The sequence below is a fragment of the Haliotis rubra genome, unplaced genomic scaffold, assembly GCF_003918875.1.
Source record: "Haliotis rubra isolate DU_JTF1 unplaced genomic scaffold, ASM391887v1 Scf73, whole genome shotgun sequence".
Lineage (NCBI taxonomy): Eukaryota > Metazoa > Mollusca > Gastropoda > Lepetellida > Haliotidae > Haliotis > Haliotis rubra.
Window position 1 is genome coordinate 271146 of NW_025767446.1, and position 72089 is coordinate 343234.

The 72089-nt window shown below is 39.5% G+C and overlaps 1 protein-coding gene across 2 annotated transcripts; it reads right to left on the reverse strand.

Moving 5' to 3' along the window:
* Positions 1 to 3762: 3762 nt before the first annotated feature.
* LOC124259564 (abdominal ganglion neuropeptides L5-67-like) lies at positions 3763 to 44521 on the reverse strand. Of its 2 annotated transcripts, none has more exons than XM_046693713.1 (4): positions 44439 to 44521; positions 17751 to 17895; positions 8690 to 8837; positions 3763 to 4484 (listed from the first exon to the last, which is right to left on the reverse strand). In XM_046693713.1, the coding sequence occupies exons 1-4, from the start codon at positions 44502 to 44504 to the stop codon at positions 4469 to 4471; spliced, it is 375 nt and encodes a 124-aa protein (XP_046549669.1). In that variant the 5' UTR covers positions 44505 to 44521; the 3' UTR covers positions 3763 to 4468. The 2 variants fall into 2 exon arrangements, with proteins under 2 accessions (XP_046549669.1, XP_046549671.1); XM_046693715.1 differs by lacking the exon at positions 44439 to 44521 and adding an exon at positions 26062 to 26289.
* Positions 44522 to 72089: the final 27568 nt, after the last annotated feature.

Consider the following 72089-nt stretch of genomic DNA (forward strand, 5'->3'; position numbering starts at 1 on the left):
TGCGAGGCAGCGGGTCGTCACACACGTTACAGGCCATGATGCGAGGCACCGGGTCTTCACACACGTTACAGGCCATGATGCGAGGCACCGGGTCGTCACACACGTTACAGGCCATGATGCGAGGCACCGGGTCGTCACACGTTACAGGCCATGATGCGAGGCACCGGGTAGTCACACACGTTACAGGCCATGATGCGAGGCACCGGGTCTTCACACACGTTACAGGCCATGATGCGAGGCACCGGGTCTTCACACGTTACAGGCCATGATGCGAAGCACTGGGTCGCCACACACGTTACAGGCAATGATGCGGGGCACCGGGTCGTCACACACGTTACAGGCCATGATGCGAGGCACCGGGTCGTCACACACGTTACAGGCCATGATGCGAGGCACCGGGTCGTCACACACGTTACAGGCCATGATGCGAGGCACCGGGTCTTCACACGTTACAGGCCATGATGCGAAGCACTGGGTCGTCACACACGTTACAGGCCATGATGCGAGGCACCAGGTCGTTACACCTTACAGGCCATGATGCGAGGCAAAAGGTCGTCATACGTTACAGGTCATGATGCGAGGCACCGGGTCTTCACACACGTTACAGGCCATGATGCGAAGCACCGGGTCGTGTCACGTTACAGGCCATGATGCGAAGCACCAGGTCTTCACACACGTTACAGGCCATGATGGGAGGCACCGGATCTTCACACACGTTACAGGCCATGATGCGAAGCACCGGGTCGTGTCACGTTACAGGCCATGATGCGAAGCACCGGGTCTTCACACACGTTACAGGCCATGATGCGAGGCACCGGGTCGTCATACACTTTACAGGCCATGATGCGAGGCACCGGGTCTTCACACACGTTACAGGCCATGATGGGAGGCACCGGGTCTTCACACACGTTACAGGCCATGATGCGAGACACCAGGTCTTCACACACGTTACAGGCCATGATGGGAGGCACCGGGTCTTCACACACGTTACAGGCCATGATGCGAAGCACCAGGTCTTCACACACGTTACAGGCCATGATGCAAGGCACCGGGTCTTCACACACGTTATAGGCCATGATGCGAGGCACCGGGTCGTCATACACTTTACAGGCCAAGCTGCGAGTTACCCGGTCGTCACACACTTTACAGGCCATGATGCGAGGCACCGAGTCGTCATACACGTTACAGGCCAAGCTGCGGGGTACCGGGTCCCTGTACGTTTTATAAGTCATGATGCGATGCTCCAGGTTGTCGTCCAGGTTGTTAAAGGGTATGATGTGAGACTCCGGGGCGCCATACACATTACAGGCCATGATGCGGGACTCCGTCATGAGTTGTTGGATATGAAATGTTTTGTTCGGGGACACTACATGGTGTCACAACGGCATATCACAAAAATGGTTCATTTGAGAAAGGAATGTCAGTTTGAAGAATCAGTGGAATAAACGGGGCCTCGGACCTTGAGAATATGGCCAAAAGCGAGATCTGTGAACATGTACAAGGAATTGAAAAATATTCTTGCATTTTATTTGGTGAAGGAACCAGTTCGCACACGTCTAACTATATTCCGCCCTGATTAGCTATCTCAGTGATCCCGACTGAGACTGTGTCAACACTAAAAAGTTGTTTTCTTACGGATTGCTTCACAAATACCGAACTGCTTGACATGGCATGTCAATACGTTGAGAATATATTTCCCACAAGAGGATTCTTGATTTGATAGTGGTTTTACATTTGATACATTATACACCTAGCGTAATGGAATGGTATCCCGAAACGAAAACATGACCGAGACTGTACAGCACCGAGATTGTTGGGCAAATGGATCATGGTTATTAGAATGTTGTTAAATGTTATGACAAAATTGTAGTCTGATAAAAATGTAGGTCACTTGGTCTACAAATAAATATTTTTCATATTTGATATATCTACAATCTAGGTATATGACACAGTCCTTTAATGATCAGGTGCAGTTATTGAGGGTGTTATCCCTTTCGAACACTACTGGTTGTCTACATATTACGGGCCAAAGTCCGGGTTCGACTCCACACATGGGCACAATGTGTGAAGCCCATTTCTGGTCTCCACCGCAGTGATATTGCTGGAATATTGCCAAATGTGTCGTAAAACTAAACTCACTCACTTACTCACATACTGCGGACGTATCACATTTCCAACAGTGTCGACAGAAGATTTTCATGAGTTGTATGTGCAGGTTTGGTGTTGTTGACGTAGCCATTTGTCTTGTGAGGTGGTCAGGCTCGCTGACTTGGTTGACACATGTCATCGGTTCCCAAGAGCGTTGATCGATGCTCATGATGTTGATCACTGGTCCAGACTCGATTATTTACAGATAGCTGCCAAACAGCTGGAATATTGCTGAGTGCGGCGTAAAACTAAACTCACTCACTCATTTGTATTGTGATTAATAAACAGGTTAGTTATACGAAGAAAGCTAATTTAGTGGTGAGAAGCATTAGTGAGGGATATGGGTTTCAGTGATATTCAATGGATACAACAGTTGCTGCCGCGGACACATACCATGACTTCCTCATATGTCAGATCGTGTCCGGGTTAGAATGGATTTTTAACAACCCATACTTCACGTATGAGGCAACTAACGGGATCGGGTGGTCAAACTCGCTGACCTGGTTGATGCATGTCGTCATATCCCAACTGTGTAAGTTGATGTTCATGTTGTCAATCACTAGTTTCTACTGAAGGCTCACTTGCCCACTCGTCCATTAACCTTGCAACTTCTCATACTCTCACTCGCCTACTTTACAATTCAACATCTTATACGCTGCCGCACCTACTAGACTACTTTCCCACGAATCATCTCATGCGCTCACCAATGCATGTCTTTTTGAAAACTGGTGGAATCAAAATGATCGTGTGACTTCTGACACAAGTTTACAAACTGTCAGTTCCTTCTCAGTCATCTTGTCGCCTCACAGAAGAAATGCTGATTTGAGATAAAATATGGGCACCCGTCATATTTGTTAGGTAACTCGCAAACCAACAGACTTTTGACAGAAATCATATGAAGGTACAATCATATGAAGGTACATGAAGATCGTTTCCCCTTGGTATTGTGTGTTTGTATCATACAGTATAAACATATCTGTCGCTGTCGTGCATGCTACGAATACTGTGGCATACGTATGGTCGTGGGGGCTACTGGATACTACAGTGTAAGTATGACCATACTTGCTACCGGTTACTGTGGTATAAGTATGATATGGTAGCTACTGAATACTGTGGCATAAGTATGGTCATGGTAGCTACTGAATACTGTGGTATAAGTATGATAGTGCTAGCTGCAGCAGATCATTGTATAACTGTGTGTGCTCTGGCGTCTGGGTACTGTAAGACAAGTATAATCTTGCTGCACACACTGCTAACGCCTCCCCCTCTTAGTCACTCTCTGCCCACGCCTCCCTCATCTCACGACCCGTGTAGATCCGGGTAAGAATTGGTCTTCAGTAACCCATGCGTGTCGTAAGGGGCGACCAACGGGATCGGGTGGTCGGGCTCGTTGACTTGGTTGACACATGTCAACCAACAAACCAACTAACCAGCCCTGAGCTCACTCTCAGGCGCTGCTCACACTGTTGATCACTGGATTGTCTGGTCCAGACTCGCTTATTTACAGACCGCTTCCATATAGCTTGAATATTGCTGAGTGCGGCGTTCAACAACAAACAAACAAACACAGTCACATGACAGCTTGTTGATAACATACACGAAGGAACACGGAACCATCCATCACATGTTTATTGTCAAATGAACACTGTGAAACAGAGGGGATCACTTGGTCACATGATCACATCTGGTTGAGCTCAACTGGGCAACATATCCGATCAAAACCTGGCTGGGCAATAGGTACTGTCGTGTACGTGGCATGTAGCGTTAATCTGGCGGAAAGGTAAACGTGGCAGATATGGTCTATATCAGTGTTATCTACATTACCATTCTTGTGTGAAAATTCCATTGAAATCGTATGGGGTCAGAATCTAATAGCGTCACATTCAGCTCCGAAACAAATTCCTTACAGGAATCTTTGTTTCCTTAACTGAAGCACGTCGGTGTGGTAACGTCTTGTGATAGATGTATATACCGTCATCCAACGTTAACACTACATGCCAGCACACGATCAAATGATCATCCTGCGGATCGGACATTAGATGTATCTTCGACTGAGTTATTTAATGGACGACCTTGTAATGTTGGTGCAGTTTCTCCTGAGATATAAATATTATCACAAATTTACAATAGCTGAATTGTAGTGTCTTTGAAGGATCATTCGCGTCTGAATATAGTTCATGAAGGTGACTGTCAGAGAGGAGTGACGTAAACATCGCATAAGGATGACGTCAGGCCTACGTCATAGGGGTAGAGCTTGTGATGGCTTGAAACAATGGGGTCTTTCCCTTCCGGTCGCAGCTATGGTCGCTGACTCAGCATCTTACTTGCGTTTGTTCCTGGAAACGGAAAAAAATGAGAACGATGTAGACATGACAGTGAGTATGAGTTAGTTTAGTTTTACGCCCCACGCAGCAATATTCCAGTTACTAATCGAGTCTGGACCAGACAGTCCAGTGATCAACAGCATGAGCATCGATCTATGCAATTGGGATACAGTGACATGTGTCAACCAAGTCAGCGAGCCTGGCCAACCCGATCCCGTTAGTCGCCTCTTACGACAAGCATGGGTTACTGAAGATCAATTCTAACCGGGTCTAGATTCGAAAGAACGACAATTACAGGAATCGGTATGTGCATTTTGAGAATATTTTGCTTAACGCCACACCAGCAGTCTCGCAGCTAACCGCGGCAAGATGTGTATTCAGATTATAATCATGAAACCAGGAAATTTAATTCTGCACCCACGGCGTTTGCGAAAGGTTTTATATTTTAAATTTCCGGGCATCGAATACTCAAACAGATTGGGTAAACAGTACTGTGAAAAAAAAACTAAATTGAAATTGTGCTGATAGGTATTGATCAAACCCAAAATGTTGTGGTATCCGTTCTCCTAAGCTGAATGGCACTGGTTTGTTCTAACTTGAGGATTGAGAAACAAATATGCTGATATAGGAAAGTATTCATACGCAGTGAAAGGTCCAATTCATTTACCTAAATTTTGAACCAGTCAGATTCTAATCTCTCACAACCGTTAAGAAGACTTGGTAAATATCACATGTAGGTGCAAAGATATATGCAAAATATATTCCCTTCCTGATTGAATAAATAGCACGCATGCTTAACAAGACACTAATGACAGAAGCGGTCTCGAAATATAGTGCACCGATGAAGATTTAACAATTCCATTCTTCAGATTGCTGTTGATATACATGTTCAGTGGTAGGTATGAAATGTAGGTGCAAATACATGTGTAACACATTATCATCTCTAACTGAAAAAATAAAAGGCGTTCTAAACTAGACACTAATGACAGACTCGAAACAACATGCCCCGATGGAGTATTCAACGATTAACTTTTCTCAAGTCTGCTGTTGATATACATGTTAATGTCAAGTTCAAATATACAATATGGCGATCCATCTATTCTTGATGACTGTATATATACTTGTAAATCGGTTGCAAGAAGAAAATCCTCCACCACAAAATGCTGGATTTAAAGGATTTAAACCTCATTGTGATCATTTTGTTAATTTTAATCACTAAGTTAGCTCCTTTCTTTGATTCACCGTGAATAGCTGCGGCGAAACATAGCACTCACCCACCCACTCGTGTGATGACGTAACACACGAGACGGACAAATGTTTCTTAAAAAAGAACAAGAAACGGCTACGGTACGTATAGACATGCGCAAAAACAAACGCACTGTCGTCATATTCTCACAGAGAAAGTTTGGCAGTGTTCACAAATGCTTCGCACCCTTGAACGTGTTTGTGTTGCTATCAGTACTGTAATTCTCAACAAACTTTGTAATCCTTCACCTCAGTTGCAGATTCATTAAGAAATAATCTCAATATTCTACAGAGGTTCATAGCTTCCCGTGACCGTAGGCTTAATCTGGTTTGCAATCCCAAAGTTATCTTTGCTCAGGATTTAATACGCAAATGTTCCGCAGTTGTCCAAATAGAATTACATCAATCCGATGAGCATCAAATGGTCAAACGTGAATATTGACGAGGAGGTGTAGTTGACAAGAGAACGATGTAAACGTTGACAGAAGACTAATATCGCATCTCAAAGGAAGTCGCCATTACCCTCAAGGGTGCAGTCATTATTTAATTGTCACCCACATCTTTAGTCGGAATAAATCTGTTGGACTATAAAGGACAGGATGGGCATATTGGTATGTGTGTCGGCACGTTTCCCAACACACAAGGGAGAACTTGTTATTCATAACACGTCGCAAATAATCCGTCATTGGGGAACAACGGAGGCAAGGAAGGCTCCCTAGACCGGTTGTTGAATATGAAAAGTATCGTATTTGGACCTGTAATGTAATTTGGTCAAAACGATGCTCCCTTGACAATCTCCTGTCTACGCCAATGTGATCAGCGCAAGAAAAGCCTGTAGACAAATATGAAGTTTTAAACACGACGATGGAATCCATATTGAGCGCTTGTCATTTGAAGTTCTCAAACGAGAAGACAACGAGACGTGGGATTTTCTATTAGTGTGAAACCATCCATCGACATATTCTTTAACGTGCCACGGAGGAGATTGACGAATGATTTTCTACGTGGGTTGTTTCTGTATATTTGTGGAATAATACCCACACTATGGAATAAGCTTTTGAGTTATAACCAGTTTCAGGCAACATCCAAGTCTTGCAGTGCCAATTGAAAACAATTAATAACTCTAGCTGGACCAATAGTTCGCTGCAAGAACTGGTTGCTTTGGTGAAAATTTGAAACCTTGTTTCTCTGCAAATTTGTATCTTCAAAGCATTAACCATGTTTATTTTCATGTTTGTTTTCTGCTTAAAGCTCTGCTTTAAGATGTTCCTTACATGATAATCATTAAATACAAATTTAAAATATAAAGCGTGTTTTGCTTCATTTTGATATGTATTGTGTAACAATATTTGTTCTGTCGGTGTTTGTGTTTCGCGAACACCTAATGTTATGACTATTGAAGTAATTCATAAACACGTTCTTACGATATGCTCGGAACCGTAGATCATACTGTGCTTTCAATAATTTATCACGATTACCTAGGTAATGAGGTACCCAGGTAGATAAAACGTTCGTCCTTCACACCGAAGCCACGGTTCAATTCTCCTCACTGGTACAATGGGTTTGGTCAATTTCCGGTGTCGTCCGCTATGATATTGCTAGGATATTACAAAATGGCGCATAAAACCAACCTATGTATGTAGGAGGGGTTTTGTTTCTTTTCCTTACATTTTCGTGGAACAAGCCAAGAACATATCCATAGACACATTTGCAGTCGACCGTTCACAATAGTCGTAAAGGCAACAAAACATTGTCTAGACTTTTAACCCTTTGCACTGAAGGTTAGGAGTGAGACAGTAACGTTAATAGGTCTTTGCCCGTGACGGGAACAATAAAAGGATGGTGCCGTCTCTTACCATTAGGTATAAAAGCAGAAATAGTGATAAATAAAGGACAAGACTTCGAGAAGACTACATTTTACGTAAGTGGTTTTGATTTTTATCGAGTTGCATCCATCACGTTCACAGACCATGCAGACCATGGTGGCGCATCACGGACGTGACGTCACACCTCGTTACATTCTGCGTGATACTATAGATGGCGGGAAAATTGGCGTGAACACCGGGTTTTCGTACTAGGGTCTTTTTGGCGTGTTCCGGAAGAGTCCATTTCCATAGAACAGGGGGCGTCGTAGTGTCTGACGGGCAGCTCGCTGAGTTCAATGCGCCATGTCGATTCGACATGACCAATATGGCCGTTCACTTCAGTCACTCATTGTAAACGATTAGCTGTGTTTTTTACTGCCCAGATACCAGTCATCCGTGTGTTTGTCCGACATGAATTGTCTTTCAGAATAGAAATGTCAAAAGCGAGATTTTCCCTCCATTATAAACAGAAACCGATTCAATTGGGCGTAAATTGCGAAATAGTGATGAAAATCAGTAAAAACATGAGGTGTTTAAGAAAATGGTAACCATTTACTGCTCCCCAGGTAACTCTGCCATTACTTACCCAGTTTTCAGTAATTGTTGCCCAACGACACCCAGCAACTCTAAATTAGGAAAACATTTGCCTTTATTATGGACTGACCGAACACATAAAATTCGCGGGTTCAAATGTCAGTGCGTATGTTTTTTCATTATCTCGCCAGCAGTAGTTTTTCACTTTGTGGATTCTGAAATATCTTCCCATATGGTTTCCATTTCCATATTATTTCGGTTATCTTCATACAGTACGCTTTACAAAAGATGTGATTTTTTACTAACATATTCATTCCAATTTCGATGTTGACGTTTGTTTATTATTTGTTGTTTGTCAACAAAACAAATGTTACTCCTTATCACCTGTATGACTAAGTGATATGACGGCAGAATAAAACGAAAGAAACGAAAATGTGTAAAAATAATATTAACAAATTAACTGTTGCTTTTGGTGCGTGTGTACCACTTGAAGGTGTTTGCATCCATGTGACACGCGTGAGAACACCTGTAAGGGAATCACGTTCCATTGAGAAGGTGAGAGATATGACATACCACAAACATTTCCTGAAGCCAGGGACATTGGACTCCGTGCAGAGTCTGTCGAGAAGCCTGAGAACACTGCCGTCACTGCGTGTCTCTAGTTTTTCTATAGGAATCTCATACGATGAAGAAGCAGGCTCGGGGGAGTGGTTTGATGAATCTGCAAAAACAAACACCAGTTGAAATGTAAATCATTAAAATGAAGCTTCATGTATGTATGTAGAGTACCAATCTCTAGCTGAGCTCTCTCTCACGCTCCACTTGGGTCAGGTATCACAACACCGTATTTATGAGTACGATTTGGTAAGGGGTCGACCACGTAATAATTTTGTTGTTGCGTGATTGTTTTTAGTTCTTTTTACACACACTCATACAACATGTCAAATTCAGTACAACACTTCATTTAATTCAATACATACATAATGTTAGGTAAAACAGTTCATTTTTCAGTACAACCATTATCTTTAGTGCAAACTACATTTATTCAGTACATCTATCAATTTCACTTCTCCTCTTCAATGTTTTAAGTTCATTTTAATGTACATCTATCAATTTTAGTACAATCCTCCATATTTCCATTGTACCTATCAATTTCAGGACACTGCTTCTATGTTTTAAGCGCATCCAACAGTTTGTGTACAGTACTTCATTTTTGTCAATATAACACTAGTCTTCATTTAATCCAGCAAATCCATCAATTTGTGTACAGCACTTCATTTTTGTCAGTACAACACTTCATTTAAATTAGTACATCCATCACTACGCTTTTGTGGTACATCCCCAAAATTCTGTACAATACGACAATTTTAGTACATCAATTAATTTCACTACAACACTTCACTTATTCAGAACCTCTTTCTTGTTCAGCACATCAAGCCACTCCTGTGCATAATCCACAAACACACGTCCAACGTATTACTTTAATATCAACATTACATCGGCCATGCGAAAGTACGCGAGAGATCTATATCCCTTTCTAACGTTGACAGCTGTAACTAAACAATGTCACACCTGAAGTGATGACGTTATAAAAATGTCTATAAGGAAGGTCACTGCACAATCACAGTACGACATTAACTTGATCAAAGTAGTCTACAGTTATTACGGTGGTTATGGACGCGTGTGTTGAAAGCGTCTTTGTGTAAGTGCACGTTTATCTATAAGTTTGACGTTTATCTTCAGGACTAAAGAAACGCAATGATTATTCTATTGCTTTGGGTTACCGTCGATTGAGTGGGATATGAAATATTTCATCTCTGTGATATGTAACAGGATTTGATCGATGTCAAATTGACAATTCAAATACGCTAGGACTCAGGAACCAGGATGATAGTATTCGAAGCTTAAAGGTTATCCTAAGAGTTCTTTTAAAGGTTATCTCTCGTCAACTGCTGTCACAGACATTAAACGTCTTACCGGAGTCAGTAATGTTTCATTTTCTGGCCAACAAATTTCGCGGAAATGTATGCATATACTGTTGAAAAGACGTCAGCCATTCCGCACTTGAGACTAACATTCCGCTCTTATGGTTTTGTCTCCCTGAATTAGAATTAGAATTTTTAACACTTTTTTTCCCGAATAATTGAATGCAAATAAATAACGGAGATCAAGATCGTCAAGATTTTTATATAACGGATACCTTCAGCAAGTTTTCCTGATGCCATCTTTGGTCATCACGCTAATTATGAGGTGCTTTGGGCCTTCACCCCAATGGGCGGTTTGAATTGAATGAAAATCGTGAAATTTTTAAATACCGTAGTGATGAACCGAAAAAACACATGTTTGTTGAAATTAAACCCAGTGGGTGTCATTGATGAAGATGTACATTTTCCACCTCCGTGGTGTAGTGGTTAGAGCGTCCGCCCTGAGATCCCCGGTCGCGTCATACCAAAATACGTTAAAATATGGTACTTGTTGGTCCCTGCCTGGCGCTCGGCATTAATGGGTACAACAAGGACTGGTCGGCTCGGAGTCAGTATAATGTGTCTGAGTCGGGTATTCATGCTTCACCGCGGCATGGTATCTCAGTGGGCTAGCACTATAAAACCAGCTTAAGTCTGGACTAGTACAAGCAGCCGCACATACACAAACACACGCATGCACGTCGTCATATGAGCGAAATATTCTTAAATACGACGTTAAACCCAATTTCTCCTCACCTTCACCATTTTTGTACGTTCATTGATTCCTTTGATATTCTTTTTAGAAATTTGATCATAAAACAACCATTCAAATGCATGAGGAGTATTGTTTCTGCTATTTTAGCATATCCATATTTTTTCAAATAGTGACGTGTCCCATGGGCATTACCAGCATCAATACGTTTGTACGGTTTTCACGTTGAAGAGAAAATCCGCGTTAAGGTATGATTGACATAACTCTTTTCACATGAAATGGCGCTTTTTTCACTCAAGTGATTATTCCAAACCTTTAATTGGGTTACCATTTCTTCCTTTGTCTGATTCCTTCCTGTGTGAAATGTCTGTTGTAGGAGGGTAGATTGAATATATGTAATTATATCTCACTCGATAAAGCTCCATTTGTCGTCAAACGAATTCTTACGAAGTACATTTTTGCATACACTATTGTCTCGGTCCATCCTGTGTGAAATGTGTCTCGAAGTTGAGTAGATCGAATGTGCTTAACTACACGGCGTTGCTCTAAACAGAATCGCCCAACTAAACACACAGATCGACCACTTCCGGCTATTTTCGTAGCTCCTCGTGTTTGCTGCCTCGAATGACGTCATACCCTTCATCCGTGTCTTTGAGAAATCTATTCCTCTCACTGAAACATGTTGCTCCGGGTGGTATTTCGTTCTGCTTTCCTTGCCATACGATTGTTTTGGTATTGTTTTGTCGAAATGTTGAACGAAATCAGCGAGCCCACCGCCAACCGGAAGTTTGCTCCAGCAGATCGGAAACTTAGCATGTGTCCACCATTTTGAATTTCACGCTTCTGTTCATTTTTGTCTGAACAATGGTCCCGTTTTGTCGGACTAAACGTTATCGCGATTACTGACTAATTCCCTATTACCGTTATTGACAGATTCAATGTCTTTATCGTGCGGTTATTCAGAAAAGTACTTCGGGGAGGAAACGTGAAAGGCAAACATTGTATTTGCCATATCGACGTTCAACCATGTTGTGTGAGTATCAAAAGAAACGATTAAATGTACAATATCGTTCTTTTCTCTCTGGTGTTGTAGACGGCGGAGGCTACGTCACTAGCACGCTCAGCCAGGAGTGATAATGTTCGACTTATGTACTACCTCCATGTTGTTTAATCGTCATGGGTATTTCTCTTAAACAACCACACAAATGCATTTCCATAGCGTTCGATGGGGAAAAAATATATGTCAAAGCGTTAAAGGAAAAGTGTGTTAAGGAATGGCTCGAAACCGTAAAAACATAACAATGACACATGCTGTCAATGGTTTGTTTTATCAATGACAGCCATGTTTGTTCCTTGCATATTGCCTGAATATATTCAAGGATCAAAGTTATGATTGAGATGCATATTCCAATTTGGCCAATCAAAGGGGTTTGATGTCTCTTTCCATTGTAAAACGAGATCAATGTTTTGTTTATATGTCGACGCGTCATCAGCAACGAAGTTTTCGAGTCAGTGGTTTGTCTTGTCCAGTCTCTCTATCACTGGGCTGTCTGATCAAGAACTGTTTGTTCACATACAGCCGACTTTGGCAAGAATAATGCCGAACAGGGGTCGCCAAAAGCGAGCACGTACTCCTTATGGAAATTGTGTAAAGGAGGACATGATTAACATTTTCGCGAACACCTAATGTCAAAACTGATTTTCAGTGATCCGTTCACATTTTGCCTTTTACTCTCCTATTGGAAAACGGTTCGGGTGATAATCGAAATTGGTTAATCTGAAGTTGCCTTTTCATATATTTTAAAAAACTATTAGATAGTAGTGATACCAAGTGTTCATGGTAATAAGAGTGTATCCATCCCAACCAGTGGCACCCGTACAGACACTTGCAAAGCCACGGCAATTGTTCATATGGCCTTGTCAAAATGGGGAATTGCGTAGGGTATCATTCAGTCACTGATGTCTTTTATTAGGAAATGCCCTCCAAATTAATACCAAATAACCTTTAGAAATCTTACCCGCGACCTATCATGTTTTTACCGTGATCATTTTTTAGCAAACTTAGTATGACGCTCTTTGAACATTTCCAAACGAACATGTCAAACTTAAAAAAATGAACATATCAAATGCTTTAGCTGCTAAAATATTGCTTGACATAAAGACAAAGTTGATATTTTAGAATTTAAAAGCCATCCGTCTTGCAACCTGTCTATTGTATCACACTACTGTTTCATTATTGTAATAGGTAATCCCTGAGGTCCACAAAGGAGCGCTGGTTTTCATGTCAATGAACATAAATTACTGAACCCGGACCGTGACTGGTGCCAAGAATGTCTGAACAACCAATATTGGCCCAAAATGCACATGAATTATTTAATGACATGTCCATCAAAATGTGTGTTATAATTAGCCTTTGAATCTTGGTATTGTTTCTGGGTCAGGATCAAGAAGCAAATTGCTGATGGGTGTATGCTTAATCCTGAATATTGATTTTGTAAAGCACTCTTCTTAGATGAAACAGATGAACGACACTAGTCAACATTTCCAGCTGAATAAAATGGTTATATTATTTAAGATTGTATGATTAGAATATGATCAAAAGGACCAGTATTATATAATTTTAATTGCATAGCTCGAATTTGAGTCCCTCCTGCATGATCAAATTACCCAGCAAGTTAATTTTAGCTTCCTCCTAAAAACGAAAGTAGACACATGTTTATATCTAGATCTGTATACTGCCAATTACCGAATCTCACACTCACGTACGATTCTCACACACATTTCTATGTAAACGTTTCTAAATAATGTGGTCATATAACGGATTCCTGAGCCGTTATCTGAACCATGTTTGAATGCCTGCTGCTATCATCAGAATTTGATAGTTGATAGATGAACACGTGTTCTTGATGTTGTTGGAATAGTGCAAAGATTAATGATTAAGGGACACAGGATTTGTCGCTTTCATCTTAATAAAGTTATTCAGGTGGGTCGTTTAAGCTGTTACCAAGTGTAGAACAATTCCGTCTTGTTGTCTTGTTGTCCTCTTTATGTTTTAACTGTTACACTGGACGCATATCCCCAAGCTAGGAGTTAATGCACCGCACAACATTATCTCTAGGAATATGCTAGAGCCCAGTACACTAACACTAGGAATGTACTACACTACAGGACACTAACAATAGGAATATACTTCACTACAGGACACTAACACTAGGAATATACTACACCGCACAACATTACACTAACAGAGGTGTGGAACTGCGACACGACATGGACTTTTTATATAATTTCATCCATGTTTGAGTTGTGTTTTTGAGAGTGTGAAGATTGTTCTAAAGTGGGGACGCCGAAAGCATTATGTCTGCTGTGTGAGTGAGTAAGGTCAGACCCAACATTGACAAGCACCTGGGTAGGGGAAATCAGGAATAACGAGCCTATGAAGAATGGAGAACATGGAGAATCAAACTACTCGAGTCATCTCTTTGTCAACTGGGTCGCTAAACTGCTATACCATTGAAAAGAAACAGGTAGGATGTTCAATCTAGCTAAGTGTATGAACTTTCAACAATAATCGCATTGCGGGTGTGGTCGGGTAGCCTTATAGGTAAAACGTCCGCTCGTTATGCTGATTCCCGACATGGGTCCAATGCGTGACGCTCATTTCTGGTGTCCTCGATATTGCTGGAGTATTGCCAATTGTGGCGTAAATCCATACTCACTCACTCACTCGCATGGCGTATTTTGTATTCTTTTCCCGACTTTCATGACCTTATGTTTGACATGTAATTATGAAAAATGCTTTGTTTTTCTAAAGGAGCAATGTGTTTGACAGGAGTGAAAAAACATAAAAGCATGGTTCGTTCATAGACTTTTGTGATGGGTCAAATGTTGTTTTTATCTTGTATGGATGTAATGTTCGTTTCCAGACTTTCAAGATCTTTAGTAGGAGTAAATCGTGAAGTCACAAAACAGACATCTTGCTCATGATTCAGTTTTTACTGCACTCGCAATTACGTGAAAACATGATAAAATCTAATACGAGAAGACAAAACCGACGTCTCAGTCGTTCTGACAATACGTTCCTCACGAACGTGGCAGCGGGGTTTTTTTGTTTGTTTTTTTGTTGTTGTTTTTTGTTGTGTTTTTTTGCTTTACGTTGACAAATGCCTGATTCAGCATATGTATGCGTTTTTTCTAAGATGCACAATGCACGACTAAAAAAACTTTAATGTTGTGTTCGCAAAGGCCGTACAACAATGTCAGTGTCAAACAAATACCTGATTCAGCATATGTATGCGTTTTTTCTAAGATGTACAATGCACGACTAAAAAAACTTTAATGTTGTGTTCGCAAAGGCCGTACAACAATGTCAGTGTCAAACAAATACCTGATTCAGCATATATATGCGTTTGTTTCTAAGATGCACAATGCACCAATGCACGACTAAAAAACTTTAATGTTGTGTTCGCAAAGGCCGTACAACAATGTCAGTGTCAAAAATCATGCCGTAGCAATATAGAGGGTTTCCCATCGTCTTTCGTTTAAGGTCGTTACGACGTTACAGCAGTTACGGATATTTTGGTAAAGGCGTCAACTGACATAAACGACACGACTGTGTCAGAAGAGGGATGAATAAAACTTTCCCACAGTCAACTTTGCTACATATCGAGTTATATTCCAGCCTTTTGTGTCTGGATTTAAGATAATCCAGCATGTTCTTTCTTCATAAATTGCAACATTGTGCAATTCTTAATCAAACGTTGTTTGAGCAGGGTCGCAACACACAAGTCTCATGGAAGCTTTCAAGAAGTTGCATGCAAGACGTGTGGAAGACGTTTCCACTTTTGGTGCATTAGTGAGCGAGTGAGTAACTATGGTGGACACCAGAAATGGGCTTCACACATTGTACCCATGTGGGGACTCGAACCCGGGTCATCGGCGTGACGAGAGAACGCTTTAACCACTAGGCTACCCAACCGCCCCTGGAGCATCAGTGACAAGAATGACGTTCGATGTAATTCCCCATTTGTGCCATATATTCCCGTTATTCTTTTAAAGAACACTTGATTTCCTCTGTGTCCATTGTTGACAGCTGCCATCGGTCGGACAGAATAGTCTTCACCTATTCTCAAACACCGGGTGTCACATCCTTTTTTCTAGCTCACGGGGATAAGTCAGTGGATATTGGTATTGACCGATATTGAAGGCTATCACATCAGTGATCTATCTTGAGCTTAATCAGTTCCTTAGCTAAATCCCATGTCTATCAAAAACGTCAGGAAAGTATTTCTAAGGGTTTGAATGTTATAACCATGACATGTAACGATAAGTGCATTTGTTGCTTCATTATTACGTTAACATATATCTCGCTATATGTTGTTCAGTATACATGTTTAAGTACGAGTCGTTTAAGGTTTATAATTTAAGATCTGTCATGTGTGTCATGGTTGAAGGTTTAACTGATTTCTCCAAACCTTGCTAGACGGAATCTTCTAGCCCATTGCCACCCTTTCTTGAACGCCAACTTTGTTATACAAGGCGTTGCAAAGCGAAAACCGCTGCAAAGCAAAAACCCTCCATTCTGTCTCTACATTCGGCTTTTATAAAACAAAATGTGTTCGTTTGAATAGATAAAATGGGATTTGGATTCTGTTTAATAAGATTTATAAATAATGGCCGAGTATGGAATATACTTGCCACTGATCTTGCTCTTTTCATCATTTTCAATGGGTAAATGTCATGTGTTGGACAAAATATTCCTTAGTTCACGGGTCCCTTGCACGAGACGCAGCTAATACCCGTATGTAATTACTTCATAATGAGTGGAATATTGGTCGATAATGATATCATAACCCCTGTTGGTTTCTGGACTTTCGTCCTCCTGTACCGGCAGGTGGTCAGAAACTCTACATCATCTGTTATGATTCGTTATTGATTATAATTAAGTATTAGAGCCTTATTAATTACCTAGTCTCAATTAACTGACCTGATCACCCTGTGAGCTCACATGTGGGAAATCTACTAAGATTTTTTCTGAAGAAATCATCTATTTTTAGAATTAATCACTGTGCTGACTTAAGGAAAGTAATATATACGAGACAAGAAAACATCCGTTGTTAATTTATTAGTAAATTACATTTAGTCCCGAACAATAATGTTTGGTGGAGACAGTCTGGTGTAGATGCTACATCAACATAAAAGGTTTAGATATATATTATGGGAACACAAGTCTCGCAGAGAAATTCAGGTTACGTCAAGCAACCGATGGAGATGCTTGACCAGAGGGTTAACTTGTATATGATACAGGTTATTATTTGAATTCATTTAACTTTAACATAAAATGTGGAGATTCATTTGAAATCCAAAGAACGCATGTGGGAATGAAATTGTTTCCGTATTTATATCACTGTGTAAAATAATGGCATACTGTTCTTGTTGCCACAAAGCTAAGATTTTCCTTTTGAAAAAAACACAAACAAAATAGGCCAGTAATTTAATCAATGTGTTAAATGTGATGATAAAAATTCGTTTAGAACGAAAGAACACTTTCACTCTCTTTGTCAGTTGTAAACGCTTTATGATGCTATTGTCCACTTTTGTTATAAAAGACCCAATCACTACTTTCAAAGGTGTTCAATGCTGTAAATGGTGCTGTGGATATTTTGGAATCGTGACAAACGTCATGTTCCAGTACATCACCTCTCAACACGGCAACAACTTCATTCCAGTTTGCGTGGATTAAATGTAACTGGACCTTTCGTCCCTGGACAGTACATACATGTAACACAGTCTTGGGTTGTCTTTAAAGCTGGTAACTGGGTATAAGGTGTCCGCGGTAAGCAAATGATCTGTGCCAAATAGGGGAATGTTAGGTAATTATTTAGTAATACTGCTATAGCACATGCCAATCTATGACTGCCAGACTGCTTGTTGTTTAATAATTCAGATCAACACCTACCTTCGTTTATAAGAAGTGGCAAGTTGTTTTGTACCCTCTTTCCAAATCGTCCTTGAGGCCTCCACTGAGGTGCTCCATTTCCGGTTGTGAAGGTCAAAAGAAGGACAGTGGTTATACAGAGAACGATCTCGGCCAACTTCATTATCTGAAAAGCAAACAATTAATTTAAACATATGCACCAACACCTGACATCAATCAATTACTACCACGAAAAGCAATACATCTCATTAGAGGGAATACTTTCGTAAATGTGTATAATTATGTCCCTTGGATAATGCTGTTTATGGAAATATTGCTCTAACGTGAGTCGTGGAAGTCCGTAGGGTATAGTACCGTCTAATTACTTTGCAAACAAATTTGCGGGAGGACATGCTATTTCAGTATTGGGAGCAGTTTCGCACATTCCAATTGCCTTTATATACCAAAGAACAAAAATACAAGACCATTCAATTTGGTTTTGCACTTTGTTACGCTGGTTTAAAATACCAATGTGGTTTTCATGTTCATCCATCTGTATGTATTATATGCATAGTTTGTTTTAATATTTTCTGACTCAATGTTACATACAAATTATAGATTACTATGCGATTCACTAGGATATTGCAATTTTGGGGACTAGCTGTCATATTTGAAACAAAGTACACTTTATTATATCTTTGTTTTGAGATTGTACATCAAGAATTATAAATAGAAATGTTGATGTCTTTCGTTTACTCTGACGTTAAAAATTTCTTGAAATGTCATTTTAGATATGAAACTGAAAAACATGGCTACATATATCGGGTTCATTTTTACCAACATGTGTACTTCTGTATTTACCAGTTTACCCGTGTACTTGTTTTTATGTGGTTTACCTATATGTGTCGTTGTATATGTACTAGTTTATAAATATGTGTACATGTATCTATTTACGTTTATATATATGTGTACCTGTTTACGTATTCGTCTATCAACATATGTTGTGTGTATTTACCAGTCGACCACATTGTGTACTTGTTTATTTTCCAGTTTACCAACATGTGTCTATGTCTATTTACCAGTCTAATAGTATGTGTATTGGTCTATTTGGCAGTCTACAAACGACCTGTTTATTTACGACTACCCAGAAATGAACATTTACCAGTCTACCAACAAGATGGGGCGGTGGAGTAGCCTTGTGGTTAAAGCGTTCACTCGTCACTCCAAAGGCCCGAGTTCGATTCTCAACATCGGTATAATGTATGAAGCCCATTTCTGGTGTCCCCCGCCGTGATATGGCTGGAATATTGCTAAAGGCGGCGTAAAAATAAACTCATTCACTCACGATTACTTGTGAACCCGTCCACAAACGATGTCTACCAACATCTTATTTAAGTCTACCAACATGAGCTGTTGTTTATATGCTAAGCCACAAACATTTATACTTCTTTATTTGCCGATCTATTAACACGTTTCCATGTTTATATTACAGTCTTTGAACATATTTTGTTACAAATTAGGAGTCAATAAACATTTGTGTTCATATATGCCTAGCTTACAGCATGTTTCCTGTTTATAAGTGTTCTTGTATAAATGAGCTAAGAGATAAACCTTTATACCGGGATAATCTGAAAACAGCCCTACAGGCAAACGCCTTCCTCCCTGTGACACTTTATCGATTGGTACGTCCTTCGAGGACGTACCATGAGGACGTTCTGGACAAAGTGGTTGACAAGTCATCACTATAATCTATTTACACATATTACCCAATTCCCCGTGTTGATACTCAGAGAGAGACGTGTTATGTTCTAGATGCTGAAGGCCATACTGAAGTACATAAGGACGGCAACCTATACTAAGTAGGTTTATCTTTATAACAGTAAAGCGACGCCTGGGTTAAGGTATCTGCTCATTGTCAGGGTTAGTTTCATGCATGCTTTCACAAATTTCAGTTAAGAAAGTTTTTAGTCATTTTGAATTGATGTTACTCTTTTAAATGCTAGTCTATTCTTAATTATTTAAATGGAAAAATTTAAACTTTTATAAACTCAATAAAAACTTTACATTTTACAGTAACAGTGAGGTAATTATTAACTATTGTAAATATGCCCAGGGCAATATCCATTAAAGTTATGTGAAGTATTTACAAGAGTTTCGTGTGGGTGAAGAATGATTCTTTCCATTCATACACATGGACCTCCTTGCCTGTGAGACAGTTGAACACATTCACACCCAATGCTAGTAACAGGCCTCAATACTACAGACACGGGTCGGTGCAATAATATGACAGATAATAACTTCCCTTGGGATTCCATCTGAATGAGACACTCTAATGCGAAGACACTCGTTAATAATTAAAAGAGGTTTGATTGATCTATATTAATGATGTTTTGACCGAGAAACTAAAGAAACAGGCCTTTGATGTAAGCAAAGTTGTCATATTAGCGCCTTTCTCTGAGAGCAATTCCGTGGGAATATTCAAGAAATGTTATGACATATAATGTTTGTCGTAACAATAAATAATATACCTAGAGAGGCTGTAACCTACATGAGTTTCACGTCTCATGTTGTCTTTATTTGACAATAATTCTTTACAATACGCATTTGCAAGAAGCTGGAATCCCTGTGGAGGTGAATTATGATCCTGCCTTTGCTCATTTGTTTCTTTATGCATAAAGAAAGGCTGGATTGAATTCCGTTCACTGATTAACCCACCTGCGCAAGAAACGGGGAGACCAGCCTCAGTTATGCTCTTTTCTATGGACGCCAGCGGTTATTGATGTAATCATGTGATATCATATATCGTCCAAAAATGACAGCGTCAACCTTCCAACAGTCGACTTCATCTTAAAGTCGAACTAAATTCCGGCAGCTCAAACCTTTCATGTCTGCAGTTTACAAATTTTCAGGAGCAATCGAGCATGGTTTTCTATGATGATTTCAAAAGAGTCATGTGAATCTGGTTAAAATGTTTTGATACAGTAATCAAGGCCTTTCAAAACGTTACATACTTGACAAGTGGAGGACATTCCTAATTTAATGGATCATCGTTTCAGATGCAATTTCCTGTTTGTCTTTTGCCTTATGATCCCGATGTTTTCAGCTGAAACTTTGACTTTGGTTATGATTTTGTCGGAATCGTAATCTTACAAGGAACAAGTTACTTCTGATTTAGTCGGAATTGTGCAAGGAACGTATGTTTTTGTCGGAATCGTTCAAGGAACTTATGATGTTGTCGGAATCGTACAAGTATCTTAGGATGTTGTCAGAATCGTACAAGTAACTTATGATGTAATCGGATTCGTACAAGGAAGGTATGGTGTTGTTGGAATCATACAAGGAACGTATGTTGTTGTCGGAATCGTTCAGGAACTTATGATGTTGTTCGAATCGTACAAGGAACTTAGGATGTTGTCGGAATCGTATAAGGAACGTATAGTGTTGTTGGAATATTACAAGGAACTTATGATGTTGTTGAAATCGTACAAATAACTTATGATGCAGTCGGAATCGTACAAGGAACTTAGGATGTCGGAATTGTACAAGGGACTTATGTTGTCGGAATCGTACAAAGAACTTAGGATGTCGGAATCGTACAAGGAACTTATGATGCAGTCGGAATCATACAAAGAACTTAGGATGTCGGAATCGTACAAGGAACTTATGATGTCAGAATCGTACAAATAACTTATGATGCAGTCAGAATCGTACAAATAACTTATGATGCAGTCGGAATCGTACAAATAACTTATGATGCAGTCGGAATCGTACAAGGAACTTAGGATGTCGGAATAGTACAAGGGACTTATGATGCAGTCGGAATCGTACAGATAACTTATGATGCAGTCGGAATCGTACAAGGAACGTAGAATGTCGGAATAGTACAAGGGACTTATGTTGTTGGTATCGAACAAGGAACGTATGATGTTGTCGGAATCGTACAAAGAACTTATGATGTCGGAATCGAACAAGGAACTTCTGATGTTGGAATGATACTAGGAACTTAGGATGTTGGAATCATACAAGGAACTTAGGATGTCGAAATCATACAAGGAACTTAGGGTGTTGGAATCGAACAAGGAACGTATGATGTTGTCGGAATCGTACAAAGAACTTATGATGTCGGAATCATACAAGGAACTTAGGATGTTGTCGGAATCGTACAAACAAACTTATGATGTCGGAATAATGCAAGGAACTTAGGATGTTGGAATCGTATAATGAACTTAGGATGTTGGAATCTAACAAGGAACTTAGGATGTTGTCGGAATCGTACAAGGAACTTAGGATGTCGGAATCGTTTCATGGACAGGGTTTTTTCGCTTCTATTCTAAGACAACTTTTTTGAAAGGCGGATGCTACCGGTTGGGCAGGACATGTTGCCCTGTTCGCGAAAACCTGGTGTCGTCACTGATAATCCGTGATCCATTCATATAAGTTCACAGCTAGTTTTCCCTATGGACAAAACTGAATGTGTTTCTGAGGATAGTCAAGACTGGGGTTTATTTTGCACTGACGTTCTATGCTTACTTAAACGTAAAGAGGTTAGCCAAATGGGCAGATGCCTGCGTGGGGACCTTTCCTCATACAATATAGATGAAACAACTATGAACAAAAGAAAGATGCATCCAAATATTGCGTTACTTTCGGAGAGGTTAGGAACAAGACTTAAGAAGTTAACCACCTTTTGAGCTTGAAGTACTTAAAAGACTTGTCTTCACAATAGTTATTATAAGTCGTAATGGTTCGCACACCTTTGACATCACCATATAGCCTTCATTAAAAACTCTTATCACTTGGTCTTCAGTTTCAAAGTAATAAATAGGCACACGGAAATATTATTCTGTTTAAGTTTGAAAATTGATGTGTTGAATTTGTTAAAATGGCAGCAGCGCATAAATATTCAGTTACCAAAATATGTGAGTTGCTGGATTTTTTCTGATTGACATTATCGATTTTCTAATCTTGAATTTCCACTTCATGTCGTGCAATAGACAATCAGTTCCAGCTTTGGGGGTTCAAATTCAACAACTGCTGAGGTACACAAGAGACTGTTCATTTTATTAAGTTCCGTTTTGCTTAGAACTGAACTTTTCAGTCAATGTTTTACCGTCTATGGCCTGGTTATGTCATTCAATATATCTTATAGTAGACATTCAAACAGGCTGGAACGCAAAAATGGCATTTCCAAAATCCTAAGAGAAAACTTCCCAAAACGTAGATCACTGTGCCATTCAGACTATGTCATAAGCATATATAAATCACCTGAACGTACAATCCAAATAAGGGAATTGCGTCAAACATTGTTTTAATGATGAGTCAAATTTGGAAAAGGCCCCAATGTGATTTCCATAACAATTTCAAATCTACATGCATACACACATGAAAATTACGGTATAACCTGAAAGATATGTTAATTATTTAGTGTTCAAAAAGGCTTTATTCACCAAAGATACCCACAGGGAGTTATTGCAGATCCCGTTATACATATCGCTGGAGATGTAGGAATTGTACAGGAATGAGGATCTTCCTCCAAAATGCCTAAATGCATCACAAACAGTTGTCGTGTGTGAGGTTTATGACTGCACACATACACTCTTTCAATGGATCAATACTCAAGTATTCAGGACACTCCATTTAACATATTCTTAATAATGGATCACACATGACATCTGTTAATGTTTTATTCAACAGATCCACAAGGAAATATGAGTATATGCACATTAGACATCAGTACTGTATTTTGTTTACATAATGTAGCGTTTTGCGATTGTAACAGATATACTGATGGCAAAGAAAGTATGCACATGTTTGATGATTTCTGAAAATGAAAAAAAAATGAAAAGACATTCAATACTTATGTATTTGGCGCGGGTGTATTTGTCTATTTTAGAATGTTTGCCATGTTTTGACCACTACTTCAAGTCCAGTAGCGTTTTGATAGTCTTTGTACGAGTAATTTGGTGAGTCCAATCAATTTCCAGTGATACTTCAGCTGTTACATTTTTACTTCAGCTATACCAAGTTGTGTTAGTTTCGTGTTGGAGGAACGCACGAAGAATTCCGTTTTTTGCTGGTTTGTTGTTTGGAACCTTAGTTAAGCTGCTTGAAAATTATTTCACAAAATCGATATTCAAGGTGAGCACACGAGCTTATCAGAACGAATTACGGTTATTGCATGCGTGCCAACCACCTTTGATATATTTGTATCGGTAAGAAGTACGTGTTCTGGTTTTTCTTTTAAGGGGACAAAACTACAAACAATTGGGTCAACCCATAGGCACTGTGTCCAGAGCTTTTGGACAAACAATAGGCTGTACTGCAGACGTATGCGGACAAGAACTCTATTGCTGAGATAGTATTATATAGACAACTATAGGTTCGGTTTCAGAGCTAGGTGGGCAAAACAGACTCTATTTCAGAGGTATCTGGAGATCAATACCCTCTATTTCAGACGTATGTAGACATAAATAGGCTCTACTGAAGAGGTGTGTATGTAACAGGCTCCATTTCAGAGGTGTTAAACAACAGACTCTGTTTCGGAGGCATGTAGAGACAAATAGGCTCTATCGCAAATAAGATCGCGACTCACAGCTACAGAGCCACGAACGTATTTTATAGCCTTATGATGCACGAGAACAGGTCATCCTGACGCAAGTGTTCAAGGGTTACTATTCCACTTACAACATCTTTAAAATGTCCAAAGTGTTTTCTGTGGAAGTGTATGCGCGGAGCATATAAATAAATAATATATTCAATAACAAGGGGCGACATCAGAATTTGTAATGTGTTTTCTATTTTCTTAACGTTTTTATAGAATTTTAAAGACATTTTTTAAAACAACGATGGTTACGGTTTTATGCCTTTAACCTTTATACGTAAAATTAATTTTACTGGAAAAGCTTCAAATTATCCTGATCAGTTCTAATGCACAGGTCGTCACGATATGGCTTAAATATTGCCCATGTAACGTTAAATTTGAACTCACTCACTCACTCTAATGCGCAGACTCTTTCACCAAATCATTGCAGATGGCTTTAGGGATAGAATAGGTCCCTAGAAATTATTAAGGTGGTCAGGGTTGGTGAATTGGTTGACTGCATGTCACCATATCCCAATGTTAGGATAGAAGCTCATGACATCAATCATATGATTATCTGGCCCACGTTCAGTTGAGTGAGTGAGTGAGTTAATATTTAACGTCACATCGGCAATATCTAAGCCATATCGTGGCGAATCCCACGTTCAATTATTTACGGACTGCTTTCAGAAGGTATATACATTTTTGAGGTATTAACAACAAAGAAACTAATCTTACTCCTTCAGTTTTGGAAGTAGTATTGCACACTAAGGAATTGCACATTATATATGTTATAAGTAACTTCATATCACATAATGCTAAAACCATATATTGACGAACTTATAAAAAAAATTTCATGGGATTGTTTCCATATAAGGTCTTGATAAGACAAATGAACCATCAGTTCTTCTTGAACACATTAGTAGTGGGTGAGTTTAGTTTTAAGCCGATTTTAACAATGAACACATTAGTAAGACGCACAGGCATGACTATGAATAACCTGCACACAAAATTACGATCCACTTCACGGGTCATGATGCACAATATTTACTGAAATGTCATTCGATTTTTAATATACAAATTGAAAACGTCAAAGGCAGGACACTTAGTCTCGAGTAGCTCTCAAACAAATTCCATACTGCGCAAAATCAAAACTGGTGAATTAACATGAATATATAGCTGTAAATGAATTATGACACCGATTGATCACGAAAAGGGATGCTGACCTAGTGATGGCGCCCTATTTAAATAGTTTTCACCCAAATATATAGTAAGCGCCATTCAAAATGGAAGTGCGAAAACTACATGTAATTTTTAAAGTTATATCTTGATACACTATCGCGCATCACCAAAATCCTCTGAGGTCGACCATACAAGTTTTGAAATGGCCGAGCATATGACGGTCAAACATCTCAAGTTCTTTTACAATTTATTTGATCTCACTGAGTATACCAACTGTTTAATACAATAGGTAGATTACAGACAGGATACAACTGTATATCTACTTTGTTAACATGCTACAATTAGCTACAAATAATATACAGAAAACCCTTGTCAGAAATTCAGTATGGGTTAACAATCCATCGGCAATACCTTCGTTACTTTAAAATGCTCAAAGCACACCTGATACAGGTATTTAAAACTACCTGTCCGGGAAATCAATTCATAAGAACACATTTCAGTTATATTAAAAAAGACACACAAGACATCAAACGCCCAATAATACATGTATGATACGGAACGAAGCTCTGAGACGAAGAAGACTTAACTTACATGCTTCTTGTTCGGGCTTTAGTAACAGGTGTAAAGGTGAAGAGAGGTGATCCGTTTTTCTCAAGCTTCCTAGTCTTTAAGCATAAAAGTTCCAAAAGGCCCGCAACCCTGTTCGCCTTTCCCTGTGCAACGGCCGAGCTTCAAGTGAGAGCTCCTTTTAAAGAGATAAAACTTGCGGGGGGCTCATTAATCAACCTCGTGCATTGACAAGCCCAGAGGACTGCGGAGAGTCAGTCTCCGCTAATCATATCATCGATAAGGAAGGCCGGGGAATTCTCCAGTGTAGAGGCGAAAACTCTCCACCTCCCCCTCCCACGAGCCTCGTCTCCACATCTGCTAAGCATGTCAACAGGATGAGTCTTTGGAAAATTAGACAATCATAAGAATTCGAATGAGACAGATCATTTAAAGATGTCCCAGAAGCGCGTATGGAAGACGATCGTCAGTCGTACAGTTCAACTCTTTTGTTTGTAGTGATACACTGAGGTAGCATTATTCGTAGAGTAACGGCGCCTATCAACAAACAGTCAACTGCTTATGAAAGTATTCTGAATGAACAATTTAGTGACAAATGACATAACAGATGGTTTCTGTCTAGTTATTTGAAACCACGTACACTTCCAGTGTCACGTCTGTTCTTTATTCCTATATACTCATGCCAATAATGGTTGTCACCCCCTTCATTTTTTTTAATTATTGGCATGAGTATATTTACATACTTTCTCTATATTTTTCTTATACGTATCTGTTCAGAGGGCAAGTGGTCAATGCGCTAGCTGCTGAAGACCTGGGTCGATTATTCTTAAACCTTAACGTATATTGCTGGTATTATAGATCCTTTATTCAGCCTTCTGGGGAAGGTGTCACAGGTTTTTAAAGACGGTATGGACCACTATGGACTTGAAATCTAACAAATGATAGAACATGATTGGAGATGTATTGTGTGTTTGTCAATGAGAGATTACTGAAGTAAATCTTGTATTTTGAAAACATGAAATCAAATAAATTATTAATATGGTTTGCGTACGTCAATGCCAATTGCTGCAAGGGAGATGTGGGATTGGGAGGGATGATGTCCTGCATCCCATGAATGGCTCCTGAGCGTGTCTTGAATGGAATACCTGAAGGGTTGGCCAAAACAGTATTGACTCACCCACTCACAGGACTGTGAATATATCGGAATAATGTTTATCTTCCAATAAATCATGAAGAAAAATCTGCAAATATCATAATGTCACATCATAATTCAATATCCCTAAACTAATAACGCTTGCATGTAACACGTGTATCTATAGTTGTGAGAAAGTTAGGGAGTGAGTGAGTGTGAAGGAAGTTTTGCGAGGGTTGACCGCAGCGTTGATCGGTTATGCAATTTTTTTTCACTTCGCTTTACAGTGATCCGTGAAGATCCGGGTTAGAATTGGTCTTCAGCAACCCATGCTTGTCGTAAGGGGAGACTAACGTGATCGGGTGGTCAGGTACAGACTCGATTATTTACAGAGCTGGACCAGGCAATTTATATAGCTGGAAGATTGCTGAGTGCGACGTTAAACCAACCAACTTCACAGTATTTATTTGGCGAATTAAACAGTCGGCACATCTCCCTGAGGGTCATCTCACAAGCCTGGACTATTGACTGACCAAAGAGTGAGTGAGTTTAGTTTTACGCCGCACTCAGCAATATTCCAGCTAAATGGCGTGGTCTGTATATAATTGAGTCTGGACCAGACAATTCAGGGATCAACAGCATGAACATCGATCTACGCAATTGGGATACGGTGGCATGTGTCAACCAAGTCATCGAGCCTGACCACTCGACTCCGTTAGTCGCCTCTTACAAGCACGGGTTGCTGAAGATCAATTCTAACCCGGATCTTCACGGGTGACTGACTAAAGAGGAAAACAGGGCGAATATAAGTAAACCTTGATACACATATTAATGGTATTATGTTAATTTGAATATACTGAGATGATGGACATATTGTAAGTGAAGTTATGTGTAAGGTTAAATATGGAATGGAATGTGTTGTTTTAGAACAGAATAGTTCTAAAATGTGATGTAGTTGTAACAATTAAATGCAGCCATTCAGCTCTCCTGTTTGAGAACCTGTTCTATTGACTGAACCATTTACTGCAGTAAGACCCTTGCAAAAGCCTGTCCCAAGCCGTGCAGACCCGAAGTGAGTAGATCCATGTTCATGATGTCAATCACTTGATTGTTAACACTCGAATATTTATAACGCTGCCATATAGCTCGGATATTTCCTCGTGAGGCGTTAAACAACAACGAATAAATCAGTCTATATGTACTGTCATCGATTTTGTCGGATTAGGTGCTAAAACGTCAGATATCGAATGACTGTTTATTAAATAGCCGTTCTATTCAATTGCTTGCTGTGCGAAGTTCATTAATGTGGAATAAATATATATATTTATCATCCAAAACTGTGTTCCACAGTAGATATCGCTTGTGTTGTAGATCAGACGATATCTCCTAGGAGATATCGTTTTGACAGTAGATTTTGTACAATGCCTGACAATGCTATGACGTCATGAACTTGTTGACGTCACAATGTTATGACATCGCTGCACTGCAAACCTAATGGCAGTACTGTGTTCAGAGATGTACAATTTTCATTGAAAACTAATGAAGAGTGATTTTTTATGATAAATAGAATCTCACCCTCGTGTCTTCTGATATCAAATATATCAACACTCGTTGATAAAAGTAAAAATATCCTCGGCAAGCCTCGGATATTTGTTACTATAACAACTCGTGGTGGTATATTTGATATCAAAAGACACTCGGGTGAGATTCTCTATATACCGAATTTGTACTCCATAATAGTTCCGTTATTTAGTCAAGTAGGATCTTATAGCAAAAAAGATGTATCCGTTTGATTTCTGTTTCTCTTCTTTTTACGTTTAACATATTTTTTTTCTGTTCATTTCAGCCCACGAACCGAGAACACTTTTATAGCAACCCTTTACTAACCCTTGAGAAATCTAGCCAAGTGATCTAAAACGAATCGGCAGTAGTAGTTGTAGTAGTAGTAGTAGTAGTAGTAGTAGTAGTAGTAGTAGCAGCAGCAGCAGCAGTAGTAGTAGTAGCAGCAGTAGTAGTAGTAGTAGTAGTAGTAGTAGTAGCAGCAGCAGCAGCAGGACTAGGAGTTGAAGTATAACTAGCATTAACAGGATGCCTGGTTTTGTCGGCAAAGTTCCATAAGTGAAAATGACCTCGAGCCATTATTGAAGCCTCGTCTGGAAGATCGTTGAACGAAGTCAATCTTCGAGATGCCACTGTAACTTCACACTTAAGCCACAAAATGTTCACACAATGGAACCAGATGTACAAACATTCTTTCTTTTAATGAAAAACGTTTTCCTGATTTTCCTCCCGAGCAGCAAAGGAAATAAGCAAGCGTAAATCAATGGATAATTGGGGATGTGGAATATTGCATGATCCACCAAGAACAAACCAGTATCCCTTGACTTATCGATGTATAATACTTACTCCTAAGTCTCATTATAATAAATACAAGCTATTAAAACATAATGTATGTCCTCATTCTGTCTTGAATGATTGTTAATATCTTGTGAACTGTTTCGAACCAGCTAACCTTCCGCTCTGCTGAGGTAAGATTCAAGCAGATAACAACATATCCAATGGCTCGGAACATCTAAAACACTAAAAACCACATTGCACTTATTTTTATTCCAGCCCTCCCGGTTCTGGTAAAAGAGAAAAGATCAAGATCATTACTTGTACAGGATAAAGAAACGCGCTTGAGTGATTAACAACGTGTGTGCAGTGTGACACTCGGAACCTTTACGCTCTTTGATTTATCGATTAGAATGGTCTGCCACATCACTTCAACATATTACTCCGCGCAATTGTGAATGAACGTGGCTGTTTGCACACTTCATTAGGCTCGTTTGATCTGGTGATGTTAGGAGCTCTAAAACTTCATTTACAAGTCCACGTGTCAACAGCAATATGGTTCAAAGGCAAGGTCTATTCTCCAAACAGCGCTAGTTTTCTCACAAAACACGATGACGCCCTTGTCGATCAGATGGGCGAGACGAGATTGAGGGAGGAACTCCGATCCGACCGACTAGGTGTGCGGTACATCTTGACAGGCCATCAGCTCAAGATTTACGCAGCAAGGATTTGACAATAGATAACAGCATAGGGTTAGAATTACTGAAATTGGATTTCCTTCAGCAAACATTACAGACTGAGGTGCCAGAGCGTTTCTAAAAAAAATGAAATTTATTGCTTGTAAAACGTCTAGTGTTAAGTGGTACTCAAACTGACGTAAGTCAGTGTACACATCCGAGGCATGGCGAAAGGCACAACACGTCAAACAGATTAAGATTCTAAAGATCATCGTGTGCCCTTTATTTACATTACTAAGATGCATAATATGTGCGTACTTCCAGGTAATAAGAAGCGAGACCAGTCTTGAAACATTATTTGCATAAGTAAATTGGTTGATTTGCTCTGTTATAGCTGAATACTAAACGTGAAAATTATTTTCACCTGTGCCTTTTAATTTCAGAATTTAACTATACAATCTACTATTGAACAACTTGTCACAATACGGGTTAGAAATGGTCTTCACTAATTCATGCTTGTTGTAAGAGGCGACTAACGGGATCGGGAGGTCAGGCTAGCTGATTTGGTTGACACATATTACTGTATCTCAGTTGCGTAGATCGATGCTCATGATGTCTATCACTGGATTGTCTGGTCGAGACTATTATTAACAAACCGCCGTCATACAGCTGAAATATTATTGAATGTGGTGTTAAACAGAAAACAAATGGTTAAACAGCCGTAGCAGTTGGTGTATGATGTCACGATTACGTAACTGAACCAGTTCTCTAAGTCTGACGTCACAAAATATCTACAGGCGCAAATTGCGCACAGTCGACGTACAAACACACACACACACTACTGGTGCCAGACGCTTATTTCGCCAAGAAACATTTATGAAGGTATAATATTCTTTATATTCCATCCCTGTGGACGATACTAGGGTGTCCAGTCTACCACGATGCGGCAACGTATTATCTGCTTAAAATGGTTTGCTGGCAACGTGTCTGTAAGGAGTGTCTGCAGACTACATGCACTGAGACAAAGAGTTAACTGCGCTGGTTAGCGTGGCCGGTCAGTTCAGATAGTCATTGTTTGTGGGTACAATGTGTGAAGCCCATTTCTGGTGTCCCTCTCCGAGATATTGCTGGAATATTGCTAAACTAAAATCACTCACTCACACGTCATTCTTTGGATCTGTTAATGCTTAAAACATAAAGATACATGAAATACATTCTAATTATAATACTAGCAATGGCAATATTCACTACTTACATCTACCCGTGAAGGTCCGGGTTAGAATGAACCTTCAATAACCCATGCTTGTCGTAAGAGGCGACCCCACATGGGTACAATGTGTGAAGCCCATTTTGGTGTCCCCCGCCGCGATGTTGCTGGAATATTGCTTAAAGCGGCGTAAAACCAAAACTCAGTCAGTCGTAAGAGGCGACAAACGGGATCGGGTGGTCAGGCTCGCTGGCTTGGTTGACACATGTCATCGGTTCCCAATCGCGCAGATCGATGTTCATGCTGTTGATCACTGGATTGTCTGGTCCAGACTCGATTATTTACAGACCGCCGCCAAATAGCTGGAATATTGCTGAGTGCGGCGTAAAACTAAACTCACTGACTCACTCACTACTTACATCTGCCACCAAAGAGTGCGTTATATAATAAGGTGTGTTGTGTCAATACTGGGATACAGAGGAGAAGCTTTAATACATTATATAGGTAATAGTCATGGCGAATGCATGTGTGCAATACAATCACTATTCATTGTAATTGTTTTGTATTCCCGAGAAGACCTCCCTACAAGAACGCTATCTCCATTAGCGTCATGAGTGAGTAGATTAGATTTTACGACTCTTTCAGTGTCTAAGCTTTTTTTATTTGCTTCAAACACTCTCAACCCATGCAGTGAATGCGTACGCCGCTTTTGGCAATTTTCAAACTATTCGTGTTGGGGTGGTGGGAGTTTGGCTGACACCAGAAGTGAGCGTGTACGCGCGTGGGGAATCGAACCCGGGTCTCACCGTGACGAGCGAAAGCTTTAACCACTAGCTAGGCTACCCTGCCGTTTTTTTAACCGGGCATCCAACGATTATTGTCCAGAGCTAATTAGGTTCTACATTCGTCCCAAAATTGGAACAGAAACTGGGTTTTGTCTTTCGAAAAGTGATCGTAGTTCCTGCATGGATTAGTCTAAACACGTTAGTAGAGTGTTTGTCAATGTATCTAATGTTATCTCGCTTCCAGGAACAAACTGATTGTACTATATTTTGGCTGTTTTATTTTGTTTCATGAACTACACGTATGTCTTTTACCCTTGGAGTAGACTTGCATTCATTAACATTTAACATCACTTAATGCTTTTTTCCCGTACGAAGTAACTGTTCAAATGTATTGATGTAAGAGACCTGTTGTTTAGTGATAAACCTAACCGCCTCACTCACTTTGTTAAATTGCAAACTTAATTTAGTCGCAAACTATATCACATCAAAGTGTAAATATTTTCTAGACAAGCTTAAGTTTTGTCTACTCCCCCTGAGGATGTGATTAACGTGTTGATGCCATCAAGAAATCTTCTCAAAGAGTTGACGCAAACACCTGTTGTCTTCTTTTCCTGCACACACAGATGGTCTAGATCTGTTATGACACACAAGTTTGCTGATTTGTACAGGGGAGGTTCACTATCTCTCATGAACATTTTTCCAGAAATGTTCACTTCTTTTACTTCTTAAGTCACGGTCTGGATAATAATAATAATAATAATAATAATAATAATAATAATAAAAATAATATATAGAGATTTATATAGCGCCAATATCCAGATGAGTCCTGCTCAAAGGCGCTTTAGGTGTAATGAACTGGGGGCTACAGTTGCAGCAAGGACGACAATGATTGTGATGGAGGGGAACGTGATTGCTGTGACGTTATTTGTGATATATGTGACGATAACGCCAGGCCCTTTGTTTCAAAATGTACAACAGAATCTTAATCAGAACAATGTTAATGTATTACCATACCCCGCTCAACCCCTTGATTTGTCACTAACTGAACACGTCTGGGACGAAATGGAGAGACGTTTACAACGTCATCCGAATCCTGCAACAATTTGGCAGGAACCCGGACAAATCCTTCCTCGTATTTGGAATGATCTTAACCAGGACTTTCACAGACGTTTAGCGGCCTCAGTGAGGCGAAGGTGCCAGACATGCATCCATGCACAAGGTGGACACACTTATGGCCGCGTGTGAGCTTGATTACGAAATCCATTCTTGTGTTGTATCCCATTTAAATGTGCCAGGTGCGTTTCTTATGACTGTTGATTGTCGACATACCTTCAAACAATTGTCTTTCCATGTAATTACGTTTCATTCGCAGCAGTAAATTTATCACTTGTTCTGTTTGCTGTAGCATACATCTTTGGGTGATGCAAATAACAAAGACAAGCATGCTCGTTATCTACTTATTAAAAACGTATGAATCAAACGATTAAATGCTTGAATGACGGTAAATCTGACTGATAGCATTTTCAATTTAAATACATGTAGTTCTACTTCAATCCACTCGAAACCGACATATTTTAATTTCCTTTCCTCAGTTGCAGGGTCCGCTGCTCATACATTCACACATCCTGATAATGGCACATGTATTTAGCCTGTCATCACATCCGTATTTACTGTAATTAACGCCGCTGACATGCCACGGTTGGGTTTTTATCATCACTGAAGTGCAACGCTGTGATAAACCCACAAGGGTACAGAGTCAGCAAACACTCACTCACTCACTCACCCATCGTGAAAACACTCAGGTTGGTCATTTTAAAAATCTTTCGAGTTGATCACACGTTAGATAGACGAGGCTTCTCGCAGGAAGAGAATAGAATCAACTTAACACCGTCATTAAAACCATAAGACGAACACCCAGTCAGATGTCAAGTGACATGTTTCGGATTTCCTAACACTGAAGTGACTTTAACCAATGTTTAAAACGGCGTCATGGGATGTCATTACACTGGTGAAGATGTAACTGTGTAGCTGTTTTGTTTAGTTCTTTTGAACAAATAAAGCAAAAAATAATAAAGAAAACACATCGAGTCTTAGACACAATTCCATGCGCTCTTTGTAACTTGTTCAGCTTCACTGGTGTAATATAACTAACTGAGCCCCCACTGACAGCCGTGGTTGTAGATGTACATGAGGAAGGAGATGATGATGCAGTCCAAGGTTCTCAATTTCGAGAGTCACAGTTGCTTTTTTGGTTTCAAGATTGAAAGACTAGATGGCCGATTGCGACGTCGGGACTTTTTGATGACTCACAAATCAGGATGTTTGTTTCATTCCAATTAACACAAATGTCAGCCTTACTTCAAAATAGAACAAATGCTTTTTTTAAAAAGACTGTTTATGCATAAGCAAGTGTCAAGTGGGATTATATATTCACGAAATAAAAGGACTTGTTGTGATGTATATCTTGCCGTCATGTACTACAGTTAATATTACAGGTTACAGGTAATATTTCAGGTATTGTCTACTAGTAAAGTCGCGTCCTTTTACGTGTAATTTCTATTCATTTTATTTTCTTATATCTTTATTGTATTTATTTTGTGAGTGCGTGCGTGCGTGTGTGCGCGTGCGTGTGTGCGTGTGTGCGTGTGTGTGTGCGTGTGTGCGCGTGTGTGTGTGTGTGTGTGTTCTGATGTTTTGTTTTATGTTATTGTATTATTAGTTTTTATTTGTTATTTCGGTTGGTTTTGAGTGCATACGCGTGAACCCAATACAGGGATTAATGAAAGCTCCACAAACGTTGAAAATGATGACAGTTACACTGTTTTACTCTGTATTAGCATATAAAAGCCTGAATGTCGACCAGTTGACATGTCTGACAATTTCACAGCTGTTCTCATAAACGGCACTTGTCATACATGCCAATTCTTGAAGTAGAACTGCGACACTGAACAAATGTGTTTGTTTGTTTGTTTGTGGTTTAACGCCTCACTCAGTCATATTCCAGCTATATGTCGTCGGTCTGTAAAAATAACTGAGTCTAGACCAGACAATCAAGTGATCTACATTATTACCATCGATCTACGCCATTGGGAACCGATGGCATGTGTCAACCAAGTCAGCGAGCCTGACCACTCGATCCCGTTAGTCGTCTCTCATGGCAACCATGGGTTGCTGAAAACCAATTCTAAAGAAGATCTTCACGTACCTCTGAACAAGTTGCAATACTGATACATAGATGCGGAGAAAGAGGAGAGGAGCAGTGAAGGAAAAAATAGAAAATATATGCTCGCAAAAAGAACAAATGTGATTTTTTATCACATAACATCCCTTATGCGCACCAGTCCAAACCACCCTACCACGCACGCACGCACGCACGCACGCATACACTCACAATCCCACACTCCTGTATCCGCGTATGTACTGGATACAGGATATCGATCTGGGGTTAACATACGACGGCATCACTCACCTTTGTTGATGTTGATGTTGCTGAAGCTGGCGTAGGAACATCACTAGCGCAGTGTAGTGCACGTCAGTTATTGTATACATCACAGATAGACGCTCTATCTGCTTGTCACCTTGTGTTCAGTGGACTGGCATGAGTGTGACATATAGTGCTAACCGTACTACCACCATGCTTTACGTCTATGCAATGGAACGTCAGTTAATCTGAACTTGTGTCAGTTAAACCGGCATTGGTTCTGCTCCTCTGAGAGTCGTAAGTAAGACATCTTTCAAATGGTTTGATATGGACAGACCATAAACGTCATTCAAGCTTTCTTTAACATTTGTTCAGAGAGATAGGCAAGCTCCAATCTCGACCTCTATATAGGTTAAAGAACATTCGACTTTAGGTAGGGAAATCAATACATCTTTGAAATAAGTCGTCATGTAATTCTATACAATGAATGGGTGAGTTGAGTTTAAGGCCGCATTGGAAAGTATTCTGGTGTGTGAGGAGGGAAAACCGGAGTACTGCAGGTTTCACATGTTTAGCACTTTTATAAAGCACACATGATCAGGAAGTATGGCGCTACAACCTTCGGTGCGCGTTAACCTAGGGTTAGAAGTGGTCCACAGCCCCTTCGGGGACTAAGGGGTTGTCAAGCTGGTGATTGGGCGATGCATGTCATCGTATCCCATTTTGCCAAACCGTGAACATCCGGGTTAGAACTGGTCTTCAGTAACCCATACTTGTCGTAAGAAGCGACTAACGGGATCGGGTGGTCAGGCTCGCTGACTTGGTTAACACAGGTCATCGTATCCCAATTGCGTAGATCGATGCTCATGATGTTGATCATTGGATTATCTGGTCCAGACTCGATTATTTACAGACCGTAGCCATATAGATTGAATATTGCTGAGTGTGGCGTTAAACAACAAACCCACCAACCAACCCATTTCCCATGTTCGTAAAGCCAGTTACTGGATTGTCTGGTCAAGACTTAATTATTCACTGACGTCATATGGGTGGAAAATACCTTTGTGGCATTAAACGGCAAACAAGCTAAAACACTTATACCACTTCCCATCACTTACATACTTATCAGGGGCGGTGGGGTAGCCTAGTGGTTAAAGCGTCCGCACGTCACGCCGATGACCCGAGTTCGATTCCCCACATGGGTACAATCTGTGAAGCCCATTTCTGGTGTCCCCAGCCGTGATATTTGCTGGAATATTGCTAAAACCAAACTCACTCACTCACTCACTCACTCACACACATATTTATCAACAAACATACATACGTATAATATACATCGAAGCTGCAATAAAATAACACTACTGAGGCGATCATTTTCTGTATTTATCCCAGTCGTTCTAGCTATTTTGATTAATTCTATATATTCAGAGAAACAAAGATCCGTTGTGCAATGCCCCGAGAAACATCCCTGGTTTTACTTTGTGCAAAGCAAGGTGATACTATTTGAAATATGCATGAAGGTGATACAAATAGACTATTGTTGGTTTGGTGCTATGTGTTCCAGAAGTTTACACCGTTCTGCCTGAGTGAGTGAGTTTAGTTTTACGCCGCTTTAAGCAATACTCCAGCAATATCACTGTGGAGAACGCAAGGAATGGGCTTCACACATTGTACCCATGTGGGGGAATCGAACCCAGGTCTTCAGTGTGACGAGCGAACGCTTTTACCACTAGGCTACCCAACCGCCCCCGTTCTGCCTGAGCGGGATAGAAGGCGCTTCTTCATAATTAGTTATATATTAGCAGTAATATTCTAAACGAATGTTTGTATAACATGAAACCAATCCTAGAAATGATCTCTACGGCAAATGCAGAACAATTTAACACACAAATTGTAAATAATATATGTTAGGGCCAGATATGATTAGACAAAGAGGACCCCAGCATTATTTGTCCCGACTGAATAAATGGTTTTAATCCACGTCTTTGGGGATCAACTTACTGTATCCATAGATGAGAACCAGATAATTCGCAATGTCGTGTTGTTATTCTAATGTATTATTCAATGACATTTCAAAAGAGAAAATGAAGAATGGAAATGTCCAACCTACAGATGAACTTCACTGAAAGCACTCCATTTTCAGATGACAGCATGTGAACTCACGGACAATGCATAACGTCATATCGTATTTTTCCAACAGTGAATGGAAGCCTGTGATGTATCTTGGCTATAGAGACCAATCAGCATTGAGAAGTCAAAGTGAACGTGTCCAATTATTGAAAAGTCAATAGCACGATCAACACACATTCTAACTTTATGGGTAGTGTTATAAAACATGTAACCTATTGCATGCGAACCGTTCCATTATATAACTGAAATCTATGAGTAAATTCATTTCAACAAACGTCATTTCACAATCTGCTCTGAAGTGTGTACAGGAAATATTCTGTAAAACATCCAAGAGCTGTCCAAGAGATGACCCGTGTATTCGGTATTGGATGCCAAAGGAATATGTATCCCGTAACAGGATTCGCTTGTTCAGAAATTGAAACTTGCCAACATGCTCCAAATAGACACCGACTTTAAAATATCTGACAACCGAATATTATGTCCCCAAGCCATGCCCATAACTTTTTTGCCGACATGCTTATATATAACCTTTACATTGAGTTTGTTTGTTTTTAGAGTATAGGCAAAATGAGTATTCTGACAATATGACAATCACGAGACCGTAAAAAGAACACGTAAAACCAGTATATGAAAAAAACCTAACTAAAAGAAGAGTCGGAGCTGTAAAGAAGCCTGCGTCGGATGTCTGTTGAATACAGAGCCTTAAAAACAATGAAGATAGTCGCCTTTTCACCTTTTCATAACGTTCTTCAAGTCGAGGAATATTCCAGCACTGACTTTTTCAAAACTTAGGAGTTACAATCGTGCATGCTCTTTCCAACAAACATTTTAAACAGGTCACGCTACTCTTGCTCAAAGGTTTTCTTACGCCTGAAATTCTGCTTCCAAAATGGTTATAAATAGTTGATGACGCAATTCATAAATCCTGTAATCCATAATTTCCTGTGTTATTCAAGTGAACAATTGACCTGCCATCGCAGGTTGTTCTCGATTGGGCGCGATACCTCGAATCTGTTGGGGCGGTGGCCTAGTGGTTAAAGCGTTCGCTAGTCACGCCGAAGACTCGGGTTCGATTCCCCAAATGGATACAATGTGTGAAGCCCATTTCTGGTGTCCCCAGCCGCGATATTGCTGGAATATTGCTAAAATCGGTTTAAAACTCAACTCACTCACTCACTCGAATCTGTAGATAGGGTTTTGTTGATTTTGTTTACACATTTAACAAAGTTATACCCCCATAAGGATATGGATAGTTATAGATATTCACTCGCTCACTCGTGTGAACAAAGTCACAGCATGATTGTGATTTGCATGAATTCCAGACCATAACGAAAGGTGTCGGCGGCTTCATATCTACAGAATTACCTGATTATCAATCCCGAGTAGATTACCTCTTAACTTAAATCCCTAAGCATATATATTTCACACTACCGACCTACGTATTTGCTTTGTATTAACTAAAGGGTATTTTTCAGAGAAAATGTTGAAATACGGGATTGTAAGAGACTCGTCACCTCATAAGTATTTAATGACGTCGTGTCCAGTTATTTGTATGATACGCAGTGAACTAATGGTTAAATGTCATAGAAGATTAACGATGACACCATCAAAGAAGACCAATTAGGTCCTACCCGCGAAGGACATGTTCCCTTGTCTCACGAAGAAGTGATGTCAGATCATTTACACCTAAGTTTGAATTGTGAGTTTAGGTTATTATTTTATAAACTGTGTTTCGACTGATTTCACATAAAGCAGTCTGCTAAACTCTAACGGAATAATATTTGCACGTACTCCTTGCGTTGCAGTTTCATGCACAGCAGTTGTAAAGTCAAGTGAACCAGTTCCTGGAACTGAGAAAAATGACACCTTCTGGAATGGCAGGCCATTCTCCGTGAAGATTGTAGCGTAATTGATGCAGATTCTGTGGCTTTGGTTGATGTTGACGTTCGTTCATCCCCCAGATGATCAACTGAATTAAGATCCGGTAACCTTGAAGGCCGCAGCATTATGTTCTGAGCTCTCAGGAAGGTAGCTTGTGACGTGTTGGGGGCGAGCATTGTCATAATGGAAAATGGCGCATGATCACTTTGTGACCACGTGCAAAAATGTGATCACGGCTCGATCACATGTACTATGGGGGATAACAATTTTTACATAAAACATTATGCCTAAAAAGTATGGGAAGGGGGGTTATTCTGTACATGACATGCAGGGGGAGTCACTTACCTTGTACATAATTTTGGGGGAAGGGGGTCATTCACAATGTACATGCTTCTCCATAAAAGTCATCACCAACACGATTCCCCACATAGGTACAATGTGTGAAGCCCATGTGGTGTCCTCCGCCGTGATATTAATGGAATATTGCTAAAAGCGGCGTAAATCTAAACTTACTCACACTATTTTCGACCTAAGTGAGTAGGTTAGATTTTACGGCTTACTCACTCACTCAACAAGCATGGGCTGAATACCAAATAGAATTATTACCCTGATCGTTACGGGTTTGATTCTACAGGGTTACAAATAGCAGTGTTTCTCGCATTATCATGAGGCCCTGGCGTGACGATTTTGAAAGGTACCTTAGTTAGCTGAATAATTTCAGTGAAACGTACCCAAGACATGGGACAAATAACGTGGAAATTGCTTTCCAGTTTCATAAGAAAACGAATATGTCCAATGTGATCGATATTAACTCTATCAAAGATATTAACATCATTGTATGAGACTGTATCAGTTAAAAATAAAATATACACTTCAGCAGTAGTACAATATGGAATACGTCTAACTCAGGAAATGTAATTTAATTAAGATTAATGTAAAGTATTGTAACCACCATTGCGGGGTTTTCGGGTTGTTTTATTTTCTTTAAATTCTTTTTTTTCTCTTTTCTCTTTAATCGGAGTGTAAACTTAACACCAATTGGGCATCGAAGTTATAATCTTTATGCGCGTTTCCCGGTCAATGTATATTAAGTATTTCACATGATATTATTATATGCGCGATTAACTGATGACAGTTAATGATCATTTGTGGTAGAGATCACTTCGCAACGCAACCCAGAACATGTATAATCCATTAGCTCCAGCGAATTATTTCAAATATTACAGACATTAAACCATGTGGCGGAACTAATTTATTGAATCACACTGTCTAAATGGTATATCTAGGAACAGCGAGGGTGGCTGTTAGTAATTAACAATGTGTTGCATGAGAAGTCAGTGAAAGGTTGATACACAACTTGACATCACATAAATGTCATTGTTCAGCGTGACGTCATTGTACTGTTTGTATTACGTTGCGTTAATAGCTATACATGATAAAATCCTATTGGTTAGCTTGTTCTCAATTTACAATATGTAACCCTGAAGGGGGTTTATTGATATTTTGATAAGTTCAATATCGATTTGTGTAACTTTCTAAATGTTTTATTAGAGGAGTATGCAATGTATTGGCAAATATGTTTTGTATTGAGAAAATATGTGCACATGTGCGTTCACTATGTCAGATAACTGTACTTTAGTGTGCTTTTTAACCTACCCATTATGTAGTAGACAAGTTGTTGTAAGACTGATAGAGGGTTTAGAGTGGATATGGGATTTTTCTAATGGGTCTCAGTGTATATGTAAGTGGCGTTTTAGAGACTGCAGTGTACATGAAGATATCTAGGTATTTAAACTTCGCTATTGATTCAAAGTAGCATTTTGGTATAGTGACTGACCGAGTTTCGTTTAAAAGCATTTTGAACAATATCTCATATATATAAGCGGTTGTAACTTCCACAGAACGGAATTGTTTTCAACTAACATAAACGCATCGGTCTGTTATTGTGAAATCTTAATTTTTGAAATACTAAGCTATCTAGATTGGCTTAGTGCTAGAAATTGATACATGTACCAATGCAGGTTCCTTTTGGAATTTTATTCCAGCTGTGTATCTAAAAACAACTCTTTTTTCGGGGAATCAACGTCGGTAAATGCATTTGTACATTGCATGGCTATTGTGTTAGATATTAGCAACATATTATTTATCAAAGAGATTGTAATTTCAATAATCCACAATATTAAAAAATACACACTTGACCTATCTTTAGTGAGATAGGTACCAGGAAAGTTCATTTCCCTCTTTCGGCGAAACATTGACTAATCCCTATGGTGTCCATACACTTCGATTTCTCATGTTAAACGTCGAGTAGCTGTACCCCAGATGTTTATTTATACATTAATCTCAACAATAAATAACGATAACCACTACATGAAAGCAGTTGAAGACATAGTTTATACATTTGCAGTCAGATATGAACAGTTTTTGTAAACGTGTACCAATTGCAAAGTTTTGTTGTTTACCCGATTTTATATAGTCAATATATAAAGACATGTCGGCTTAACTGCTTTCCTATTACGCCAGAATATGATGACAGGACTGACTGACTGACTGAATTTGGTTTTACGCCGCTTTCAGCAATATTCCAGCAACATCACGGCGGGGGACACCAGAAATGGGCTTCACACATCGTACCCATGTGGGGATTCGAACCCGGGTCTTCGGCGTGACGAGCCAACGCTTTACCCACTAGGCTACCCCACCGCCCTATCATGACAGGAAAGAATTTGACATCAATATATTTTTATCTTTTTGATTGACATCTCATAATAACATGAGTAACAAGAACTGTCTTGCATGACAACGGTATAACAATCTATACCAAAACGTCGCATCATGATATGCTAAAAAGTTACCAGTTCAGTTTGTTTCATAATAAATGACATAGAGTTTGTTTGGTGGATAGTCTGCATTATCCGGAGAACAATTCAGAAATCGTCATGAAAATAATCTGATTTGTTTATATAGGAGTATTATAGAAGTAGAAATGATTTTTACTTTGTACACAGTAAAGAGAACTTTTAAGGTTGAATTCATGAGAAAGACACACGATAGATGTGTTTCCGTAAAGAATTTCATCTGATATTTTATAGTGACTGATTGTCCGAACATGTCTGTTTACGATGGGTCCCACCAGTGGGGGCAAGAAATACTCGCCTTTTCGTCACAACCTGGTACCATAACTATTTCATAGTGATTTCTAAACAATGCATATGATGCTGTCGACATTATACATGGACATTGATATAAGTAGACGTTTCTTACGATTACGAAAATGTGTTTCATGCCTTTTCATGACCTTGGACATTACCAAAACGTTGCAGACCAATTATATGTGAAAATAATCAATTTTGCAATACACCATTCATTCGTGCAGTTTGAACAGTGGATTTCTTTCCACTTACTTCAATCATAACTCTCCGTCTGATACAATTAAACGTCCGAATCGTTGTTTGAAATAGAAACCACTAAACCCTTTCTACTTTCGTATTAAGAAATCTCAACGCAGGGTCGAACGGCAGACCTTATTCACTTACTTTCGCAATACCTCTTAATTTGATTCTGCTATACGTCCGAAATTAGTCTGTATAAGGAGACAGTGAGTGAATTTGGTTGAACGTCAACACACACTGTAATCTACCTAACAGTGAGTGAGTGAGCTGAGTTCATCCAAACAATAGCATTCCACTTATTCCTATATCGGTGTGTCAGCTTGATGTGTCAGGGAAGCTCGAAGTATGTCCCTAGACGTGAACCAGTTTGGTGGAACCCATGAGGACAGTACGATAGCATTGAAAACAACGAAGGTTTGCTGGCAATTTCATGAAAATGTTCCAAAATTCTCAAGACAATATTTCAAATTTCTTTGCAGTTCTAAATGAAGACATTGCAAGTGGAGCCAAAACGCCCTCCTCCAAGCCTCCACACTTGCACCACACCACGGTATTTACAAATGTGATAAATATCACATATTGCAATATTTAAACTCTGTACAGTTTTCGTCACGTTCTTGAACCTGCTTTCCCAAGACAGACCAAAAAATGTTACTGAAACTGTGAGATCTGTGAATGATGTTCCAGGGTGTGTATAGGATTCAAACATGGACGACCGTGAGATCCCAAACACGGACAAATCGCATACTGCACTTCGCACCGAGTTGCTAAAACTGATAGCACAAATCTCTGTCAGGTTTCCAAAAAAGGACATTATTTCACTTTTGAAATCAGAAATCAGACCATTTTTGTAAACGTGTACCTATTGCAAGGTTTTTTTGGTTACTGTGTTTATCAATTGAATATTTGATTTTAACCTTTGTATAGTTAATGACTGTCTGTGGGTTCCAGCGGATTTAGTTTCAAACAATTGTTTCTAGCATATTTAAACTTATTACAACTTCAAAAAACCGTTAAGGATGATAGTTCTAGAACGTTATCAGAATCGGTATCAGTAAGAATTAATTGTTATAAAAGGAGTCATATATCAGTAATAGTAGGATAAACAATAAAGTATATTGTTGGCACGTGTTACGACATATTGGCACGTAAAGTCCATGCAGGGTTTTTACTTTAAATGTGCCCAAGGGTGCAAATCCCGTATCTTAGTTCAAAATTGTCCATTACAGTCACATAATTCATTACAACATTGCGTGCTACCTGCACATACTCTTCCCAATTAATATGCCTGAATAAAATATGGAGTTTATCAAAAGATGATCAAAGCACTTAACAGCTCTTTATGTGCACCTTTTAAAGTGGATTAACACCTTAGGCGTTAGGCCATCACAGGATTAGCAAGATAGTTAATCCTACAGAAAACTATGCAAGAGTCAACTAACCTTCCACATCTTGATGGCTAAGATGGTATCCTCTCTGCTCTCCCTGTGGTCAGTCAGCGAGGGCATGGGCAGCTACCCCCTTTTTAAACATAACAGAATTGGGCTAAATATAGAACCTTACATTAGCAACGTAAAATGTCAAGGAGTAGTCATTCGCTGATGATGGTCCCCCGCCCTGTTTTTAAAAATATCAATGAAAAGGCTGTAAATTTGTATTTGTGAGCCAGATAAAGATTTTCTCTAGCGGATTTAATTACTGAAGGGTAAATTTGGACAATAGGTTTACAACTGTGTCTTCCTATGCGTGACAGTTCCCCGCTATCTCAAACAGGGACAATCAATGTGATAAGTATCACAAGCTTCGTATAAAACATTGAATCGGAGCCTCTTTAATTTGTTAGTGAATAGCGATGCCCTGGCTTCTGACGTGATGTGTTTGTATGTGGGAGGACTTGCATTACCGCTCGTGAAGTATCAATTAACTTTCCCGCTGCGAAAAACGCCGGAGGTGACTTTGACGTCTGCTACCTTGATCACGTGACACGAGTACCGCACAAATTGGTTGAAATCTATCTTCGATCCGATTGGGTAAATTCCTCAGAAAAATATTTAGATACTTGACTCACTGGAGCTTGTCTTTTGAAACACAAGCATCTGAAGGTTTCCAAGGCCACGTAGTCGCCATTGGAGGGCTACAATTCCAGGCCGACGTGTTCTGCCCTTTGGTGTATCACGTGACATTGTCACAATATGAGACGATTGGAAAAACATGTAGTTTTCGATTTATGGCTTAACGTGCTAATATGCAAAAAGGAGCACAACGCAATTATTGAAACGCTCTCTATAAATATTCTCATTCTGAACTTTAGCGTTGAATTTGAGAAACATAACGAAGGGACAATGCCAAGTGAAAACCAACAAGGACTTCTTGAGCGACCAATTATTTGTTTTTTACACTTCTGTACGATCGGTTTTCAAAGTACAAAGTATTCCAAATGGGAAATCGTTTGCCAGTCATTTACTTTGACATTTTTATCCCAGATCACACAGGCAAATGTCACATAACTTCCACATACCTTCAACAAAGAGGAAAGTTGCAGCCATCAATATTTCAACTATGTCGTGCAAACGAAAGTTATATAACTAAACGGTAACACACAAGAAATGTTTAGTCGATGGTGATGAGTTCTATACAGGTATGGTGGTTGTCTTTATGGATGTAAGTTTGCAGTGTTGCGAACACAACATTCAGCATTGTAACATTTGGAAAACGTTTGTACATGTGCATGGTCCTGGGTGTGTCGTGCGGGCACATGGTCCTGGGTGTGTCGTGCGGGCACATGGTCCTGGGTGTGTCGTGCCGGCACATGGTCCTGGGTGTGTCGTGCCGGCACATGGTCCTGGGTGTGTCGTGCCGGCACATGGTCCTGGGTGTGTCGTGCCGGGAAGGCTAAAGTGTATTTTTCAGATCTTCCGGGAACGCTAAAATTTATATTTCGGATTTCCCGGGTGAGCTAATTTCCAAGGGTGTAGGGGAGTACCGCCAAAGCTAAAGATACGGTGCCGGGAGTATAATACATGTTGGGAGTAGATAGATTATCTTCTTCGCTTGTTTAGAACTTTATTTAACAGTGGCGTTTGTATTTCAGATGTATTTAATCATAAAAAAAACATTAGAATAATAGTCACAAGGCATAATCCATGAGTAGTTAGAATTCTTATCGAAACATTGTTATAAATCGAGTATTTTTCTTCTTCGCTTGTTTAGAACTTTATTTAAGTGGCGTTTGTATTGTGTCATACAGTGGCAGTATCATAAATGTAAGCGTATCTTTGGCAAAAACAAATCCGATACAAACCACAAAATGTTTATTACGGCCTGTAAAAACTATAACAGAACTATAAAACAGTCAAATCAAGCCGACAAAAGGCAATGCGCAGAAAAAATACGCTTGGCACAAAAATCTAATCCTAAATTAAAATTATAATATATATCATAGAGCCCCCTGTCCACAGTGTAATGGATGCTTTCGATTTGACAAAAATATTCAGTATCTTACCAGAACCAATATGTCTGCACATGGCCCTGGGAATGATGATGACAGTGAGGACATGCATCTTTAACGGATGACAGCGTGTCAGATATTTGTCAGCTAATCTCAAGGGTAATAGCTGCTCCTTCAGCAGGTGAACGCCAAGTACAGACTGCATCAAAAAGGAACCCGATTCAATAAATCACAAATGAAATGGAATTATCATCTTCCTCATTTCTTAAAAGACTTCACCTTGGTAATACATTTGTCAAGTTCCTGTCGTGTTGTGTCTTCTAGTGCCAGTGCCTCACCTTGGCTATGACAATAAATGGAACATTAGTAAAAAACATTTTATTTTAAGTGTCTAATTTCTCAATTCTTCTGTGGACAGCAACGTCAACTCCTGACAGAAACGAACCTTATAAATAAATGCAAATGTTGAAACAAATAGCAATTATGTTTCAAGAATTTAAGAAGTTTGTTCTTTGGGGAAAACAAACTGATGGAACTGTGTGACTGTCTGATTTCCTCCAACTGACACTGGAACATTGCTGCGGCTTATTCCAAGGTCGAAATGCCCCCAAAGTGCCATACATTAACATTAACGTACGTCTATCTTAGAGCTAAGAGAGCTTCGAAAAATCTAGGCCCAGGCTACTAGGCTGAAGACAGTCACTGAAACACTGCACACTTCAGGTGCAGAACAGAACCATGGTACCTTTATCGTTAAATATTTTGTTTGTTTCAATATAATCCTCCTCTTGGCACTGATGTATAATGTCTTCGCATTTCATTTACACATATATTTGAAACATGGAGGTTATGTAAGTGGGTGTGTGCTTTTAGTTTTACACCGCATTTAGCAATATTCCCGACAGTAGGGGACATCAGAAATGGGCTTCACACATTGTGCTCGTGTGGGTAATCGAACGTGGGTCTTTGGCGTGACATGCGAAAACTTTAGCCACTAGGCTACCCACCGCCCCGGGATTATGTAAGTATTGTTCTTGTTTTAAATTGTTCATTATTAAATTAATTTATTGGAATCTATTCTGGAGTCACAAATTAGCGGCTCCGACGCAAAGGGATATCATGCATGTATTTGACGTCCGACAAGAACTCAATACCAAACTTGAACGTTATACCCAAAGGGTTAGTCTGTCATTGTGGCCATATGCCTACAATGAATCTCTCCTTTGATCTTCCAATTTGTTCCTCAAGTTGGAAAACGCAATAAGTTTAAATTTAATTAAACTTTGACACATATGTCGTCGAGCAAATGACGAAGAGTTTTTGTTATGTTTGTTAGTTGTTTAACGCCGAACTCAGAAATATTCCAGCTCTATGACACTGGTCTAAATAATCGTGTCTGGACAAGATAATCCAGTGACTGACGTCATTAGCATCGATCTGCTCAAACGGGACAAGATGACATGCATCAACCAAGTCAGCGAGCCTGGCCATCCCGTTAATAGCCTCTTACGAGAAGAATGGGCTGCTGAAAACCAGTTGTAACCAGGATCTTCCCTGTTCGTGGCAATGGCAATGCCTTTGGTGTTACTTTGGCCATAAAAAGTAAGGTGGCACAGGCCTGTTTTTCGAATTACGTCGTTGACTTAAAGGAGAATACTAACGCCAACTTTTCTTTGCATAAGGGTAAAACCATTCTAAAAGTAACCTTCCATGATTATAATTAGAATTAAACAAAAAGTTTGTTCAACCGCAATAAACACGTAAAAAACGCACGCGTATTTCCCCCTCATTCGTAACTACTTGCCTCTTTTCGTCACGTTCAAGAAGTCTCACACCTGCATAGTACGCCATTATTGCCAAGAATCGTGGCAAACCAATCCAATCGTGCGTAGTAAAATGTGAAATGACGTCAAATAGTTGCGATTATCGATTTTCATTTTTATTTCCAAATTATCTTGTTACTAATATTTGTTAACGACATAAGAGACTTACTTAAAGTGACTTACGTGTTGTGTCATAAATCAACTGGCGTTTTCTAGCAGTGGTCATGTTTGGAAATTCGGAGTGCCCGCTTGCGCTTATACAACGACCAGTCGTGAACATGGCCTCGAGAGGGGTACGAGTCGCCATCCGGCTTGACGGAATGACACGAGTAGTCACGAATGATCTCCGCCTATTACGGAAACAACCGACAGTTAATGAGCAGAAAGCAGGTATCACGTGACAGGACGTCATACGTGCCTTTTGCCGATGGCGTCTCTCTGATTTTACCGGACAACTTGACAGTGGACATTAAACATGTTTCCGATGTAATTTTTACATGGATCTTAGAGCATATAAGTACGAGCTTATTTTACATCTTGCAAAAGAAACTTCCAGTCAAGATGAAGAAGAAGAATCAAGCGACACTGAGGCACTTTCAACCTGTTTGTTACACGTCCTCGATGCAATCGTTTTTTAACCGCTATGTGTTAAACATGAACGTATCTATCCCAAAAATGGCATAACGGTACCTTAATAATGTATTATGGATCTGAAGTACTGTTTTATTGGACTACTATATTAGTACTGGTTCAAATTCAATGCAATACATACATAATATTGTTGATCGGATATGAGGCGCTCCACATCACTGTTTTACGAGATGCTAAATATGTATTCGTCTCGTGCGACTCGTGGTGACATTGCAGCTATTATTTGGCAACCTGTAAAGCCCGCGCATAGTGAAACGGGGAATCCCGTTACGTCATTAGGAAACCTTTTGACACTTGTGAATCCAAACATTTCTCCTGCCTAAATCTGTCTTTTCACTTAAAAAACGGAAGAAAAATTGTGTCTCTTTCCATTGTTCGATGACGCCGTGCATCCCCAGGCAACACCATCTTACCACAAGCGGTTTACATTACTGTAGCACGTAGTCTTAGCAATATGGCCGACTTTAGTCACATATGACGTTACAAATGAAAAGGTCACGTGGTTGCATATATGCATAATGGCCGAAGCTGCGACAACAGAAACCTTTTTCGCAATTAAAACATAAATAGAATAATTTTCGCTTTAAAAAGCATGCTTCTAATGACTTTATATTTCACCCAGTCATTTATTGCAATTTTCTAATATTCTCTTTTAATGAAGATTTTGATATTGATACGTGTAACTGTATGACTGATGCAATATATGTAACGTTGTTTATTTGTTTATTTGTTGTTTAACGCCGCGCTCAGCAATATTACAGTTAAATTGCTATAATTGTAAACAATCGAGTCTGGACCAGACAATCCAGTGATTGACACCATGAGCATCGATCTACGCATTTGGGATACGATGGCATGTTTTTAATTAAGAGCATGACCTTGACATATGCTGCAAATGACACCTTAAACTGAATGAATAATTTAATAACTTCGAACAAGCAAAAACATCATCAAGTGCTTGAATATCTATGGTATTCATTGTTAATTTCACCGTGACAGGCAAGTTGTCACATGAAAATGAGGCATGTTCATGCAAATAGTTATTGGTACGTGTACCCAGAGTGGGGATCACGAGTTAGAATGGTTCCCTAGCAACATGTGCAGGGCGTCGAAATGAGTCGGCTTGTCTATGCCACTGACCTTGTAAACGTGGAACGTGCTCACAATATCAATCATTGGATTGTCAGGTCCTGATTCGATTATCGACACGCCTCGGCCATACAGACTACCACAGAATGTGTCATTGGAACTAATAAAACTAATCATTACTGCAATCTGTGATCAGACGCTTTATGGTATTTCTGAACTTAACCACCGTTTGGTATATTGACGTTTGAATAGGTCACGAAGAACCCGACCTCTAGCTTGCTCATAACTGAAGAATAGTTTTATTGGATGACAAGGTTGTCTTGAGGTCATAAGAGAGTTCCAGCTCAGCAAGTGCAACTAACTACATTATGTCTCTGTCCTTTCAGAAGGTGTGACCGTATTTCCATGCAGGGGTCCCAACCCTGTCTGGTGTTAGGCCATCCGTAATTTATATGTGTTTCCCATCTCCAGCCTAAACCTGATAGAGAACGGGTGAGCGAATTAACAATAAACAAATATGAAAATATTTCCACTAATTGTGTCACTTATTTTACGCAATTTTACAAATTGAATTCAATCACTTGGTATCGTTCTTTATATTAATTTACGATGCCGATCGAGTCGCTTTTCTTCGTAAACATATGTTAATAAATATAGATACAGAAATTCCTGGGCCTAGATCTTCGAAGCTGTCTTATCGCTAAGATAGTCGTAAGTGCCATACATTAACATTTACTTACGACTATCTTCTGGATCTCAATGGGTGTGTAAGGGTAAGAGTATTTTCAATCAATCAGTGCATAAATTACCTTTGCGCAGTTGTTGATAAAACCTTCTATTATTTCACGACGGAATGAATGAGCGAGTTTAGTTTTACGCCGCTTTTAGCAATATTCCAGCTACATCACGGCGGGGGACACCAGGAATGGGATTCACACATTGTACCCATGTGGGGAATCGAACCCGAACGCTTTAACCACTAGGTTACCCAACCGCCCAACGACGGAATGAAAATTCGGTTGTCGGGAGATGGGGAACGCCGAAAACAATAATGGGAGCCTTAGCGATATACTCTGTCGCTGTCAACTCGTATGCTAACGTTGAACAATGTACAGAACCATCATGGATACGTTAGCTTATTCTAAAAACGTTTGGTTTTTGTTCAGTTTCAATAAATTTTCTTTTTTCTTTCGTCTTTCATTTTGTCGCTGTAAAGGTTTCAATTGGGAATTGAAACAGGGAGATACATATATTGCAAAAGCAAGAGCGGAACTAAACTTGAAAAGAGAGAGGCTGTGTGTGTCCTCCTTTTAGACCCAGAGAAGGGAGATTGGAAATGAGGAATAGAAAGATGGGGCTCCGCTTGTGAGGAAGCCCCATTGATAATTTAACTCTTATAATGAAAAGAATTTTTTGGTTCACACGGTACTTAGCACTGAAGAAGTTCTTAGCCTTTGACTCCAAAATGCTATCTCTACGTTATATCATTATAGATGGTTCAGGGAAAAGCAAGAGTGCAACAACACTGGAGTAGGGAAGGTGTAGGTGAAGATGGGAGGGAGAGTGAAGAAGGGGTAAAGAGGGAATGGGGGAGGGATGGGGAGGTGGGAATGTTGTTGCCTAACGATAAACTGTTGGCACTTCCGTCGGCAGACAGGATGTCGTAAAATACCACGACCACTTTGAGGCAGGCACATGATAAAACAACACTTTCGCCTAATTGTTCATTAATACAAGCTCAGAGTACACCGCATCAATGTAATGTCTTTCTTACATACACACACATCCTGAAGAATCATGTCATATACTAATATTCTATATACCCTAGAAACAAGTACCACGGAGATCCTAATAGATTAGCATTGATTTGGAAATACCTTCCTGCCAACCATCATAGTGAGCTGTTTCTTTGCAACCATTTGCTTTGTCAGAAAATGCATAATTTATACTTGTTTCTTACTCAACGTTTGCAAGAAGTATATGATTGCTTGTGAGGCTGGAGAGTAAGTAAACCACTGTATTTGTTTGATGTAATAGTTGACTTTATTGTAAATTGGACATTAAGATGTGTTTTTTTTCAATGCATCAGATCTGAATGATACATGTACCAGACCACAATACACTCGGTCGACAATCCTCTCACTAACACAATGATTTTAGGGGTTCATTTTCGAGTAAGTGTGCATATCATGTTGTATAAACATTAAAAATGAATTTCCAGCTGACAGACTAACTTCACTGGTAGTTACATGAGAATAGGTTGCATTGTACACGTGTCATTCTGAAACATATTTTATAAAGACAGAATAACATGTTGTTACATTGATTCCACAAGTTGAAACTGAAAGTTAAGCTGGAATCAGAACTCGGTGTGACACCTACAGACAACAAAGACATGTGACGAAATTTACAATTGTATGCTAAACAACTAAGTTGACAAATCAATATAATGGTATCACTAAGGCAGTACAAAACAGAGTTGCAGTACAAATTCAGAGGCACAATATTGTAAAAAGGGCCAAATATAGTAATAAATAACTTTTTGTTCATTAGAAAAGCTTTCAGAAGAGGTTTTCTGTCAATGTACACCACAACCAGCAATTTAATATTCCAAGCAACAAACAACGGGATCGTTTGACATATGCCATCGTATCCCAATTGCGTAGATCGATGCTCGTGCTGGTGATCACTGGATTGTCTGGTTCAGACACGATTGTTTACAGACCGACCGCATATAGCTGGAATACTGCTGAGCGTGGCTCACTCACTCACTCACTCACTCCACCACTCACTCACTCACTCACTCACTCACTCACTGTAACCAACATTCTGATTGGTTATAATCGCTTTTTCTCAAGTCATTTTGGCAAAGACATCTTGCAAAACACCACAGTGGACCTGCCATAATATAATATTCCAAGCAACAAACAATAAATTGTAGCACTAAAATATATGAACAATCGTTCCTACCTGACACAATTAAAATTTGGAATTCATTACCTGATAACTTCGTGCTTGCTAACTGAATCGGCGAATTCTCTGCCATAATCAGACTATACTCTGAAGTGTACAAGCACTGGACTGTTAATCCCAATCCGCTTGTAGCCAATTAAAGTGCAGGCTAAAAAGAAAATACACCTTAAAAATGATGAATCAAATAATTATCTTGATCTGAATCTGGCAGTCGATTCTGTCAGATCGTACACAGTCGGCTTCAGCTCGGATTTAATCATTTGAACGTGGAAAAAGTAAATAGACACATTTCTAACAACCCTGAATGCGCTTGTGGATACCACAATGAAGACTCTGTTCATTATATTTTTTTATATGAATGAGCTTCACACATTGTACATTGTTGAGAATCGAACCCGGCCGTGGCGAACGAACGCCTCAACCACAGGGATACCCCACCGCTCTACATTTGGGGAAGTGTTTCAGCTTTCCCCATATTGTTTCTGAGGAATGATGTGTTTCTTTTTGCGCGTCGTGTGGGACAGTGTACTCTATTAATAACATATAGCAGAGACAGTGATATCTGGATTCATACACAATCTGTTCTGTCCTTTTTAAACGACCAGTAACAGATGACAAGAAGAACATCAGCCCTCCCGTCTCTAAGGCAGCGTGATGATTTCAACCCAGAACTACTTCATCATGCCTTTGCCTCTCGCATGAGTGTCTCAAACACAGAATAAGTCGGAGTGATATCTGATACTGCATTGTAAACAGGCTCGGCCCTCACAAACCACAAGACGTCACGGAACAGTAAGAAAGCTGACCTGTCCAGTAATAGACATATCTGGTCTAGACCTTTGCGTCACTGATGAAGTGGGGGCTCACTCTACAATAAACAACAATTAGTTTTATCGCCATTACGCTCCAAAAGAGGCTTGCCGGAACAGACATGGAACTCGAGCAGCCGTGATAGTTAGCGTTACGTTCTTATTTCGTAATGATAACGATCTGGATTAAGGGTATTTATCAGCTTCTACTTAGTGTTTGCATTGGCTGTAATATACTGATGTGCTGTTTGTCGGTTTCCTGTAGTTTCTGGGTCCGGTTTCATCAAGCGATGTCAGCTTACCATTGTCGAAACTTCTATACGTCAATCCAGACTTACTGGTGTCTTCGCGCATTTCTGTTTTCTGGAGCTGTGGGTAGTACTCAATGTTGCAATGTTGTAAACGTTGTATTTTCAACATTGTATTCAATCGTTGTTACAAAACACTGCCGGACACTTACAAAACACTGTTTGGTCAAGGTTCGATTTCATACAAGTTACCGGCATCTGGCTTTAGAGACCACTACGTGCGACGTTTATATACACACACGCACACACAGACCTGTGAAATTCACACACACTCACACACACAATTGCACTTCCAGTCACACCCACACTACTACACAAACACACACACAAGAACCTGCCCGCGCGCGCACACACACACGCACACAAACACACACATTCCACTTCCTCCATATCCAAATGCTGTACTGAGTGTGACACACTATAACTTGAATAATTTATCATGATTCCAGCAAGACACCAGCATGACTGCTGAGTCTGATGTATCGGCTAAGGTAAGTGTGAAACGTTGTTGGCAACACCTCACCACGTCACAACAGTCATTAAACCTGCACCAGAACATGTATGTCTGACATTCACTGATGTGGAACAGAAGAAACTGCATGATGATGATCATTCATTATTTCCGGTTGGAATCAAGTTCAATTACTTTTAATGGACGTTTCGATGTTGGCATTGCAAGCTTCATTGTAACTGTTATGGTACAATGTCTTTCATTGATTGCAGGATTGTTCTCTCTCTCTCTAGATCTCTAGATCTCAACCTTCGTGTCTCTCACATTATCAATATGTTCCAAGATTGAAAAATGTGCCCCAAACCATCTTTCAGTTTCTTGTTTTCACACCTCGATTTAACGTCTTAATCAAAACTAAACCTCCAGTCACCGATGTTTTTCCGAACGTGGTCACTGTGTGAGAATTTGTTCCGCAGATCGATAGCAATAGCAGAGTCTAGGAACTTTCGTAAAACTGGACTCTTCCGTTAAATCACGTTTTCTATAACGACGGAAAATAATGTGGTTGTTACATTTGTTTCTGGAGAAAACCTTCACACGCTTAGGTGTTAATCCTATTAAACAGCTGATTATTATATTTTCAGGTGTCTTTAAAAAGTCCATGACACAGGTCAGACTAATCAATTCACAGCGTTTCCATAGAAAGTCAAAGAAATATCTGCCTTAAAGATCCAGACTGTATGGATATTGAACCAGAATACCAGAGTGAGCTGCCTATTTATTAACTTTATTCACGTTGAGAAAGCATAATGTTGAAAGAAATTCCGAAAGGTCAAAAGTCGTTGCCCAAGAACAAAATATCTTGCTGAGTGACCAGATATAACAATCAGAGCTAATCTTCGATTAGAACCATGATCCGCAGATCCTGCCGCTCCTAAGGGGTGCAGATCATTTGGACGTAAATTAAATGATACTGACAAACTCTTAAATGGTCTTCAGATACCAGAATTTATCTTACCTCCATGTAAAATACTTTACTTTCATTAGTCAATGACGGTTTAACAAGTTTCCGTGTCACACCCCCAGGAAAAGCTGAAGCGCTAACAATCGTATGACGTCATAATATGACGCATGCAGTGCCCGGAGTTCGAAAACCGTTCGATCAGCTGTTTTTGTGTTCACTTTGTACAGATTTATTTTACCGACTTTCACTGCTTTATTTAAGTTATTTTATACATTGAGTGGTTTGCACACTCAGCTTAAACACAATTAACATTTTTTATAGCAGTTTTATGCTTGTCAGAAAATGTTTCACTGATGTTAAAAATCCAGTCGAGAGGCAGATGCAATTTGGTTTGCATGTCATATAATCTGTAGCGACCTTTAAAAGATGATATTTTGTACATTTAACATGGCGGTAAGATAAATACGTTGTATGCTTCTCCCTCGGGTAATACGGTCTGATGTACGCCTCTTTGTAGCAGTGCCATCCCTCGTCTACCGGCTCGGTTGACACTCCTACAAAGAGGCGTACATCAGACCGTATTACCTTCGAGAGACTTATAATGTAAACACAGTAGCATTACGTTTAGCCACCCTTCTAAATAAGATGGGTTATGAAGCATCTCTACACCTGCACCCGACTGTGGCGCGTTGTACACGAGGCAGAAGTCGGGCGTTCTGTCGTCATACATTTGATGAATGAGGGGCATTTGTAAGGCACTGAACTCATAAAACATATAGCCCCTGACATAAGACAAATTGGATTTGAGTCTGGAGCTGTAGTGTCCACATAGCTGAGCCCGTTTGTGAATATGATGTCAGCATAATGGCTGGCACTAGATGAACTAACACTGGCTCAGTGGCTGATGCGAGCTTAACAGTGGATACTAAGTGTTCGATACTGACTACATAGCCCATACTGACTCTGCAGCTGATACTGATTAGCAGCTAAACTTAGCTGATACTCATTTAGTTTTAGATATTGACCAAGTAGCTGATACTGACTAAATAGTTTACTGACGTAGTAGCCGATACTGGTTGGAAGCGAATAGAGACTATGTAGCTGATACTTACATAGTATCAAATATTGACCAAGTAGCTGATACTGACTACATAGTTGTTACCTAATAATGATAGCTGGAATTAAATATCAGATATTAACTACCTTTCAGATATTTTAGTAACAGGTATTGATTAAGTAGGCGATACTAAGTATGTATCAGACATTTAGGTAGTTAATATTATTACCTGATGCTGACAAGGTAGCGGATATCAAAACTAGTGGATGATACTGTATAGGTGGTTGATACTAGTACTGTGCATGATATATACTAAGTGCCTTCTACAAACTGAATGATACTAAGGCATAATTCGGATTAGGTGCATGATACTGACTAAGTGCATGATACTAACTGCATGATACTGACTACGTGCGTAATGCTGGCTAAGATGATACTAAGCATGATACTGACTGGATGATACTGATTTCGTACGTAATACTAGCTGATATGAAACGAAGCATAATACTGACTGGATGCATGATACTAAGTACTTGTTACTGACTAAGAAGCTGATTTATTGAATACTAGCGACAAAACTAATCATAGTTGATACTTCCAAAACTGATACTAAGTACCTGAGTACACAGATAGAATATATTATTTCAGATTTAATAAACCTAGGTAAATTTTAATAAGTTGACAAATTATAAGAACACGAAAGATTTATATGGAACGGTATACACGGTTTGTGTCCAGGGCATTACTGACAAAACATAATAGTGCCAGTCTCAGCAAAGAACACAACATAATTATAGTCACAGTCAGGAAATATATCACATTATGTTCCAAACCTTTGAACAGGAATAAAGACGTGAAACGATAATTTGTACAATATGACAATACATGTTAGAAAATGCTTTTAGAACTGGACATTGGTGGATAAGACATTTAATGCTCTTCTCTGTCACATGGAGGGGAATCGGGTGAAGACAAAATGTCAAGGTCACATTGAATGACATGAATGATAATATTTCTTATCTCCACAACCAAGAGAACTCTAGCTTCTGAAGGACAGCATAAGCCTTCATAGCAGTGACAGGCCGCCCACCTTACGATTGCTCAACGATTCTATTTGTTCATTGCACACTATTTCGGTCTTGTGGTTGCAGTCCTCGTGGGAAGGGGGACAGAGTGGGAGGGGGCCGGGGTATAAGGGACATTTATTAATGATACCGACTTGTCGAAATGTATACATGTTTTAGCATTTCAAAAAGAGAATACTTTTCTCTTTAGTTGACACTCGCATCAAACGTAAAGCTGTATCCCACCATTCTCATTCAATACCAGACCAGCGTCTGAAGGCGTGTCCAAGCAATCCCTACTTACAGTTACACGATACTGCCCTGGGTTTGCTCACTGTTTATCTAACGTCAATGGTATTTTCGAAGCAAATCGAACGAGAACTAACAGACGCCTGTATCCGTCACCCCCACATTATTCTCAGACTAACGTACCCAAACTCACATACATATGTACACATAATATATCAAATTCATCAACCCTCTCGAAACGGCCAGGGCACGGTGCCCCAAGCTACATTCCTATATCAAACAGTCAGACAGTAACTTGCAGCTTAGCTGTGAGTAACTACCCCCGTGATCTAGTGAAAGGAATGTATGCCTGAGAGCTGAAGATCTGGAGTTCGATCCCGTGTTGTGTTGTACTTAGACACTATGAAATATGGTTCCCTTTGTTACCCTGCCTGGCGCCCATTAAGGGAATAAAGCAAGGAGTGATCAGTTCCAAACAAGAACTCTTCAGCTGGGAATCGTTTCTACTTCGAGTTTTCATGTTAAACATATCGGTAGCCTTGCACTAAAAAACAAGCATTAGACCTGACAAGTACAAGTTATATCAGTGCAATAATCTTGAAGGCGACGTTGAACCTCGTTTCACTTAGCCTTAGCAGTGATTTAGCCTGGTTGTCATGTGGACATCAGTCGGATTACCATCCACAATTCTATGGCAGTTTCATGCCATAAAGAAGGAACGTGATTGGGCTTTTTTGACAGTTGCTCGTAAAAGTAAATTAAATATTGATTATTAGTTTTTAAAATTTACGGTAAGATGACAACCTTATAATAATATCGGAGCGCACACCGTCACCAAGATCTTTATTTAATGAAATATCTCTTCCGATTTCCGAAATATGAAAGTATTATTCATGTTACGAAAAACATGTTTGATATTGCGTAGCTGTGACCTCCCAACCTTCGTGGGCATTACTAGGGAATTCTAAGTGAATTCTTCTTCTTCTTTTTAACGTGTTTTACAATAATTGTCCATGGACTCCAACACCTGTGAAATAAATCAATATTTGAAACAACGGGCATATATCTTCAGCTATTATTGATCCACATGTGATTCTAGGAAAGGATAAGTACCTTGTATACTATGCCTCTTGTGATCAATGTCCGGCCAAAAGACAGTGAAGTCTTGAAAATTGGACCTTCTGCATAATCAAGATTGTTGTGCGTATCAGCGACAGGATCAAGAAAGTGATCCACATGATCAAGGTGGTGGTATCTACGTACCTACGTGATCAGGAGGGCGGTTGAATGCAGAGGTTTTTGCGGAGCAAACTTGATGTATGTCCGAAGCACTGTGTTACTGCAATACTCCTATCAAATACATCACACTCGCAAACCCATTGAAGTCCATGGTCCGATGCGATGAGCTGTGTGCCGACATTTCATCACTGCTTTTATTCATGATCAAGAGGATCGTATCATCGACATGAGCAAGAAGGTGGTTCCGTATCATCGACATGAGCTAGAAGGTGGTACCGTATCATTCACATGATCAAGATCGTGGTATCATAATATCGATCGTGGTACTGTACCATGTTCGTTGCTATAACCAATGATTTTATGTTATATTACCATTGTACTTTCATTTTAATTACCGCTTAATGCACCGCTTTGTTTTTCTTTGCAGTAATTTCTATTAATATGTAAATCTTATTACTTTCAGAATACAACTGGTAATTTCTTTGTTGTAAATGGGTTTCACACATAATTCGTTTACGTGCAGATTTTTCTTTCTTTTTTTTCTTTTTTTTTGTAATTTAAATTTTATTGCTGAATCCCTGTTACAGTCAAAACTAAGCAGCCAGGGGACAGCTCAGTCCGAAGACATACAGTAATTTAATGAGATACAGGTGGAAATGTTTCCGAAACAAGACAATCCATTCACTCACCATTCACACAAATACAAGATCATTTTTAATTATCAAACATATTAAGAATATATTTAATCCAGTCGTCTTTGAATAAGAAATGATATAAGAGCCATTTAGAATAAAATTCGGCGTTACAGCTTTTGTTAAAGAAAATACATTTTTCAATACTATATCTCAATCTCAACTCACTTCTGAACTGAGCAATATTTGGTAAAACAGAATCCAGCTTGCATTTGTACAAGTAATATGTTCCCAATCATATGAACAAGTCAAAAACAGTCAGTAAAAAAAAATTTCTTACAGCCAAAACTTATCAGTTCCATAGATGTGGTCACAACCGTTAACTATGATAAAAAATTTGACCAAAAGGTTTGCACATTCCCATAACAAGTGACAAATAGGTTCCTTTTCTTCATTACAGAATGAACATAAGTCCCAATCTTTTATTTTAATGTTTTAAAGAAATGTGTTGGTAGTTAAAATTCTATGGAGTATCCTGTGCTGAAACCATCTCAATTTGGTGTCTTGTGTTGATTTAAACGATTTTAGGAAAATACAGTTCCAGTCAAGACCACACTGAAAATCTTCTTGCCACTTTTACTGTGCTCTTGGTGTCCTATATGAAGAACAAAGGATATTGTTATAGGCTTTTGAGCCTTTATTAGTTGAAAGTAACAACCTAGTAATTGGTGTATTTCCTGCACATTGCCCAGTGTTCTTTTTCACAAATGACAAGCCAGCAAAATATTTTCTCATAGAGCCAATGACACCATAGTATTCTGAAAAAGATACATTCAATTGATACCTTTCATTAAAATCAACCAGAGACAAATAACTGCCATTTCCATCAACAAGATCACAAATTTTAGAGATACCCCTTTGAAACCACCCTTCATAAATAATAATGTTTTGATCAATATCAATATTGCTATTATAAAATATATGATCAGAAACGTGCAGATTTCTGGTTAACTTATTGATTCAGCTTGGAAATGAACACGTAACAACTTTTATTTGGAAAAAGAAGAATATGTGTATTAGATCATGGCGCTTTTAGCAATATTCCAGCATTATCAAGATGGGGACACCAGAATGGGCTTCATACATTGTACCCATGTTGTGAATCGAACCCGGAATGAATGAATGAATGAATGAATGAATGAATGAATGAATGAATGAATTTCCTCCAGAATCTACATCCGAAGATTTGCAATATCCCTGATGTTACTCAGAGCAAATACATGATGTTAATATATATATATGAATATAAATATGAGTTCTAGTGACACAAGCTGTATAAGTAAATAGTCGATATCACACATGTACACAAATGACAGCTATTGCTGCTCAGCAGATGAAAGAGAGGATGGTCTAATACATTTTTCAGATGAAGTACATATTTACAGAAAAATAATTATATACTTTCCCAAGTTTTCTGGCTGACAATTCCAGCTACTGTTTGAGCCGAATCCCAAAATAGTGCAAGCACCCCTTTTTTATCCAAACGTTCAATTTGAACATAACTGTCAGCATCCAGTTTGTCAATGAAGGTGGAGAAGAACTCATTTCGTTCAGTTATATAATACTCGCAGCGTGAAAGTTCATGTCTGTCATAATCAAAAGCATGTCTGCCACATTTGGAACATTCTCGAGATGGAATTGGTCTGGAAGCTACCTTAAGAGAGTATTGGATGCAATATCTAAGATCATTGAAGAAGTATTTCAGCTTTTCACATATTGTTTTTGAGGAATAATGTGTTTCTTTAAGTTCGTCGTGTGGGACAGTGTACTCTTTTAATAACATATAGCAGAGACAGTGATATCTGGATTCATACACAATCCGCTCTATCCATTTTAAACGACCAGTAACAGATGACAAGAAGAACATCAGCCCTCCCGTCTCTAAGGCAGCGTGATGATTTCAACCCAGAACTACTTCATCATGCCTTTGCCTCTCGCATGAGTGTCTCAAAACATAATAAGTCGGAGTGATATCTGATACTGCATTGTAAACAGGCTCGGCCCTCACAAACCACAAGACGTCACGGAACAGTAAGAAAGCTGACCTGTCCAGTAATAGACATATCTGGTCTAGACCTTTGCGTCACTGATGAAGTGGGGGCTCACTCTACTATAAACAACAATTAGTTTTATCGCCATTACGCTCCAAAAGAGACTTGTCGGAACAGACATGGAACTCGAGCAGCCGTGATAGTTAGCGTTAAGTTCTTATTTCGTAATGATAACGAGTTGGATTAAGGGTATTTATAAGCTTCTACTTAGTGTTTGCATTGGCTGTAATATACTGATGTGCTGTTTGTCGGTTTCCTGTAGTTTCAGGGTCCAGTTCCTTATCAGCTTACCATTGTCGAAACTTCTATACGTCAATACAGACTTACTATCTTATTTGCGCATTTCTGTTTTCTGGAGCTGTGGGTAGTACTCAATGCTGTAATTTTTTAAACGTTGTATTTTCAACATTGTATTCAATCGTTGTTACAAACACTGGTGGGCAAAAGACGATATATACTTGAAATGCATTTTCACCAAACATTATGAAGGCCGTAAACACTCGTGGGCAAAAGACCCGTCGAAGCCATCAAAATGAAATCAGTCGAATCGTCACCAGCGGCGGCGGCATGTCGCGATAAAACAGAGAAAACATTACCGGACCGGGTCAGCGTTAGGTACTTGTACCAGCAGGGCGAATACGAGGGAGACAGCAGAAAACGCGCCACCGATCCGATATGGTCCATGAAAATGTACAACGTAGACCTTGTCGACATCAAAGACGGCAAACCGAACTTGTACTACTTGAAAGACGGACCACCGAGAGCATTCGTCAGAGAGGAGTTGATGATCGTGCCTCACGACACAGTCCCTTACACATCACCCACCGTGTGGGCAAAAGACGCTATATACTTTAAAATGGATTTAACTAAACATAATAAAGGCTGTAAACACTGCACACTTTAGAACAAAGTGATTAAAAGATTAAATCAGCATAGCTAATAATACCAATCACCAGATTGTTTGGTCAAGATTCTATTTCATACAAGTTACGGGCATTTGGCTTGAGAGACTAGTAAGTGCGACGTTTATATACACACAGGCAAAAACACACAGACCTATACAAATTCACACACACATACACTCTCACTTGCAGCCACACCCACACATCTATCCAAGTGCTGTATTGACAGTGACATACAAAAACATGTATAATTTATCATGATTCCAGCAAGACATGAGATCTCGCATGACTGCTGAGTCTTATCTATCGTTGTCACACACACACAAACAAGCACGCACATATGCACGTACGTACGCATGCACACACGGACACGTACACAACACACAGACAACAAATATGCAAACACAGAGACACAGCCAGAGGGATATAAGCAAACTCGCAAACACACACACTCGTTCAAACACACACGCAAATACATGAACTTTTTGAAAAAATCTATCTAATCTTGTCGTTCGTCACTGAAACCAATGCAGATCCGTGTGAGGATTAGTCGTCAGCAAATCGGTGACTAGGTTAATCTGGTCCAGACTCGATTATTCATATTTTGCCATCATATACAGAAAAAAGCAACTCTACTGGAAATTATACGGTCATTGGGTGTCAGTCTGAATTTGATTCGATGCCAACCTTCTGGAGGTTTCTATCCTTTGACGGTTTGTTAAACTATATAGGGCATTTTATATCACTATATTAATCAGATCGTGAGAGGCAGGGTACATATGTAACCTAGTGCATGAAGTGTTCGTCTAGTCACAAGCTGTTTTTCGATTCACAACATTCATACAATCAGAGAGGCTCATCTCTGTTGCCCATTAACATATGAGAATTATGCTGAAAGCTTGATAAAACATCATTCACTCACTCACTAATTCATTCACACATGCACGCACTCACGCACGCACGCACTCACTCACATAGCCATGCACTTACGTCTAGTCTCATGCGCAGAGTTCGATATACACAGTCGAATACATCAACATTATCTGATAAACTGAAACTCGAATCAGCCATGTGGAATGTTCAATGCACCATTGCAGGCAGAGACACGTGGTGCCTGCTTCATTCAACCTTTGTGCCTCTTGCAATATCAATATTTTCCAAGATTGAAAAATGCGCCCCCAAGCCATCTTTCAGTTTCTTGTTTTCACACCTCGATTTAACGTCTTAATCAAAACTAAACCTCCATCCACCGATGTTTTTACGAACGTGGTCAATGTGTGAGACTTTGTTTCTACAGATCGATGGCAATAGCAGAGTCTAGGAACTTTCGTCAAACTGGATTCTTCCGTTAATCAAGTTTTCCATAACGCCTGAAAAATAATGTTGTTGTTGCATTTGTTTAATTATATAATATTCCATGGAGAAAACCATCGCACGCTTAGGTGTTAATCCTATTAAACAGCTGATTATTTTTTTTTTTCCGCTGACGTTTAAAAGTCCATGACTCAGGTCAGACTAATCAATGCACAGCGTTTCCATTGAAAGACAAAGAAATCTCTGCCTTAAAGATCCCGACTGTAAGGATATACCAGAATAACAGAGTGAGCTGCCTATTTATTAACTTTATTCACGTTGAGAAAGCATAATATTTAAAGAAATTCCGAAAGATCAAAATTCGTTGACCACGAACAAAATATCTTGCTGAGTGACCAGATATCACAATCAGAGCTAATCTTCGATTAGAACCATGATCCGCAGAGCCTGCCGCTTCTAAGGGGTGCAAATCATTGGGACGTAAAATAAATGATACTGACAAACTCTTAAATGGCCTTCATATACAAGAATATGTACATACAGTAGCATTACGTTGAACCACTCTTCTGTATGAGACAGGTTGTGAATTATCTCTACACCTGCGCCCGACTGTGGCGCGTTGTACACGAGGCGGGAGTCGGGCGTTCTGTCGTCATACATTTGATGAATGAGAGGAATCTGTAACGCACTGAACTCATAAAACATGTAGCCCCTGACATAAGACAAATTGGATTTGAGTCTGGAGCTGTAGTGTCCACATAGCTGCGCCCGTTTGTGAATATGATATCAGCATAACGGCTGGCACTAGATGAACTCACACTGGCTCAGTGCTGATACGAGCTTAACAGTGGATACTAAGTGTTCGATACTTACTAAATAGCCCATACTGACTCGGCAGCTGATACTGATTAGCAGCTAATACTTAGAACTAAGCTGATACTCATTTAGTTTTAGATATTGACCAAGTAGCTGATATGGACTAAATAGTTTACTGACGTAGTAGTTGATACTGGTTGGAAGCGAATAGAGACTATGTAGCTTATACTTACATAGTATCAAATATTGACCAAGTAACTGATACTGACTAAAGGTATGATACTAAGTACATGATACTGACTTAGTGACTTATACTGGCTAAATAGCTGATATATTCATAGTATATACTATACTAGCAACATAACTGATTCTAGCTTGGGAGTAGAACTGATACTAAGTAACTGAGTACAGAGATAGGATTTGGAAATGGCTACAGATTTGATCATCCTCGATGAATTTTGATTACTTGACGACTTTTCAGAATAGGAGTGAGTGAGTGCGTGAGTATGGTTTTACGCCGCTTTTTAGCAATATTCCAGCAATATCACGGCGGGGGACACCAGAAATGGGCTTCACACATTGTACCCATGTGGGGAATCGAACCTGAGTCTTCGGCGTGACGAGCGAACGCTTTAACCACTAGGCTACCCCACCGCCCCCATCAGAATAGGAAAGGGTCATATGGAACAGTATGCATGCTGTTTATATCCGGGGGATTACTGGCAATACACAATGCTACCAGTTTCACAAAACAACACAACAGAATTATAGACACAGTCAGGAAATATATCATATTAGCTTCACAACCTTTGCATATGGTTGAAGACGAGAAAGGATAATTTGTACATTGACATCACATGTAAGAAAATACTTATAGAATTGGACATTGGTGGATAAAGTTAAGACATTCGATTCCCTTCTCTGTCACATGGAAGGGAATTGGGTGAAGACAAAAAGTCGAGATCACTTTTGAGTTGGGCCTAAAACGATTCTTCGATAACATTGCATTTCATAATAAAAGTTCAAATTAGATGGAAGTAGTTTTTGAATTTAATCTGGATCTGAATGAGTGGGCGGGGGATTACACCGCTTTCGGCAATATTCAGAAGGATGCATGTTAGGATTCAGAAGTGCGATTTTTCTCTTAACCACATGGGAACAGTACTAAGCGCTTTAGTTGGACAAGCAAACGCTTTAACCACTGGGCTACCCAGCACCCAACAGCCGGGTAAGGGTTTGGTCGAGTTTCCGGTAACAAAGTAGGCGCTATAGCAAACAATATATAATATTCATATTGCGTCATGCTTCTTTCACATGTTCACTCCATGAATGTCAAGGCATTGCAAGAGCAAACGTACGAAAGGTAAACTATGTCTTATCCCCACAGCCAAGAGAGTTCCAGCGTAAGCCCTCATACAACTAACAAGCCGTACACAGTAAGATTGTTCAACGGTTTAATCCAAAGCTTGCTCAGAGCAATGAAATAGACTTGTCGAGATGGAACATGCTTTAGAGATGTTCAGAAAGAAAATACCTTTCTCTTTATATGTCAGTTATCACACATGTCAGGCTGTATCTCAGTCCTATCACTCTCATTCAAAAACAAACCAGAGTCTGAAGCCTTGCCTACTTATAAATACATGATACTGGCCTCAGTTTTCTCACTGCTGATCTAACGTCAATGGTATTTTCTAAACAAATTGAACGAGAACTAACAGACGCCTGTATCCGTCACCCCTACATCACTCACAGACTAACGTACCCACACCCACATACATATGTACACGAAATATATCAAATGCATCAACCCTCTCGAAACGGCCAGGGCACGGTGCCCCAAGCTACATTCCTATATCAAATAGTCAGACAGTAACTTGCAGCTTAGCTGTGAGTAACTACCCCCGTGATCTAGTGAAAGGAATGCATGCCTGAGAGCTGAAGATCTGGAGTTCGATCCCTTGTCGTGTTGTACTTAGGCACTATGAAATATGGTTCCCTTTGTTACCCTGCCTGGCGCCCTTTAAACTGATAAAGCAAGGAGTGATCAGCTCCAAACAAGAACTCTTCAGCTGGGAATCGTTTGACGAGTACAAGTTATATCAGTGCAATAATCTTGAATCCAACGTTGAACCTCATTTCACTTAGCCTTAGCAGTGATTTAGCCTGGTTGTCATGTGGACATCAGTCGGATTTACGTCCACAATTGTATGACAGCTTCATGCTATAAAGAAGGAACGTGATTGGGTTGTTTTGACAGTTGCTCGTAAAAGTAAATTAAATATTGATTATTAGTTTTTAAACATTTACGGTAAGATGACAACCTTATAATAATATCGGAGCGCACACCGTCACCAAGATCTTTATTTAATCAAATATCTCTTCCGATTTTCCGAAATATAAAAATATTATTCATGTTAGGAAATACGTCGTGATACTGCGTTGCTGTGACCTCCCAACATTACTAGGAAACACATTATTAGGTGTGAAATTATCTTCTTTTTCAACAGGCATGTATCGTCAGTTGTAATTGATCTACAAGTGATTCCAAAGGAAAGGATAAGTACCTTGCATACTATGCTTCTTTTGATCAATTTCCGGGCAAAAGAAGTAAAGTCTTGAAAATTGGTCCTTCCACATGATAACTCCAAGACCCTTGAAATAAACCAATGTTTGAAACAACAGGCATGTATCGTCAGTTGTAATTGATCTACAAGTGATTCCAAGAAGGGTAAGTACCAAGTATACCTAGTATACCATGCTTCTTGGTATAAACTTTCGGGTGAAAGAAAGTAAAGTCTTGAAAAAATGGATCCTGGGTAAGAATCATTTCCACACAATGCTGTTCTTCTTGTATCTTGAGATGTGATGTGAGGTAAGAGGCAAGAGTTACACTTTATATACCTTAGAAATATATTCCAGATCTTTCTCTGCGTCACTGATGAACCTTTTATAGATAGCAACTTCTTGTATATTGTAAACAGCGACATTTCGGTGTACATTCTTACACCGTTATCAATGTAAGCAATTTCAGCTTCAAAACGGTGTGAGAATAACCAGAGCTTGTTATCCATGAAGTTGCATGCTTCATTATTGTCTCACTAATTTCTCGAATGCCGATGAAACGATCAGGGAGGATATAGTACATTCCCAAACTCTGTCTAAATATAGGACACGTCTAACTATAGGACACCACTGTCCCTCAGTGAATAAGTACTTGTACAGTGTATTACACTTGTAACATTATTACACAGTGAATATCCCTGTCACATGTCAATAATAACGTGCATCTAATTCGGGTAGTGCCGATACTACTTTCAAATAGGACAAAAGACAAAGTGGCAGGTCATTGCATACACTGAAAAGTTTTGAACCTCATTCCAAAATACCAATAGGTAGGTATGCCAAGAAAGTATCACATTTGTAATGAATCGCACGAGTCGTTCAGTGGCGTTAGGAGTAAGTCTGTTTTCTCCTCTACTTCGTATGAAAAGGTAGCCTGTCTGGCCATCTTGAATCTGACGTATTTATCAGTGGCCAGTGGCAGAGAATAACGACTGTGACAGTCAGAAATCTCCACTCGGGGAGGATACAGATGAGTTTTATTGCACATGGATGCACTGAGTTGGTAGTGAGACATAGCCCTCCACTGGTTTCGATTCCACAGTAGACATCAGTCCTAATAGTAACTTAAATTGCAGCAACAATTACCCCGATTTGCGTTGACAAAAACTAACCAACGAAATAACGTTTCGTATTATCTTGATGGTACTGTGTGTGTGTGTGAGAGAGAGAGAGAGAGAGAGAAAGACACAGAGAGAGCGTGTGTGTGTGTGTGTGTGTGTGTGTGTGTGTGTGTGTGTGTGCGCGCGCTGGAGTGCGTGAAGAGGTCCTTGCTCTCTGTGTGCGCGCGCCTTAAATAGAGAGGGAGAAAGAGGGAGAGTGCTTGAGCTCGAGGATGTGTGTGTGCTCGCGCGCTTAAGTGAGTTTTTGTGTGTGCGTGTGTCTTGTGTTCTGTGTATGCATCTGTTTATGTATGTATGTGTGTGTTTGGCGTGTCTGTACGTGTATGTGTGCCCGTCTGAGGCTGTGTAGGCCTTTCTTTACCATCGTAACGAATGAGTCACTGAGTGTTTTGGAACAATATACAGTATTCAAAACATCAAAATCAAGCTTAAGGGCCCACGACGACACACAGTCAGAAAGGTATTCAGCAGAAACGATCCGCTCGTATAGGGCTCTGTTTTACCAGTGACTGAAATAAGACGCCACATGAGTCTCCCGACTCACAATATTGCTCAGTTGGGTGTGCATGTAATGAATGTCAGTCGAGGGAGCTCTAATAACGTGAAGTCCTTAGCTCATGGTGTCTGTCTACCAAGTAAAATGACTTGTGTACATACCGGTTGAAACATGAACAATTGACTGTTTTAGCATTACTGAAATAACTGGTTGTCTGTGAATATTAGACCATTTTAGCAAGACTGAAATATCGGGTCGTGTGTGCATATTAGACTGTTTAAGCATTACTGAAATATCGGGTCGTGTGTGCATAATAGACTGTTTTAGCATTACTGAAACATATCGGGTCGTGTGTGCATATTAGACTGTTTAAGCATTACTGACATATCGGGTCGTGTGTGCATAATAGACTGTTTAAGCATTACTGACATATCTGGTCGAGTGTGCATATTAGATTGTTTAAGCATTACTGACATATCGGGTCGAGTGTGCATATTAGACTGTTTTAGCATTACTGAAATATCGGGTCGTGTGTGCATAATAGACTGTTTAAGCATTACTGAAATATCGGACTGTTTAAGCATTACTGAAATATCGTGTGTGCATATTAGATTGTTTAAGCATTACTGAAATATCGGGTCGTGTGTGCATATTAGATTGTTTAAGCATTACTGAAATATCGGGTCGGTCGATGTGCATTACTGAAATATCGGGTGTTTAAGCATTATGAAATATCGGGTCGTGTGTGCATATTAGACTGTTTAAGCATTACTGAAATATCCGGTCGTGTGTGCATATTAGACCGTTTAAGCATTACTGAAATATCGGGTCGTGTGTGCATATTAGACTGTTTAAGCATTACTGAAATATCGGGTCGTGTGTGCATAATAGACTGTTTAAGCATTACTGAAATATCGGGTCGTGTGTGCATATTAGATTGTTTAAGCATTACTGAAATATCGGGTCGTGTGTGCATAATAGACTGTTTAAGCATTACTGAAATATCGGGTCGTGTGTGCATATTAGACTGTTTAAGCATTACTGAAATATCGGGTCGTGTGTGCATAATAGACTGTTTAAGCATTACTGACATATCGGGTCGTGTGTGCATATTAGATTGTTTAAGCATTACTGAAATATCCGGTCGGTCGTGTGCATATTAGACTGTTTAAGCATTACTGAAATATCGGGTCGTGTGTGCATATTAGATTGTTTAAGCATTACTGTTTAAGCATATCGGGTCGTGTGTGCATATTAGACTGTTTAAGCATTACTGAAATATCGGGTCGTGTGTGCATATTAGACTGTTTAAGCATTACTGAAATATCGGGTCGAGTGTGCATATTAGACTGTTTAAGCATTACTGAAATATCGGGTCGTGTGTGCATATTAGACTGTTTAAGCATTACTGAAATATCGGGTCGTGTGCATATTAGACCGTTTAAGCATTACTGAAATATCGGGTCGTGTGTGCATATTAGATTGTTTAAGCATTACTGAAATATCGGTTGTCGGGTGTGCATATTAGACTGTTTATAGGTCGTGTGCATATTAGACTGTTTAAGCATTACTGAAATATCGGGTCGTGTGTGCAGCATTACTGAAATATCGGGTCGTGTGTGCATATTAGACTGTTTTAGCATTAAGAAATATTGTCGTGTGTGATAGATAGCATTACTGAAATAACAGAATGTCGAGTGTGCATATTAGATTGTTTTAGCAGCATTACTGAAATATCGGGTCGTGTGTGCATATTAGACTGTTTAAGCATTACTGAAATATCGGGTCGTGTGTGCATATTAGACTGTTTAAGTAGCACTCTAATACCGGATGAAAGATGAACAATAGACTGTTGTAGCATAATTGTTATATCAGGCCGTGTGTGCATATTAGACTGTTTAAGTAGCACTCTAATACCGGATGAAAGATGAACAATAGACTGTTGTAGCATAATTGTTATATCAGGCCGTGTGTGCATATTAGACTGTTTAAGCAGTACTGTAATACCGACTGAAACATGAATAGAAGACTGTTTTGTTTAGTACTATAATCCCGGTTGAAACATGCACATAATTGTGTTTTTGCAGTACTATAATATCGGGTTGAAGCATGCATATTAGCAGTACAGTACTCAGGGTTGTATTTAGTGAAATTGTGAGCTCAATCTTTATTGAGAAGCATCCTTCAAAATATTCATGAATCTTTTTTTGTCCGTTTAAGTATCATTTTAGAATAGTAAATGGGGATACAAAAAGCTTTGATTCCCACGAAGAATTAATCAATTTGTAGCGACCTGAACAAACATATGCATGATCTTCAAGTAATCTAGCGACAAATCTGTTTAAATCACCGTGACGAATAAAAGCAACAAACATACGACTGATCGCAATCTGTGAGGATCAATAAGACCTTATTGAATAATCCTGTTTCAAATAATAATACGATGCCGCATTCATAATGCAAAACTGTGTTCATGACAATGTTCCCAAATCAAATCGAACACGTGCGTGGGCAGAATATGCATTTATTTGTAAGTTTAAATTTATAAATATTGTATTCACGGAAACTACAGCGCTCTTTATCTCCTATCAACCCATCGATCCGCTCTTAAGAGCCAAGTGTGTGTGTGAGTGTTGTAGGGACAGCGTTCATGCGCATCACGTGACAAATCCTTGTAAGTTACTAATCATGTTAACACACTGATGTGTCTGGGGAATTCTTGTAGACACAACAACATGGCAGACGGACATGACCAGGCACGGAACCTATCGTCGCCAGAGGTGTCAGAAACTAAAGGTCAAGTTCAAACTTTGTTAGAACAGTTTTTGTAAAGGCCATACTTTTTACAAGTGTTGTCGTTGGCATGTTCTCCAAACAGTTTCAGCAAACCCTGATTAACGCCCAGTATCTTCATTGAGTACTGTCTGCACTCAAGCAATTTCAGATGATCTAAC

What these genes read in the sequence shown, in the direction of transcription:
- LOC124259564 (XM_046693713.1), bottom strand. Translation starts at nt 44,504, where the DNA reads ATGCCCTCGCTGACTGACCACAGGGAGAGCAGAGAGGATACCATCTTA. An exon ending in TAGCCATCAAGATGTGGAAG is followed by an intron (nt 17,896 to 44,438) that starts GTTAGTTGACTC and finishes TTTGCTTTTCAG; the next exon opens with ATAATGAAGTTGGCCGAGAT. An exon ending in GCCACTTCTTATAAACGAAG is followed by an intron (nt 8,838 to 17,750) that starts GTAGGTGTTGAT and finishes TTGTTTTTGCAG; the next exon opens with ATTCATCAAACCACTCCCCC.